At 42.6% G+C, this 72,089-nt stretch overlaps 4 protein-coding genes across 4 annotated transcripts in view; 2 read left to right on the top strand and 2 right to left on the bottom strand.

Annotated features, from left to right (window-relative positions):
- LOC127674313 (homeobox protein Rhox13-like) overlaps positions 1-698 on the bottom strand; it is an 11,887-nt gene extending 11,189 nt beyond the window's left edge. Inside the window, exon 1 of the mRNA XM_052170063.1 lies at positions 211-698. Coding sequence (XP_052026023.1) covers positions 211-698 — 488 coding nt within the window. The remainder of the gene's footprint in view (positions 1-210) is intronic.
- A 15,672-nt stretch (positions 699-16,370) lies between these two features.
- Positions 16,371-20,330, top strand: LOC127674801 (rhox homeobox family member 1-like). The gene is made up of 3 exons (XM_052170529.1): positions 16,371-16,777; positions 17,372-17,417; positions 20,235-20,330. The coding sequence occupies exons 1-3, from the start codon at positions 16,371-16,373 to the stop codon at positions 20,328-20,330; spliced, it is 549 nt and encodes a 182-aa protein (XP_052026489.1).
- A 13,868-nt stretch (positions 20,331-34,198) lies between these two features.
- Positions 34,199-51,465, top strand: LOC127674659 (homeobox protein orthopedia B-like). Its single transcript, XM_052170327.1, has 3 exons — positions 34,199-34,575; positions 38,815-38,860; positions 51,241-51,465. The coding sequence occupies exons 1-3, from the start codon at positions 34,199-34,201 to the stop codon at positions 51,463-51,465; spliced, it is 648 nt and encodes a 215-aa protein (XP_052026287.1).
- Positions 51,466-55,523: 4,058 nt separating this feature from the next.
- LOC127675650 (rhox homeobox family member 1-like) lies at positions 55,524-60,220 on the bottom strand. Its single transcript, XM_052171698.1, has 3 exons — positions 59,859-60,220; positions 57,616-57,661; positions 55,524-55,718 (listed from the first exon to the last, which is right to left on the bottom strand). The coding sequence occupies exons 1-3, from the start codon at positions 60,218-60,220 to the stop codon at positions 55,524-55,526; spliced, it is 603 nt and encodes a 200-aa protein (XP_052027658.1).
- Positions 60,221-72,089: the final 11,869 nt, after the last annotated feature.

The following is a 72,089-nucleotide window of genomic DNA, read 5'->3' as shown; positions in this document are numbered from 1 at the left end:
GATTCACACCAGCACTGTACACTAGCCGATACGGCTACTGATGCCATCGAAGGCATCATTGCATACGGGCTACCGGGGAAGACGGTACCGTGGCTTCGAAGGCTTGGACGGCCACACGGAAAACAGGGCGTGGAAGAACCGAACTGCACCTCAGCACGACCCAAAGCCCACGAAAGCCACGAAGGGGAGCTCCTGGTGGAAGCCACATACCTTGTAAGCACATCCGGGTACTGGGTCTCTTCAAACAGGGTTTCCATTTCCTCAACCTGCCACTCTGTGAATTGGAATGGGGCTCGACGGCGGCGGCGGCGAGGGCGGGAACGGTGGGGCCCCGGAATCTGAATAGCTGCGGCCACAGGAGCAGTCGGAGGAGCAGCCGCAGCCACAGAGGGAGCTGTGTCTTCCTGTTCAGGATCGGAAGTATCCAGGTCGCTGATGCTCAAGTCTTCTTCGTCGTAGTCATCACTCTCTTCGGGGTCACTCTCGCTCTCCTGTCTTGAATAACCCTGGACATTTACCTCACACACAGTGGCGCAGCCATGACTGCTGCCCGCCGCTTCTGCGTGCGCCACTGCCATCGCTCCCGGGGCTTCCTCGGTTGAGGTGGAGGCCATGGCCTCTTCCTGAGCTCCAGCGTTTGTTTCCTCCTCGCAGCCCACAACGTCATAGCCGTGGTTGAAAGACACCCTGTGGGCCATGACTAGAATCTGGCCGAAGCTACCAACAGCTTTGGGGCTCTAGGAACGAACGACCTTGAAGCCTGGTGTCTTTTACTGGTCCACACAGAAGCGGAAAGCACGGGCCTGGGTAAGAGATGGAGACAATGGAGAACTTGTGCGCATGCTCCACAAGTTCTCCATGTGTCCTACGTTCGACGTCCTCACACTCCCCTGTAGATGAGCACTACTGGCTCTTTTCTTAGTGATTGACCGACAGTGGCTTTCTGCCCACTGGTTGCAATAGAAGAGTTTGTTAAGTCACACAAGTGACCGGGTGTGGCTCAGAACCTGAGGGACCTAGGGAGGGGCCATGACCGGGGAGGGATGCATGGGGGCGTTAACGTGTGTCCACGCATGCGCGCGACGTTAACGTGTGTCCACGCATGCGCGCGAGCGTGCGCGTGCGCACACGCGCGCACACGCAATACACACTTACATGGGCTGCCTATTCGTCATAGGTTATCGAGATTACCACGACAGGTACACTGTGTGGAACTGCAAAATAATTTGGAAATATAGTATGGGAGAGAGGTACGAACACACACTGACCTCAGGATTCTTGTGGGAACATCTAGAAATTTCTTTTGGCCTCATCGTCCACCTACCACTGGCTGCTCAAAGCATGGGCTGAAAACTAAGTCGACATGATCAGTTTAGTGGCTGTTAGTTCAAGAGTCCCTATTAGTACACTGAGTGCTAGCTAGCCATTGTTTTTCAAGTTTTACAACCAAGATTTTGAGACTGTGTCTGATCTAGTTAATGACGCTATCAAAAAGCAACCAGGAAGTGGTGGTGTATGCCTTTAATCACAGCACTCAAGAGGCAGAGGCAGGCAGATCTCTGTGAGTTCGAAGCCAGCCTGGTCTACAGATCTAGTTTCAGGACAGCCGGGGCCACACACTGAAATTCTGCCTAGGAAAACTAAAAACCAACCAAACAAAAAAACCAAAAAACGAAGCAACAATAACAACAACAAAAGATACACATCATTACTCTCTCCAAAAAATTAATAAATTAAGAAAGTATAGTTACTCCAGATTTTCATACTTAATTTCTATTACATTTCACATAAAATATTTGGTTCGTTCTTCTTCTTCTTCTTCTTCTTCTTTTTTTGATTTGCTTTTTTTTTTTTCTGAGACAGGGTTTCTCTTTATATCCCTGGCTGCCCTGGAACTCACTCTGTAGACTAGGCTGGCCTCAAACTCAGAAATCTGCCTGCCTCTGCCTGCCTCTGCCTCCCAGAATGCTGGAATTACAGGTGTGCGCCACCACCACCCGGCTGGTTCAGTTCTTATCATCAAGGATTTTGATGCTGTGCCTCCTTTTAATATGTAAATATTCAAACTTTAAAAAAATAATATTTGGGCCATAGTTCACAGTATATACATGATATAGATGTAAAAGGAATGGATAAATCTGTTCATAGTTGAATAGGGAATCATTTGATTTTTTTTCAAAGAGCTCTGTTTTGAGTAAATACAAGGACAGAAATCTTTAAATAGTTTACACTAGTTTTTGTAAAAATAAATAAAACAATAAAAATAGAAATCAATAAAATAAATAATAATTGGGGGATGCGTACATAGATGGTTCATTGATTAAGAGCATTTGCTACTATAGCAGAGGATTAGAGTTCCGTCCAGAGCCCACATCAGCCAGCTCACAACCCCCTGTAACTCCAGTCCCAGGACATCCAACATTCCTTTTGGACTCTGAGGATACCCTCATACATGTAGTATTTACCTATGAACACACAATACTCACAAATAAAACTAAGAATAATTCTAAAACAAACCACACTGGGCTGAATCTTGAATCCCAACCTTCCAAAACTTCCAAAAGAAGGAAAAAAAACCCTAGGAAATCTGTCAGGAAGAGGGTCACTGGCTTTCTCCCACTCCTGACAGTGGCTAATACACATGCCTATTATTTTTCTGAAAATGTGTCTTATAATGTCCTTTGTGTATTTATAAAACTTGATTGCTTGGTTGTCCATGGGTTTTATAGTGTAGATAAAGAGACAGAGACCCTGAGTCTGCAGCCTTCCAATGCAGGAAGCTGGTGACTTTTCAGTGATGCTAAGTCATGGAAAGGCTCCTGGCATTTGTATGGGGGCCCCAGAGGCCAGTTTTTCCCTTTCGCTGACTGCCATGCACCTTCCAGGAGACCTCTGGATTCTAACTACAGAGGAGCAAGTGAGCAGTAGGCAAAGAAAGAAGCAGCATAAGCCCAGTAGCACAATGTGGACCAAGGCCCTGGATTCTGTCCTCAGTGCTGGAAAGCATCTGGGGGCAGGCAGCTCTGGAGGAAATGCTTGAGGTTGGGGTATAAGTAACATTAGTGTGGTCATTAGTTCACCGGGACATCATGGGCTTCCCTCAAAGGTGTCAGAGTGTCCTAGCATATGAGCCATTGCTTGAAGTAGATGGATGTTAAATGGCTACCCAAACCCAGAGGAACAAGCTATTCCGACATGAAACCTCCTTCCCCTATCCACTGAGGAACGTGCAGGCCACTGGGGCTTTAAATCATAAATCCTAGTCTTCCAACAGGACTGTAAAGACTGCAGGTTCTCAGTTTTTACTGCACCCTACATGGCGGGGGAAGGGGGAACACTCTACAGACAGCACTCCTCTCTAAAAAATTAAAAAAAAAAGAAAAGGAAAAAAATAGAAAGAAAATGGGCTGGACAGTGCATTGTGAAGTGATAAGCGGAGGCTAAATCCCTGTATATCTGTGCATTTTGGGACCCTGAATGAAATACCTCATTCCCAGCTTCTTTAACTGTGAAATAGAGGGTAATGCCAATGGCACAGGACAGGGAGATCGTCAGAGTTCATTGGGTTAACTACAGGCTTTGATATCCTTTTACTTCTGCTTCAGAAATCCGGTGCATCAGTAACTACTGTTTACTTCCACTGAAAAGCATATGCCCAAGCGATTTCTTCCACAATGCCTAAGAACTCACTGTGTAAGATAGATTTTGTTTTAGCTTTTTGTTTTCTGGCTTGTCTACCATCTTCCAGTCCACAGCAGGAGAGAATAGGCATGTGAATTCAACCCTGACATGCACCTGATTGCATTCCGCAATGCTTAGGAGATGGACACTTCATAGTTTTGAAATGAGTATGGCATCATTGTTTTCATGTATATAATAAAAAAACATGCAGTGTACCACAAAGGCAGCAGTACCAACTACATTAAAGAGGTGATTTCCCGGCACAGGTTTTGACAGTGCTCACATACACAGCAGCCAGGTGGACGAAGGAGGCAGAGGAAAAGTTGAAACTCATCCAGGTCCATAGCAGGAGTCCAGCTCGGGTAACACCTGAGCTTTTGGAGTCAGCCTGAAACCACAAGTGCCGCTGATGGGACACAGCTCAGGGCATATGCTACTAGACATCCCAGAGCTCATGTGGAGTGTTGGATATATTAATCACATGACAGGAGGGGGCACATATGCTTTTTGCTCCAAATTAGGGTACCGTGACGGAATGGCAATCCCAGCACTAGGCTAATACTCCCAGAGCCTTCGACAGCATGGAAGCTTCTGACTTCTGTATTACTGAAAATAGTCCCATCAAGCTGCCTTTAACAATTTCTTGCTCCTCAGACTCAGCTCTAAATGGGATTTCTCCATCATTTTAAATCCTTCCCCTCAGAGCCCAGGGGACTCTAGGGAAGAGAAGGGAGAGAGTGTAGCAGCCTGAGGTCATGGAGGACCCCAGGAGAACAAGGCCCTCCTAATCAACTGAGCAAAGCACATATAAACTCACAGAGACTGAGCAGCAGACACAGGGCCTGCACAGGTCCCCTGTGTATATATTAGAGCTTTTAGTTTAGTACGTTTATTGGAATCATGAGAGTGAATGAGTGGGTCTCCAATTCTTGTTCTTTCTCTTAGGCTCTTTTCTTTCAGTTGGTTTGCCTTGTCCAACGTCAATGTGAGGTTTGGTCTTATTATATTTTGTTTTGTTGATAAAAGAAAGAAAATTCACTATAGGCCAATCTGATGGGGGGGGGGGCTTTCTCAGTTATACTTTCCTCTTCCAAAACAGCTTGTGTCAGCTGACATAAAATTAGCCAGCACAACAGTTGAAACTATAGTTTATTTGCATTGTTTCTATTTCTATTAAACACAGATACGATTCTTTTCTTTTTACTTGTTTGTTTGGGACAAGACCTCATTATATATCCTTATCTGGCTTGTAACTTGCTATGTAGAGCAGGATAACCTCGAATTTGTGGTAATGTACCTGTCTTTACCCTTTTAATGCTGGAACTATAGGCATGTGCCACCATGCCCAGATTTTTGACTATGTCTTATATAAATATAAACTACTGGGCTTGAGTTTTTATATGAAAAATGGAGTCACAATTATAATCTGATGCAGTTGGGATGATTAGACACTGGGTCACAAATTACTGTAGCATTCCACATAATGCGTTTGTCAATGGGGTATACAACAGAGCCTAACGGTGAACAGTAAGTTATATCATGGGTATTGTATAATGTCTGCATGCTGATTAAATTACCTGGGAACTCATTTCTCAAAAATATATCTAAGGCAGTATATGAACATTACTATAAAAAATTATTGCTTTGAGTTACCCATGCTGGAATTTTTAGGTTCTGGATATCGAAGGGTAAAGGGATATTTCCAAATTTTCGTCAGTGGGTGGTGGGAAATCTCTGCTCCCATTTAAGCATCAAAATCCCCCTGGACATTCAAGGAAAGTGTGTTTCTACAAAATACACACCCCACCAAGGCAAGTGTAGTTAGGCAATCAGTGGCATGGAGACCGATTCTGAAAGCAACCCCCACTCAGTCATCCGTGACTGCCATTGTTAGGTTATGAAGACTTTTTTTTCCTCACCCATGTAAACACCAAGTCCTCTTCACAGAAAGGCAACACCTTCATCTAAGTGATAGTAAATACACTTGGAACCTGTAACAGACACACTGTCATCAGAAGTAGGCATGTCCAAGAGGATCAGATCCTACTGAGGCTGAAACCCTTGGACCCACCTAAGGACCACTGAGGGCCAAAGTACAAGATCTGCCAGGGCAAATGTTTTCATCACCACATTCAGAGCAATGGATGTGCAGCACAGATTAAGAGACAGCTGACGCTGTATATCATTCTGAGTATGAAAGAGGACATGGAAAGGCTTCATGGCCATAGTCAGGCTGATGACAAGTGCTCCAGGATATTACACTTCTATTGAACTCTAGGATATTACACTTCTCTGGGATTGCCAAATGTCATTCTCTCAGTTCTGAGTCTTGCGGGCTCTTCCACTCTGCCCCAGGACTCAGGGCTCCAACAGGCTCTCTCTCTCTGTCTCTCTGTCTCTCTGTCTCTCTGTCTCTCTGTCTCTGTCTCTCTCTCTCTCTCTCTCTCTCTGTGTGTGTGTGTGTGTGTGTGTGTGTTCATTTTCTGATGTGACTACCTATCCTGTGAACTGTGAATTGGATGATGGAGAGAGAATGGTTGCAAAATACCACGAAGAACAGAGAGAGACCTCTGCCCCTCTGCCATAGTAACTATAGCAGTGGAACATAATGAACGGTAGAAGTGGCCTGGAGCCCTAGACTTCCCAGATTTCATCTTGTAATTTCAGAGCTGAGAAAATATTTGCCTATATATTCCATGTCTCTATGTGATTGTGGGTTAAGCGCCATGCTCAATGGTTTGAGCAAGGGGTGTACACCAGGCCCCATTCCTGACTACTTGGCTTATTTCATGCCCTTTCTATGCCAGGATATCCATTGGTTGTGGTAGTGGACCCAACACCTTTTGAGCACCAAAGTAATTATTTTTACACATTTCAGTGAATCAGGTAGAGCACTTTGGCCTAAGAGATTTGTATAAATCAGCGTCATCAGTTTCAGAGCCTGATCAGAAAGAGGAATATATGGGGGTGCATGCAAACATTCACATGATGTTTTTATACATGGTTCATAACAGACTCATATTAATCTTTTTCATTTTCCAAAATACTTCAAAAATATTATTCACTTGAGAGTTTGAGTCCTTGATAATCCTTATATTTAACATTGGGGAGAAATCATTCTTGAAAGATTTCATTTGAATACTATAGAGTATGTATCAAGCAAGGGATACAGAGAGGGTCATATAAGATTCAAATAAATTCTGCCTATCTTGTTTAATCCATCATTCAAATTGTGGTGTGTGTGTGTGTGTTCCACTAAGAAAGTAGCTTGCAAGATCTATGCACATGACTGAAACCAGTTGTAGGCCACATGCAGAAGTTTCTTTGGCAGGGCAACCATTCTAAAACCCGGTGCAGATTGTGTCTTAAAAATCTGAAGTTTATGTATTTTGGTTTTGATTTTTCCATAATTATGAAATAATTACATAATCATTGGTGTTTATGAATAATTATAGAAACTAGATTAGGGTAAATAGGTTTCCTGTGTTTCTCTTAGAGAATACGATGCTGGGGCAGTTAAGAGCACTGGCTCCTCTTCAGAGGACCCAGATTCAATTGATATCATATACATCGTGGCTCGCAGCCATCCAAAATTCCAGTTCCAGGGGATCTGAATCCTTTTCTAGCTTTCGTGTGATGCACAGACTTACATGCAAGATAAACGGTCATTTATGTAAAATAAATAAATGAATAAATCAATAAACAATCCATTCATTCACTCATTCTTCCTAAAGGAAGTATAATGATCAGGATCTAAACACTACCATCACCAGACAGGTAACAAATTAGGAGAATCAAGTAGCCTAGAGTTCCTGGAAATAAGCACGGAAGCATTATGGCCAGATGGTTTCTTTTTTAAAGCTTGGCCCAAATGTTTGTATGAAAATTTGAGGTGTTTGAATTTTGACAACTGTGCCATTGTATGTTGGAAGTATGTAATCTGCCTTTTCATTTTGATTTTACAGGGGTTAAAGTTAAGAGGTTACCTTGAGTCTCAGAAGAGATTTTGAACTTTAACCTTTTAAAACAGTATGGAGTCACTGATAGACTATGGGGACTTTTGAAGTTGGAAGAAATGCATTTTGGGTTAAGATATATATGGTTACAAGCCTGTAGGGACAGGGGAGTAGAATTTGGTGGTTTGAATGAGAATGGCATGGCCCCCATATGTTCATAGATTTAAATACGTGATCACCAGACAGTGGCACTATTTGATTGAGAGGTATGACCTTGCTGGAGGAAGTGTGTCACTTCCTTGGCCCATGCCAAACCCAGAGTCACTCTCTTCCTGCTGCCTGTGGATCTGGACACAGAACTCTCAGTTTCTTCATCAGCACTATGTCTGCCTGCACACTGTCATGCTTTCCACCACGACGACAAGGGACTATATCTCAACCTGTAAGCCAGCCCCAATTCAATGTTTTCCTTTGTAAGAGTTGCTATGATTATGGTGTCTCTTCAAGCAATAGAACTGAGACAACAACCCACTCAAACATGTTTTGTAGAGAAGTGTGCTGACCATGTAAATGAGGTCAGCCTCTGCCTCAGCCTCTGCCTCTGCCTCTGCCTCTGAATCAATGCACCTGATTCTCTGCCTGTGCCTCTCTGCCTCTAAATCTCTGCCTCTGCGTCTTTGCCTTTGCAGCTGCCTCTACCTGTGTCTCTGCATATACCTCCCTGTCTATCAGCCTCTCTGCCTCTCTGCCTCTCTGCCTCTGTCTCTGCCACAATGCCTCTGTCTCTGATTCTGTCTCCTGTCCTCTCTGCTACTGTCTTTCTGTCTCTCAGCTTCTGTGTCTACATCTGCCTCAGCCTTTGCCTCTCTGTGTTGATGCTTCTCTCTCTCTCTCTCTCTCTCTCTCTCTCTCTCTCTCTCTCTCTCTCTCTCTCTCTCTCTCTCTCCCTCCCTCCCTCCCTCCCTCCCTTCTTCCCTCCCTCCCTCCTTCCCTCCTTCCCTCCCTTCCTCTCTCCCTCTCCTCCTCCCTCTCCTCTTCCCTCTCCTCCTCCCTCTCCCCTCCCTCCATCCCTCTCTCTCCCTCTTCCTCTCCCTCTCTCTCATCCTGTCTCTACCTCTTTGCCTTTGCAGCTGCCTCGGCCTCTGCCTCTCAGTCTCTGTCTCTCAGTCTCTCTGCCTCTCTCAGTTCCTGCAAGTCTCTGCCTCTGACCTTTTCTCCTCTACCTCTGCCTCCCTTCCTCTTTGCCTCCCTGCTTCTGCCTCTTCCCCTGCCTATGCCATAATGCCTCTGTCTCTGACTCTGTCTGTCATCCTCTCTGCTACTGTGTCTTTGTCTCTCAGCTTCTGCCTCTGCCTCTAGCTCTCTCTCCCTCTCTGCCTCTCTGCTCCTCTGTCTCTGTCTCTCTCTCTGCCTCTGCCTCTGCCTCTCTGCCCTTGCAGCATCCTCTGCTGCTGTGTCTCTGCATCTCTCTCCCTGTCTCTCTGCCTCTGCCTCAATGCCTCTGTCTCTGACTCTCTGTCTCTGGTCCTCTCTGCTACTCTGTCTTTCTGTCTCTCAGCTTCTGACTCTACATCTACCTCTGTCTCTCTGTCTCTGTCTCTGTCTCTGTCTCTGTCTCTCTCTCTCTCTCTCTCCTCCTGTCTCTGCCTCTCCGTGTTTGCAGGTGCCTCTGCCTCTGTGTCTCTGCCTCTGTCTCCCTGTCTCTCTGCCTCTCTGCCTCTAAGCCTCTGCCACAATGCCTCTGTCTCTGCCTCTCTGCCTGGGCCTCTGCTTCTCTGTCTCTGCCTCTACCTCTCCAGCTCTCTGCATCTCTCTCTCTCTCTCTGCCCCTGACTCTCTGCCTCTCTGCCTTTGCAGCATCCTCTGCTGCTGTGTCTCTGCATCTCTCTCCCTGTCTCTCTGCCTCTGCCTCAATGCCTCTGTCTCTGACTCTCTGTCTCCGGTCCTCTCTGCTACTCTGTCTTTCTGTCTCTCAGCTTCTGACTCTACATCTACCTCTGTCTCTCTGTCTCTGTCTCTCTGTCTCTGTCTCTCTGTCTCTGTCTGTCTGCCTCTCTCTCTCTCTCTCTCTCTCTCTCTCTCTCTCTCTCTCTCTCTCTCTCTCTCTCCCTCCTGTCTCTGCCTCTCCGTGTTTGCAGGTGCCTCTGCCTCTGTGTCTCTGCCTCTGTCTCCCTGTCTCTCTGCCTCTCTGCCTCTAAGCCTCTGCCACAATGCCTCTGTCTCTGCCTCTCTGCCTGGGCCTCTGCTTCTCTGTCTCTGCCTCTACCTCTCCGGCTCTCTGCATCTCTCTCTCTCTCTCTGCCCCTGACTCTCTGCCTCTCTGCCTTTGCAGCTGCCTTTGCCTATGTCTCTGCCTCTATCTCCCTGTCTCTCTGCCTCTTCTGCTGCCTCTGCCATAATGCCTCTGTCTCTGACTCTGTCTCTTGTCCTCTCTGCTACGCTGTCTTTCTGTCTCTCAGCTTCTGCCTCTACATCTGCCCCAGCCTTTCCTCTCTGTGTCTATGCTTCTCTCTGTCTCTCTGTGTCTCTGTCTCTCTGTGTCTCTGTCTCTCTGTCTCTGTCTCTCTGTCTCTCTCTCTCTCTCCCTCCCTCCCTCTCCCTCTCTCTTGTCCTGTCTCTTCCTCTCTGCCTTTACAGCTGCCTCTGCCTCTCAGTCTCTCTGCCTCTCTAAGTTCCTGCAAGTCTCTGCCTCTCTGCCTCTGCCTTTGAATGAAGGCATTTGCCTCTCTGCCTCTGTCTCTGCCTCTGCCTCTGCCTCTGCCTCTGCCACAATGCCTCTGTCTCAGACTCTCTGTCTCTCGTCCTCTCTGCTACTCTGTCTGTCTATCAGCTTCTGCCTCTACATCTGCCTCTGCCTCAGGCTCTGCCTCTCTCTCTCTCTCCCTCTCTCTCTCTTTCTCTCTCTCCCTCCTTCTCCCGCCCCCTCTCTCCTCCTGTCTCTGCCTCTGTGCCTTTGCAGCTGTCTCTGCCTCTGTCTCTCTGCCTCTCTCAGTGCCTGTACGTCTTTTGCTCTCTGCCTCTCTTCCTCTGCTTTTTTTCTCCTCTACCTCTGCCTCCCTTCCTCTTTGCCTCTGTGCCTCTGCCTGTGACTGGACATCTGCCTCTCTGCCTCTCTGCCTCTGCCTGTCTCTGCCTCTGCCTGTCTCTGTCTTTGACTCTGCCTCTGCCTCTGCCTCTGCCACTGCCACTGCAGCTGAGAGACCCAGGGCTCTGGCTACCTGCTCCCCACTGGCTGACCACCCCTTGGTCCTTCTGCTCTTTCTTATGCCCCGTGCCTGAAGTAGGCAAAGCTAGTCCCTTAGACTCACAGGCATTTTACTCCATCTTCACTGCGTGGTGTGCTTTCATTCCCCTGCCGTCCTGAGCTCGCGGAGAAGAGCCCAACATCCAGTCTCTCCTGAGCTCTTTGAGACTGGGCCTGAGCTCTGAACTTCTGACTTTGTATGTGCCTGGTGCATGGTTAGGGAAGCTCGTGCTCAGTCAGTTGATCTGTCCTGCATGGCTGAGCACTCTCTATGACTGCTTTGCATTCTTCTTCGTGCACACACCCAACAGAGTCTGGAGACTCTGGCCTGACTTAGGCAACATCTTCTTGTCTTTTTTTTTCATCCAGGATTCTCCCTCACCACAGGGATCCTTTTGAGTGTGTTTCCTTCTCCCGCACTCCATCTGCAGCTCTCCAGTTATCAACCCCACATGCACACACTGCCATTTATGTTTTCAAAGATCTATTTAGTTTAGTTTACACGTATGACTGTTTTCTATACATATATGTACAGACACCATGAACTTTCATGGAGTCTGTGCAGGTCAGCAGACAGATTTGAATAGCCTGGAAATGGAGCTATGGACAATTGTAGGCTATCATGTAGGGTAATGATAACTGAACTCAGATCCTCTGAAAGAGCACCGAGGTGCTCTTAATCACTGAACTGTCTCTCCAGTCCCAACCAGGCTTCATTTTAGAGACAGTGACCTCAGTTATGGCCATTAATGCATGACCTTACTGAAGAAGAAGCTAAATCTATCTTTCTCCTCCACAGTCAGGGCCAAATACCTGATAGCCCAGTATTTAGGTCAAAGGGGATACTTGGCTACAAGCTATGTCTTGACTTTGGACCAGACCTGGACCTGAGCTCAGATCCTTTCCATTTTCCTGTCTTGAAGCTCCCCTGGAAAACAGTCTCCCTTTCTTCTGTTGAAGAATTTAGTAAACATTTTCCTTTCATAGTTCTAATGCTGGGACTTTGACGTCCCTGAGCTCCTGAAGCTATCACCTTAGACCTCAGGTATTCATACTTCCATGTTGGGCCTTTACTCCTGACCTATATGCTTGACATCTACTTATGAATCACACTCCAGAAGCATTGCTTCAGGCAGTTTTATGAAAGCTGGCTAAGGTGGACATAACTCCTGAGGTTTAAGTCTACTCTGAGCTAGATTAGAACCTCAAACTTCTTTCAAAAGAAAGACTCCCCCTAGGCTCAAAGACCTTTAGTTTTAAGCTTTGCCTTAGATGGGCACTGTTCCTAGACTCCTTATGCTTGAAAGGTTTTTTCCTAGTGACTAAGAGTCCTCTCCTTTCTATGTGATCCCATGGGAGATCCCACCTGAATGAAATCCTATTCCTGAATCCCTACTGACTCTGACCTAGTTTGGGGGGCAGAATTTTGACGATGGTAACTAGAACACTCATTGCAGTATTGGGGATATAGAAGTCACCTTATCAGATATAGCAAGCTCTATTCTCTGTTTCTGTCCTCCTCCCTCCTCTAGTCATCTTCAATCCCTTTTCTCTCTGGTCATGAATCCCTTACTCCATGCCTTGTAAACCCTTCCTTTGTTCTGCCCTGCCCTGCCACACTGTTTCCTGCCCACCCCAGAGCATGTGCTGTACAGTCACTCACTCAGTAGGCCCTTTCCTCCATGAAGGGATTCAGAGCTGCCAACAACATTGGCATGAACCTCTAGTAGAAGAAACCCATCAGCCAGAGACTGAATACTTCATACCCTCAGGTGGGCAATGCAGACATAGAAATAGGGCCTCTTGATCCCTCACCTAATATACAGTCTTATAGATTACGGAAAATTCCATATTAAGATCCACAGAAACTGAACAGAGTTCTCCACAAATATTCTGTGTGTGTGTGTGTGTGTGTGTGTGTGTAAGTGCCAATGCACCATTGGCTTTTGTGTTACTTATTTATGTATGATTTAACATTTAGAATGACAACTATAGTATCTGTCCCACAATTGTGTATTTGTATATGAATACATACATAATACATGCTATCTATTTTGTAAATCTGGTTACATGTATATAATGAGTACACCAACTCTCTTAAAATATTTCTATTTAAATTGGCTTAGAAATAAGTGAACAGTTACACAAATTAAGTATTCACATATCTCACAGAAACAAGGAAAGAAAAAGATGTTCTTCTCAAGTGCACCTTTTCATTGCATCTTGAAATGAGGAATTGGAATGGTAGGTAGCTAGAAGGGTACCAGTAAACATCTGAACTGGAGACCATTGGAATACCTGGAAAACTACTAGCTCCTTCTGGAACAAAAACTGTATTTCTGGCTTCTAAAACTTGTTTTGAATGTGCCATGAGTATAAGCAAGGAGCAGCAAATATGTATTTGATTAGGGATGTAGGACTTTCTGGTGGACTTCCCCATCATCACTGCCAGGACTGCATCCAACTTCCTGGCTGTTAGCTTGAAGTAAACCAGGTACATGCAGCTTGGATGCAAGCCCCGTTGGCTCTTCACTTGTGGCTCATACCTCCTTTGGATGTCATATGTCAAATATCCTGCAGATCCAATATTTACACGATGATTTATAATAGTAGTAAAATTACAGTTATGAAGTAGCAATGAAGATGATTTTATGGTTAGGGGTCACCACACCATGAGACACTGTATTACAGGGTCATAGCAACAGGAATGTTGAGAGCCACTGGTTTAGTATCTTGTAGAAGGCTGCTCTCTGTGAGCCAAGTCAGATAGACTCGGTGGCACTGCAGTCATCCTATGCAAGTTCCTCAAACTTGGCCAGTGTTTACTGTGTCCAACAAGATACCGTGTGCATGCGCTCCGGAGTAACAAGTGGCACATGTGTTCTGAGCTGTGCTATAGCCTGGTGCTTTCTGTAGCATGTCCTTTCCACAAACTCAGGTGTTCTGGGGTCTGGGCTGCTGCTGGGAGCCTGGGTGACCCTGACCCCTGCACCAATCTTCTGCTTCTCAGTCCATCCTGTTTTTAAATATGGCCTGATTTATTGCCCAGGAATAACAAGCCTTGTTATAAACAAAATGTGTCATAAAGGTATGTTTAACAACAATGATGGGCTATCCTTTGTGGCCTACTATACCATATTTTTAGGTATCTGAAAGTTATAATGCTGCATCAATTGCGTGTCTTCTTGGGGGGCTGTAATAAGGAGCAGAATAGGCTGAAGTGCGAGTTTCTATTTAAATGGATGTTGTACAGCAGTTTCATCCTGGATTGAAACCTTGTATGCTTTAGAAAAAGGTTGTTGACCAGATTTACTATGCCCCGCCCTCCCCAAGACTATATAAATAGTAAAGCCTGCTGCTGGTCACTCTCAGACCAGTGGAGCAGCCTGGAACAGACCAGCAGAACTGCTTAGAAGGAGCAAAGAGTAGTTGAGCTGTCTGGAAGAGGTTCAGAGTGACGGAGCCACCTGGAAAGACTTTACAACCTGTTGAGCTGCCTGCGGGCTGTAGAGTGTGATTTGGGTTTTATGCTGAGATAGGCTTTGGTGACAAAGCTGTCTTTGAGTCGTCTCTGCTCCTGTAAGCCACCCCTCGTCCATGTCCCTGTAAGTAACTCTGGATAAACCCATTTGTTCACCAAGGTGGAGACTGGTATAATTGCTACTTTGGTGGAATCAAGGGTTTTTTGGTCGGTGGTGGGCTCCCTCTCTGTGGGGATTAAATGTGTGTTGTTTCCTAGAAAGGGTCTGTTTCAAGTTGCAGGTGAGTGCAAAATTTTCTTAGGAGGCAGAAGAAATAGGTAAAACAGTAATACAGGAGGCTAATCTGAGAATCAGACACATTCATTGAGGGTCCTAAGATACAGGCTGTGGCCCCGGGCACCCACCTGCTACCTTACACTACTGATCATTTTCTCCTTGCTGCACAGCTGTCTGCTCTTTCTATTTCCTTTATGCTCGGTCTTACTTCTTTTCCTCCTCTGTTCCCTCTTGTAGGTTAGAATCCAAGGAGGTTCTGGCGGTAAGTGACTACTTAGAAGGAGTTTGATGGTGTATATACTTGGGTCAAAAGTCCGGGATGGAGGGCAATGTGACTGTGCCTTATGAGTCCCTATAATGTACACAGGGCTCAATGTACAGTAATATTCAAAGGTATTCTGAATGTTTTTTTGAAGATTTTGAGCAGGAATTCTTTTAGGTTACTCTGCATGTACCATAACCTTTGTACATAAAAAGAACAACCTGGGGGAGGTCTTCCGTAATGTTTCAGTAGGTGAAGGTACTTGCTGCTAAGCCTAACGACCCAAGCTTGAGCCCTGGGGCACACAGTATAGAGAGAACAGATGCTCTTTAGTTGTGCTCTGATATCCAAACATGTGCTGTGGCAAGCACACACTAAGGTACAGGTCCATCCACACTTATCAAATAAATGCAGTAATTAAAAGGAATCGTAATCTACTTGGCTACTAACTATGGTTAACTGACAAGGCTTTTGTATTTAGGGACACTGGTTTTCACAATCTTAAGACAAGATATTTGCACTACAACTTCCTTAGGCATTTTACTAGCTGCCCTAATAGCACATCGCTCTAGGAGTCTACAATTGAATGGAAGAAAGAAAAAGTTTGTACTTGGAGGTGGGGAGGGGAGCGATGGCTAAATGGTTGAGAGCATTTGTTGTTCTTTCGGAGGACCACAGTTCAGTTCCCAGCATGCACCTCAGGTGCTACACAATCACCTGTATATAAGGTGAGCTTCAGGGAATCCAGTGCTCCCTGCAGTCACCCATAAGCATGCACACACACAAATAATGATCTCTTTTTAATGGTGGCATCAAGGGTTTTTTGCAGTGTCTTGTCGACCAGAATGCTACACAAACCTGGCTCCAACATGCCACTTCTGCTGTTGGAGGACAGTGTTTTGGATGTGTTTTTAATGTCCACACAGAAATTTAGGAAAAAAAAAAGCAAACTGAGCTAGCCATGTTCACATAATTCTCAGTTCTTGCATTGTGCACCCAGTGATGTATAGAGACTAGAAGTTCTCCAGAAGTTCACTTGGAGACCATGTATTCAGTGTGAATTCTTGTCCTCATCCCTACTTGTATACCCATAACATCTTTTTCTTTTTTCCAGTCCCTTCCTCTGAAGGTTTTAATTAATTAATCAATTAGTTAGTTTACATCCCAAACGCTGTCCTCATCCTGGTCCTCTCCTCACAGAGTCCCTCCCTCACAACCCCTCCCCTTTTCCTCTGAGAGGGTGGGGCTCCCTGGGTGTCCCACCATAACCTGGCTCATCAAGTCTCTGCAAGGTTAGGCATTCTGCACATGCTTCCTAGAACCACTTCCACGGAGCACATGTCTTTTATAGGGGTCATGGGATAGAAAGAGGACAGATATGAAACTTGCTAAAAAGCCCATAGGCTGCAATTTCATTTCAATTCATAAAACATTTGTGGAGGTAATGTCACTCCCTTGCAGATTCTGCCATGGCTCTCCAATCCCATCAAGTGGACCTCAACAAACTAGAAGAGAATGAGATCGAGGTGACCCTTGATTCTGAACAAGAGGCTAATGCAGCAGCAGAGGGAGGCAGCTTCGGAGAAGGTTCTCTAAAGGCCTCAGACAAATTAAAGTACCAGGGCATCCAAGACGACAAAGATGATGTGATCTTCGTTGGAGACATGAAGGACACTGGTGATAACATCAAAGAGGAGTGCCTTGGGAGCCACCAAGGGTCGGGAGACCCACAGCTGGAGGAGCAGAACTTGGCCACTGCCAGAGTTCCACTGGTCCGGCGCACAAGGCCACGGATCCAGCTGGGTCTTACACCCAGGCAGCTGAGAGAACTGGAAGATGTTTTTGAGAAAATAAAGTACCCCGATGTGACCACAAGGTATGCAGCTTGTTTTAGGAGCAATCCCGACTTCCATTCTTTAGGATCTCCTTTGGGCGTGCCTTCTCCTTGCCGTGGCCCCTCTTATGGCTTGAACCCCAAGGCATAGGGACCTTTGTGTTGCTGAGCATGGGAATGAGGTTTTTTTTTTTTGTTTGTTTGTTTTTTGTTTTTTTTTTTTTTGGTGAGGTCAAAGGCAATATATTCATTCAGTGTTGTCTAGAAATTGGCTGGTGTCTCTTAATTCCTTCCTTCAGTTTTCTTTTTGTTTGTTTTTCCTCCTCCCCTTCTCTCCCCCTTCCTCTTCCTGCTTCTCTATGGCCCTGTCCTTTTTAATGGGAATTGAACTCAAGACCTGGTGGTTTCTAGGCAACCCCACTACTATGCCACATCTCTCTTGTTTTAATTAATTAATGTATGTATTTATTGTAGTGAAATAGAGGTAAATGAAAAGCCACTTTTACACTTAAGAACTCAACATCTTTACATATTTACACATTGGTATGTGACCTCTCTCCAGAAGTCTTCTTCATCTTGCCAAGCTAAGAGGCTGTCTCCCTCTAACAGCTTCACTCTCCCATCTTCTATCCATAGGAGGAACCTTGCAAAGCGCTTGTACCTGGCAGAATCCAAAGTGAAGGTCAGTAAATCTGAAAAGATTTTGGGTAAATGACTTGGCTACAGGACATGGACCATTTCTTATAGCCATTATTAAAAGTGGAGGTGTGGTAGGGGGTGTCCTTGCCTGTTGTATAGCTATCAACCATTGAGTGTCTAGAGTTTTCCAGAAAAGAAAGTGGAATAAGCACCCAGCAGCTTATAACCCTTTTCTAGAGCTAAAAGCAGCATGATCACAAAACAAAGACATCAGACTACTTGTAATCCGAATGTAAGCATCAGATGAATAGACAGGCCTGAAATGAATATTATAATTCTATGTATATAGAAGGACATAAGCATATAGCCATGACATAAGCAGGCTATACTATTTGCAGCAGATACTGCAGAACAGCATCCCCACATAGCAGGCCCCTGCATGCTGGCATCCTAACACCATGCATAGGATCCACAGTAGGACCGGGCTCAGGTAGGAGAAGCCGGAAGGAAGAAGAGAGGCTTTCCCCAGGATACAGAGACAGACTGAGAGGAAAAGAAAAGCTGAAGGTGTAGGGGATTTCCCCCTCTCCGAGCGAGCAAGCGAGCAAGCTCACAGGCCAGTGCCCTGCAGCTGTTGAGAGAGCCATGCACTGCAGCTCTGGAGAGAACATAGCCACAGGACACGAGAGAGGAGAAAACACTCACATGCTCCTGTTTGCACACTGCAGTGTGAACTTCCCGAAGCCCTCCTGCCTGATTTCCCTTTTCTTCTTGCAAACATAATCGATGGGCTTTAAGAATCAAATGTGGGCACCTCTGCCCCTAATGCAAGCTCACGGGAGCCAGCCACTGGGGCTTTGGTTGAGTTCATGGAGGCATCCTGATGGTAGGTTCGAGTCCCCCTCAGCAGGGCTTCGGTCCCCTGATCTTCTTTAGACTATACATCCCCATGATAGAGGGTTCCAGACAGGGAGAAAACATATGTGAAGCCACAAATGCTTGAGAAGTTCCTAATGTAACAAATGCATGGAACCCCATTCACTAGGAGTCTGACTCTAATAGGTGACTGTGACTCTATCTCCATAGCTAGCCATTGTATTAATAAGGAAGCAGTTTTGTTAACTGATGTCCACATGTGGCAGATCACTTTCCTCAATGGAGGTTCAACCTTAAGGCTTTAAATGTCCTGGTAGAATAACAGGGCCCAGGACGCCCTGTCATGCTGGGCAGGAAGTAGGGCATCAATATCTTCAAGTTGCAGTTCTTGCTGAGAGCATTACCTTCATCTTGAGCCCAGAAAACTTGAGAGGGCATGGAAAAGAAGGAGGGCAGAAGTGGCTTCCCCCCTCCCTTAAACTTCCTGGAAGCAGGTGTGTCAAGACATGTGAATGATTATTTGAATTGGTTTTATTTCCTAACCCTATAGGTGACAATGTCACAGCTCTGGGCTGGCCTCCCTTGGATGACCATCCTTGAATTCTGGAGTCTAAGGACTAGTGGTGCCTTAGGCACCCTCGAAGGCAGGCTTCTGCACAAGCTCTGTACATATATTTTATTATATGTACATGGGAGGTGGCACCATTGAGAGTTAGGTTCTAAGTGCTTATGTAAGACATCATGAGTCCTTTGGCCAGGCTGCAAACAATCATGGTGTGATTGTTGAAGTGTGTCAACTTTATTCTTATTTTTGATCTTTTCATACAGAAAGTAGATTTTGTTTCCTTAGAGTCTTCCATCCCTTCTGGCTCTTGTAATCTTTCTGCCTCCTCTTCTGCTTGGCTCCCTGAGCTTTGAGGTAAGGGCTTTGATGCCGACATCCACTTAGGACTCAGAACTCCAATGCTGTTACTGGGGCTGCTCACTCAGACACAGACCAATGTATGATCGAAAGTATGCATTTCAGTTCTCCAGGACCACAGCCAGGTCTTCTGGCACCAAGATGTAGCCTGGAGGGTCCAGAACACAGGCTTTTTAAAAGCAGAAACTATGCCCTGGCTTTGCAGAAGGAAACACTTAGAAGCAAGTTATTTAACCTAAGCTAAGAATAGCCACTTACCTGGGGATGGGGACTCTGCACAAACTGGCAGTTTAACGGATAATATGATAAGTTAGGGAGGACATTCCTGATCTTTGGTTCCTAGAATAGAGTTGCATAATTCTCCATGGGATTCCCCACCCAGGACATCAAATTTTAGTTAAATTTAAATGGCCTCAGCAAGAATATGAAATGGGGGAATGTTTTTGTTGTATTGCCTTGACACAAAGTCTCTCACTCTCAAGCGCAAGACTTGCACAGGTTCAAACCAGACAAAACCCCAGCACTGACAAGGGGATCTGCTCAGAAAGTCCCACCCCCAACCAAGGAGGTTTTTGCAATGGATACCTGCTGGGAGAGGATATCAGTTTTCTCCAATGGAGAGACACAGGGTGTATGAAGAACACTCTGGGGCAGGCCCCCAGAGAATAGTTCTGACTGACTGCACTTTTTGTGGTTTTTGGTTTTTTGTTCTAGTTGCTTTGTTTTGTTATATTTTTGTCTTATTTTTTATTTGTTTTCATTTTGCTTTGTTTTTGTCTTATTTTTGAGAAAGAGAGAGAGGTGGGGGAGAGAGAGAGGAGGGGTTGGATGGGAAGGATGGTGTGGAGGATGTAGGAAGTGTTTAGAGAGGAATGATCAATTATATTGCATAAAAGTATTTTTAATGAAAAAAACAAAACTATGAAAATAAGCCAATTGTTCTGTTCAATGGAAAGGCTCGCTGGTATACACAGTTACGCAGTGCGGGGGTTTGTTTTCCAGTTGTGATACTGACTGTTGACTTATACTAAAGCCATCTCTTTCATCATCATGTCATTGCAGAGATGGTTTAAGAAAAGAAGAGCCAAATACAGGAAAGAACAACAGTCTCAAATGCTCGAGTGTGCATCTGCTGATACCCAGAACGATGTGCAGTAAAGCTTTCGGAGGAGTCTTGAAGCATTGTCCTCCCCAGGCATCAGACGAAGGCACTGATACTATCCACAGAGCCTTAGCCCTTCAGCAATAAAGAAACATGCATTCAATATGTTTCATGTCCTTTCTAGGGGTCAGTAAGTTGTTGATGTAAAGTATTGAGAAAGTATCATTTAAACAGAAGGACAGAGAGAGATGGATGACCCAGAGTCATCTTTATTACTGCACAAATCACAAAAGTTTCTAAGGACCCCCAGAAGTTCTCACTCACACATTCTTCCGTTTTGCCACATTGTGTTATCCTTACCCTGACCCTTGACCCTGTGAGAGCAAATACATTAAATCAGGGGTAGGGCAAGTCCCCAGTGAGAAGATGGTTCACAAAGGGTTAAGTTCCATCCATACTTGGGACTTTACTCCTATCTCCAACTCTGCAACAAATACACAAAGAGGCCACCTGAGCATTCATGTGAGGAGGATTGTGACAGTCACCTGGGCTGCCCCAGGTTTGTTCACTGCCTTTCAATGACATGGTCATGGTACTAGGAGTCATTCTGCTACAGGTCCTACTGCTTCAAAGGAAACACAAGAGCCCATCCCATGCTGATTAGAAAGATGCTACTTCTCTTCTCCAATTCCTAAGCACAAAATGCACAAAAGCCCAGGCCAGAGAGGCAAAGGATTCTCAGTAGATATATACCAGACCAGGTTAGGGGTAGACATAGACTGCAGATTTCAGGGCATGTGGGCAGTGATGGGCTGTGTTAGCCCAAGGGTTATTGGAGGAGAGGCAGTGTGGAAAGTATACAGAGAGGCCTACGCCTGAGTTCCACCAGGGCAGACACGTGAAAGGGGCCATAGCATTGGTGGCATATGATATGGGGTAGCGTTTGTGGTACTGTGAGATTCTGGCCAAAGCATGAGCTGGTTTTGATGCTGGGATCACTTGTGAACTGTGGCAGTCTTTAAAAAAGAGGGGTGCAGCAGCATGTGTTGAAGACCTCCCTGGAAACTGAGTACAAGTAATTGGAAATTTGGAATATGTAATGGAGAAGATAAGTAAATGGTTATTAACTAGACATGTGTCTAGAAGTCCAGTATGAAAGAGGAGGGGAGGATAGAGTGTATTTGGCAAAGCCTGGTATTTAAGAAAGTTTGTGAATGGTAGAGGCATTAGGAGAGATAGAGGAAGTGGATCCACACAGCAAGTATCTAGAGGCCAGAGAACATCCTTCTACCTGAAGCAGGACTGGGGTCACAGATGCTGGAATTGGAAGCACCAGGATGGATGCTGGATTTAGGAACATGAGAAGGACCTAGAAGGAAGGGGTACAGTAGACAGATGCCTACACAGGCATGGAAGGAGTGTGAGTTGGAGGTATCGACAAAACTCCCTGAGGTCTACTACCACAGAATGCAGACAGGTTCCAAGAGTAGTCCTGAGAATTGGAGCATTGCTGGTCACACAATATGGGACTGGCATATCAGGGTCCAACAAATGCAGAGGAAGCTTCTCTCCATAAATACCAAAGACCAATAAGGAAGGTAGCCATTGCCAATCTCAGGCCCCGGTTCTGTGGGTCCAGAGTGAGCACCCACAGTTCCACACACCAAGAGAGGGTGAAAGTATATGTAGACAATATACATATGGGAAGATGACCTCATTGTGGTATGTGTTCCTTATCCAGCGACTGCCATTCCCTCAACAACCCACGCCTCTCCCTTTTCCACTGGCTTGCTAAAAATCTTTAGATTCCATTTCCCAAAGCCCTTCAGCAAGCTTTGATCTCAAAGCCCTGACCACTGAGAACCACTACCACACCAGTCAAGCCAGGAGGTAAACTGTACCTTCAGTGCAATGCTAGCCAGAGCCTCCTTTCTCACCCAACCTAATGGGTTGCTGTTCTGTAACTGTTTGCTCTGAGATTGAAACATTGCACTTTGCAGGCTTCCAAGCAGGGAGGTAAACAACTCCAAACTGACCAGATTCTCTCTCTCTCTCTCTCTCTCTCTCTCTCTCTCGAGAGAGAGAGAGAGAGAGAGAGAGAGAGAGAGAGAAGGAGAAAAAGAGGCTGAACTTCAAAGACTCTCAGAAGGCAAAAGCTGCAAACATGACTCCAGACCAGGTCAGTTGTCCTGGAAGAAGCAGAAAGCAGTTGTGCTTCCTGGAAGGGTCTTAGACCAACTGAGGCACCTGGAAAGGCCATGCTCCAAGCTGTTGAGCAGCCTGCAGGCTGTGCAGTTGTTCCAAGTTAGTTCTCTGTCACCCAGGATGGGGTGGGCTTTGGTGACACAGCTGTTTTTGAGACATTTCTCCTCCTGTAAGTAACCCTTCACCTAAATTTCTGTAAACAACCCTAATACAACACATTGGTTCACCAATTTGGACTTTAGTGGTATCCATACTTTGGTCCATCATGGGCTCTCTATTTGCAGTGAGTGGATGAGTGTGTTTTGTCTCAGCAGGAACAGTTTTGTCACACAACCCCTGCAGACCATTTGAGGACATCTCAAGAAAGCCATGCTAGCCAGCGAGAGAAGTCATGGCAGCCCAAGTACTTGCTTCTCTAATACCATGCTTCTGTCTGTATCCTATTTTCAGATCTTCAGCTGAAATTCAGCCAGATGTCTCAGTGATGTGCAGCATGGTTGTGTGCTATCCAGTGCCCGCTCTGCTCGCATATGTCCTGTCTCCCTTCTGCCTGCAGATTTCACAAAGCTGGCTGTGGGAACAGATATCACCCCCACCATTCTTATTTCTTCTCAGCCTGATAGTGATCCATTTACTCGTTCTGCTTTGGGTTTTAGTGAACACCTTTCTTTGGCCTACAGCTGCAGAGTGATTGAGAAAAAAAAAAACTAGTGGATAGGAGTTCAAACAGTTAAAAGCCACATTTTTCCATTCCTGAAATGTTGGGGGAGGGGAGAATGGAACAAGTCACCGTAAGAATATGCTAGAGAGTGAGGTGCATTTTAGATACAAATAACAAATTCTCTTAAATTTTACTTTCACATTTATTTTACTTTATGCATACGAACGTTTTGCTTGCCTTACATGTATGTATGCCGGACAACTATAGAAGCCATATGGGAGCGCTGGATCCGTCTGGAAGCGTGGTTACAGATGCAAGGGAGTTACCTGTATGAATGCTGAACCCAGCTCTTCTTGAGACGTGTGTCTAGTCTGCCAGGGATTCTTTTTAGCATAGATAGATTTCTAATAATGTATAAAGAGTACATGTGAAACAGGAAGCTATGGCGTGTGTGGTGGCGTGTGCCCATGGCACCAGCATTGGGGAGTCTGGTACAAGAGAGTCTAGAGTAAAAAGTCAGCCTGGGAAACATGCTAAGGCTCAGTCTCCATGGCATGCATGTATTGTTTACCTCTATTTTAAATACATCTTCATGGCCCTCTAGTGAAACTACAACTATAAAACAGATGCATCATTACTTGACTAGCTTCAACAATTGTCCCTTTTCAAATTATCCCACGGATATCTACCTGTGATTCAAGAGGGTTCTAGAAGAAAATTATGTATTGAGCACTTATACATATATGTCCATGACCATATAATACACAAAACACAGGCAGAAGCACTGGGGTTGTCACACAGCCTTTTCTGCCCTATGTCCTTTCCCCCCTTTAAGTATGTCAGGTTCTGCACATACTTACTCAGCAGAGATTTCAGGAGTCACGTAGGCAATGAACAGATATAGGAGAAAGGCTTTCCACAGCTTTATTACACTCATATTTAGAATCTGACCCCAGGCCCCAAGCCTTGGGAAAAACCTGCTGGATTTGTACACCTTTGTTTCCATAGGTTCTCTGCTTTGGACACCTGCATGCGGTAAGTCCCAGAGAGAACAGCAAAGTTACTTTTTCATACTGGACAGAGCTTCCATTTTTTCACCTCAGGAAAGACTCTTGCTAATGGCTTAGAAAACTTGAAAAGAAGCTTTTTTTCTAGTCTCAGAAACCAGAACATTCTGTCACATCAAATTAAAGACAGAGGAAAGCTCTCTCTTTCTGTAGCTAGGGGCTGCATAGAGAATCCTTCTGAGGACTGCCCATCCAAGGTTGGGGCGGCTAAGAAGGGTATGGTGTAGTGTCTGGGGCACAGAAGTGCACAGAAATAACCCTTTGGAACCATTAGCCAAATCAGTTAGCTCAAAGAACACCTCAGTAACTTCCTTACAGATCCACAAACACAAATATATTTAGTGAACTTGTAAATCTACAAGCCTGTGGGAGTTAATCACCTATACAGCAATTTGATCCTGCACACAATTGCCCAATCGCTAGAGAGGTATTTCGGTTCTCTCTGTGTATTTGGTAAGTCTCTTGTGGCTCACTGCGTTGAAGGTATTTAGGACATAGACTTCACGAGCATGAATGAGGTTTGAAGCCTCTGGTCTTCTAGCTGGGCTGCCTCGTTTGGTCTCAGTGGGAGAGGAAGCACCTAACCCTGCAGAGGCTTGATATGCCAGGGTGACGGGACACTCAGGGGGCCCCCACCTTCTCAGAGGAGAAGAAAAGGGTGTGGGGGATAGAGTGAGGGGGGACTGGGAGGGGACAGCAATCAGTATGTAAAATGAATGAATGAATGGAAAAAGGAAAGGGCCCAGATTATGTGATTTAAAACAATTAATTTTCGTTTTGAATGCTCTTTCATCCATACAGTTTTATAAGTATTTACAATGTAATTTGTCCTTGCCTTTGTTCATCTCACTGACATCTCTCTTGATGAATCTCATTCTCTAATGTTCACATGGGAACAGACGATGGGTATGATGCCTCGAGGAAATGAGTCTTGTGAAAGTAGACACAACAACAACAACAACAACAACAACAATAAGAGCAGGCAGTTCTGGGTCAGGGAGGAGTCATTAGTGCTCCCCCTTCTCACAGACTATGGGAGGAGCTGAGTAATAATGTTTTCTAGAACTCCAAAATCATAGCCTAACCCAGACTGGAAGCTGCCACTCAGGGCAGCTTACAACTCAAACAAATAAGAAATTAAAACTCTTACATTTGTGTGGACGGACCCACGAAATGTGGCTGTGGGAAAATAATTTAAATAAAGTACTGGAATCATGAGGTACAGGTACCAATTGCTCTTGGAGGGGCCTTTGTTGGAGGGAACAGGTATCTAGCAGATCCTCTCTTCTGTGGAAGTTCCTCCGGACTACTTTCTTCTGCCCACTTCTAAGACCCGCTTGGTTTCCTCTATCCTAAGGTTACCTTGGAACACCTATCTCCTGCAACAGCCGTCCTCAAGTATGGGCGCTGAACAACAGGGAACCTAAAACTGGCACCTGCTTTCCACTGATTGCTGCTTTAAGGCCCATGCATCCTGCTGCACCTCCGCAGAGGGATCCACAGTTGACGTTCCCAAACAAAATCTGAAGGAATTCTTCAGGGAGTCCTGGGGGTAGACAGCTAACTGCATGCGAGCCCCAGAAGTAGGTCTTCAAGACTAAGTTATCAGCAAACGCAGTCTCTTTGGTATACAAGATGGGATACAAGGCCAAAGACAAAAGGCTCTGCTTGAAGCACGTTAGCCGCCTTTCTTCCTCCCCAGTTATATGACACATTACCCGAGCCGCACTGAAAACAGCGACCCTCCTAGGCTCAGAGAACAGGTGCCTCTCTCTATTACTCCTTCCCCAGCCCTCACGGAAGGCTGCCAGTGTGAGGGAGTACCTAGAGATGCGGAATGGAGATGCTGTACTTGGGCTGGGCTGGGTTCTCAGTGTCCAGTGCTTTGCCCCACTTCTTGTGGCCCTGAGCCCCTGGAGTCTTTGACCCTATGGATGGGAAGCCTGAGCAGAAAGAGAAGCTTCTGGAGTCGCAGAACTGCATAGTCTACTATTCCTACCCCCCTGCTGCACTTCTGGGGCTGTGACAGTGGGAGGATGTGGCCCTCAGACCTTCCCAACTGTGCCTATTCTCTCTTTTTTTCTTTTTGGCTTTCCAACTCTCTCTCTTTTTTAATTGGACATTTTCTTTATTTGCATTTCCAATGTTATCCCTTTTCCCAGTTTCCCCTCTGCAACCCCCCTATCCAGTCCCCCTACCCCTGCTTCTATGAGGGTGCTCCCCCACTCACCTACCCATTTGTGCCTCACCACCCTACCATTCCCCTACACTGGGGCATCAAGCCTTCACAGGACCAAGGGCCTCCCCTCCCATTGGTGCCAGATAAGGCCCTTTCAGTCCTTCTCCTAACACCTCTGTTGGGGTCCCTGTGCTCAGTCCAATAGGTGGCTGCAAGCATCAGCATCTATATTGGTCAGGCTCTGGCAGACTCTTCTGGGGGACAGCTATACCAGGCTCCTGTCAGCAAGCACTTCTTGGCATCAGCAATAGTGTCTGGGTTTGGTGTCTGCATGTGGGATGGATCCCCAGGTAGGGCAGTTTCTGGATGACCTTTCTTTCAGTCTCTGCTCCACTCTTTGTCCCTGCATTTCCTTTAAACAGGAGCAATTCTGGGTTAAAATTTTGGAGATGGGTGGGTGGCCCTGTCCCTCAACTCGAGATAGCCATGCCTAACGTCTAAATATGGTCTCTACAGGTTCTCCCTCCCCTTTGTGGGGTATTTCAGCCAATGCCATCCCCTTAGGGTCCTGGGAGGCTCTTGATTTCCCTGCATCTGAGACTTTCTGTTTGCTACCCCCAGCTCCCCATCCCCCATTGTTACCTCTGTTCGCTTTCCTGGCCCTGTGTATATCTCCTCCATCCCGTCCCATACCTGATTCTGGCTCTCTTTCTCCTCCCCCTCTTCTCTTCCTCCCAAGTCCCTCCCACCACCTACTTCCCTTCATCATTTTGTTCTCCATTCTAAGTAGGACGGAACCATCCACTCTTTGGACTTTCTTCTTCTTGAGCTTTATGTGGTCTGTGAGTTGTGCCTATTCTCTTAATCTTCTCTGAGGAGAAGTGAAAGGAATGCTATAGAGATCTGAAAGACGGTGGAAAGGGTCTTAAGTGTTTACATCCTTTCTCATGTTGCTTTTGAGAAAGCACCCTCTCCCGCGTTTCAGGAGTCCAGTTAGAAATGGAAGCCAAGATGGTGGGGTTGAGGTAGTTGAGTCAAAGGTTGAGAGTATATTTGGCCAGAATTGCAGCAAATATACTGTAGCCCATCATCATTGGTGGGGTAGGAGCTTTGTGGATTAGTGATGTTCCCCAGTACAGTGAATCCTATTTTATAAGAGACATCCTAGAGGTGCTGGGGGTGCTGGGAATACTCAAATACAGGTCCTTGCTCATGGTATTGGGTAAGCTTCTTTCTGCCTTGTGCCTGTATTAAGTGGCACTGGGTTTTCTGGGCAGCGGATCACCCTGCCTGATTCCACCTGGATATCCAATGTCCTCTGTTCCTGGCTGTGACTTTTGCAGGTCTTGAGGTGGCCTGGGATATAATATCAGGGAATTTTCTTCTTCTTTCCTCCCACATCCTATTGTTCTCCTAGTTTCCTTGTCACCCACCAATCCCAGCTTTCTTTCTGTTGATTAAGAGAAATACAATCTGATCTTCTACGTCTCCACTGAACCCCCAGGGCAAGAAGTGGGAGCCCAGAAGCAAACGTCTTTTAGGGAGAATGTCCACAATGGAGGCTGGGGGCATGTGGAACAAAGGATGCTCAGAAAATTCCTAGGAGGCTTTTGCTGAGGAGGCTTCTGTCACCTCTGTTTCAATCTTTGAGTTGTCCACAAATTTTTATTTATACAAAAGAAGCCAGAAAATAGCTTAGACAAATTGTATATTAGTGAAGCTGAGATCAATACAAATACTCTAAAGAAAATGATGGGAAGTTGGAAGGCATTTCTAAGGCAAAGTGAACTTGAAAAACTGAATACACTATTGAACATAAAATGCCATTTTTAAGTGTATGGGCACGCTCTTGTGCATGGATGTATATTCTTGGTGTGAGTTCATTCATGTGTGTGCTTAATGGATGTGGAAATTAAGGACAACTTTTGGTGTCATTGTTTAGGTGAGATCCACATTCGTTTTTTACTTTTATTGAAAATAGATTCTTCTCTCAAAAATGCATCCTGACAACAGTTTGCCCTCCCTCCACTCGTCTTAGCTCCTCCTACCTTCCCCAGATCCATTCAGCCTTGTTTCCTCTTCAGAAAGGAGCAGACGTCCAAGAGACAAACAGGAGAAAACATGACACAATAAAACAAGGCAAAAGCCATAATGAGGCAGGACACGGCAACACAATAGGAGGAAAGGAATCCCAAGAGCAGGCAAAAGAGTCAGGGATATACCTGCTTTCTGGGACACTCTCAGGAGTCCCAGAAAAAAAAAACCAAGCTAATAGCATACCATATACACAGAGGATCAACTGTAGACACTTGCAGGTGCTGTGTTTGCGCTTTCATTCTCTGTGAACCCATATGGGCCTTGCTTAGTTGATTCAGTAGGCTAGGTCCTCCTGGTATCCTCCACCCCCTCTGACGGCCCATGGTTTTTTTTGTTTTTTTTTTTGTTTTGTTTTTTTTTTGTTTTTTGTTTTTTTTTTTTTTTTTTTTTGAGCCAGGGTTTCTTACAGGTCTGCTGTATTTCCTTTTCAGCTCACTGTGTGGTTTTGTGGAAGTCATTTGACCACTCTGTTTTATTTTCCCCATGTATAAGATGAAGGCATGAAGGCATCATTCCCATGCCCGGCTACCTGGTAGCAGTCAGGGCTTCAGCCAGGCATGGTGTACCATCCCCATACTGAGCCTTAGCAATGTGACAAGCGTAGCATATGCCCATTCACTGCCTACAACCTTATGGCTCTGGGACACTGCTACTCATGCAGACTGATGATAATCTGTGAGCTTTCTGTGTGTTTCACTTCTGGAGACACTGGACTGGTGAGCCAGCACTACAGATCTATGTGCATTGGTCTGCTAGGATCATTACTTTGCCTCTGTTGAGCACCTCCCTGTCTTTTAGGATTCAGTGCCACCACTTGGCCCTTGTTCCTCTGGGGTAGAGTCATTGCATTTGATTTTATCCAGTTGTGATTTCTGACTCCCAGTGTGATGTGTGACATAGGAAATAGCAATGGCACAGCCTCTTTCACAAGTCTGTTTCCTGAAGTATTCACGAAGAGCAAGCCGCAGAGCCTTCCCAGTGTGGAGAAGTGTGTATTACAGGACAATCTATGCCAGAATTTCCCTGAAATACCCTTTATCAACATGGAGCAAGGCATGTTCATCCATTGTTGGACTTTCTTTTTATGCTTGTTTAAAAAAATTAATGAAATGTGTAATAAAAGCCATGGCTGGCCACATGCTTTGTTTATTTTAATTTTAGAATTTTCTTAATACAGAAGCAAAAATTTCTGCCTAAATTATTTCTGAAGTACATAGTGCAACAGTGTATAGTATTTCCAGGTTGTTTTTGGACAGGTTTCTGGAAGTCTCTTTATGTTAGCAAGCAAAAAAAAAAAGTACACATGGAATCTATGCTATTTTCTCTTGCTGGACAGTCTGTGGCTACAACCCTGGGTTTGCAGCTCCTGACTCCTTTAGCTAGATCCTGAGGAACCTGCACTTAGCACGTTTCCATGGTTCATTTTAGTACCGTGTCCTCCGGACTCATGAATATGCTCACACACATCTGTATTTATTCTTTCTCAATACCCCAAAGGGGCCTTTGCAAAGATGATACCCTGTTTTCTTTTATCAGCATCTATGGGAGGTTATCTGGCTGTGGAAGCTGGCTAAGTCCCTGACGATTGCTGGCAAGATTTGGCAAGGATTGCTTCTTTGGTGATCATTAGGCCAGTGAGAGGTTTTGGTTGTTTATTAGGTTTTGCTTTTTTTTTTTTGGTAGAGCTATCTTAACACATAAAAGTGCTTAGCAAGCTAGCATGAGTATTTTAGTTTGTTCTCAGAACTGGTTAAGGCCAGATAGCGTTGTGGGCATCTGGAATCCCAGCACACATACAGGGGGATAACCTGCAGACACAGGAACATTGACTGCAAGTTGTTGAGCCAAATCCCCTACAAAAGGAAGCACAGTCAAGAAACAGCAGCGTCACAGCCTTGAATGTCACAGAGGCCAAAAGGAGACTCCTGAAAGAACATCCATCTACCATTCACAGATGTGCCTGTGTTCCTGCTCTTCCTTTCTCTCTTACGACCCTCCCTCTCCCTCCCCCATTATCTGTCGCATGCCCAGCACACACACACACACACACACACACACACACACACACTCAAATGAAATAAACTATGAAAAATCGAGGGAGGGGTGTCACCTAGGGATGGCATCTGGTGTGTCCTCCTACACATTTTACCCACAACCACAAACATGCACACACAACACAAAATTTCACAGCCAAGAATGAATCTACCTGTAAGCAAACACAACTGATACTCAATCCTGTTTCTCAACTACAGTTCTTTATTAGCTTTTTACATGAATTGCCTGTGTGAGCATGGCACAGCGACTGAGCGTGTGGAGGTCAAAGGGGAACTTGGGAGACTCTATTCCATCCTGTGGGGCCCAGGGACCTAAACCAGGTCTTCAGGAATGTCATCATGTCCCTTTACCCACTCAGCAATCTCCCTGGTACACTATGGCGTTCCTAAGACAACCTTTGATGCTTTGACAAGATGAAGTCAAATCTAAACAGTCCTCTGTGTGGGAAAAAATGATGAAATACGTGTTTGCTGAGTCAGGGCAGGGATTTTTCATAGTTTATTTCATTGGAGTGTGTGTGTGTGTGTGTGTGTGTTGGGCATGCGACAGATAATGGGGGAGGGAGAGGGAGGGTCGTAAGAGAGAAAGGAAGAGCAGGAACACAGGCACATGACAATTTTCTTGGACTCTACCAAAGTCTTCATGGGAAGGTTATACTGGGTAGGAGGGGCGGGTACCTGCTTTGTCGTATTACTAATTCTTCCTAATTTTACCTTTCTTAGTGTTGAACCAATCATCAAGAAATGATACAGGGGCACTTTCCTCACCAAGCCCTGGGTAGCAAGCTCCACCCATCCCCCAAGTTTCCTGCTCCTTACTTTTCTCTGGACAGGTCTATCGTTTTGTGACCAATGCTTGCTTCTTAGCCACACACAGCTACTTTTGCTGCTGGTGCCCAGGGCTCATCTTTCTTGGCTTTCAGATTCTGGTCCTAATACCTTCCCCCAAGACTTTCTCACAGAAACCATGGGCGAGGAGATGGGTCAGTAGACCAGAACACAGTAGGATCGCAGAAGCCCAGGGAAGGACCTGACAGTCACCTAGGAGGCTGCAAGGGAATGTGAAGAAGGGGTAGTGCTGCCCGTGAATGCTGTACCCTTGTTCTGCCAGGGAGGGTGAGTCCACTATGTAACGAAGCCCCTAGGCTGCTCTGAGCTACCTTTTGTAGAAATTTTAATGCAACATATCCTTTTCTGTGGAGGGCACCCCCAAGGAATAAGTAGATAATCCTGCACTTTATTGCTAATGGAAGAGGAGAGAGAGAGGGCTGTCCTGGCCAGCATGGGTGTCAAAGTTCTGGTGATCCCAGAAGAGCCTATCCCCCACTTGATCCTGGAAAATGACAATTTTCTTGGACTCTACCAAAGTCTTCATGGGAAGGTTATACTGGGTAGGAGGGGCGGGTACCTGCTTTGTCGTATTACTAATTCTTCCTAGTTTTACCTTTCTTAGTGTTGAACCAGTCTTCAAATCAGAGGGAGAGTGTTTGCTAGATCACTCTTAACAGTTTCTTAAATATTAAGTTCAGAACTTTTTCTCTGGTAAGGTTTCTTTTATCTTGGAGATATATATTTTGAGCATATATTTCAGTGTTTCATGACAGTCAAATCAGGATTATGTCTAAGAATATTCACATATAATTTTCTATCTTTAGAGATATAAACAGGATTTCTTCTACCTAATTGCTCCTATTTCAGAATCTTTAATATGCAAATTCATTACTGTACACTAGTGTGATAAGTCTTTAAATATTTATATATAAATATTTATTTATATATAAATAAATAAAAATTAGCCAATGGCTGGGCAGTGGTGGCGCATGCCTTTAATCCCAGCACTTGGGAAGCAGAGGCAGGAAAATTTCTGAGTTGGAGGCCAGGCTGGTCTCCAGAGTGAGTTCCAGGACAGCCAGGGCTACACAGAGAATCCCTGTCTCAAAAAAAAAAAAAAAATTAGCCAATGAAACCTTCTAGAATGTTAAAGCCTCTGTGTAGCAAGGGAATCAACTGTCTTAAGAGGAAATCCACAATGTTGGAAAAGATATTTGTCAGTTAATATCTGATAGATTAATATCCAAGGTATACAAGAAGCTTTTAAAAATGAAGAATCAAAAACATAAACTCAATATAAAGGTACTAAAGATGTAAACAGTTTGCTAAAGAAGAAATAAAATGCTAAAGAAATATTTCAGATGTATTCAATACCCCTAGCAATTAGTGTTATGCAATTTAACATTTCTTTCACATATCCTCAGCATCTTTCAGAAATTGTATAGGCATGTGAGAAGCACGGCTATATTTCCCTAAAGGGATCATAGCAGCACCTCCATCTTTGAGGTAACTAAAAGTTTTCTAATTGTACTTAAGGCCTGTTATTAGAAGGGAAATTATGCTCAGTATTATAAATCTAGTCAAATATGTGTATCTAGTGAGGCCACAGCACTTAGAGTTGAACCTACTATATTGCCATTTTTCCAAACTAATATAATTTCTAACTTTAATTATTTATTTCAATACCCACAGACAAGGGCAGACCTCAGCCATGACTAAAGAAGAATCTTTTCTCATCAGGGGACCACTATATAAAGTCAAACTGTTCAAAGTGCAGAGAATTACTTGCCATATGGTGCCTAGCCCCCAACATACACATTTACAGCTTAACCTGTAGGTTTTAGGCTCGAGGAACGTGGAGAAATAGAGAGCAGAAGTAAACCTGAAATTTTATATGATCGAAGGTAGACAGGCACAAAACGCTTGTACACAATTCCAACACTTATTAATAAAGTGTTTACTTTATTAACTTACTAATGAAACACTTACTAATAAAAGGGCCTCACATCTTAACACAACTGACTCCATGATGGAAGTAACATTCATGTCATAAAACTCAGCACACAGACAGAACCACTTATCAAAATAAAAATACATATGTATATACACATACACATATACGTATATTCTTTCTTAAAATTGAAAACACATCCTTATAATTACACACCTGTGCTTTTATCCTTTTTATACAAAATTAAATCATGGCCTAATTTGATGTAGAGGATCAGCTAATATTTTTCAGAGTTGATTCATTATTTTGACTTCATAATTTACATAATGAAAATGCTCCAACTAATAGGTAGTACAAAGAGATGAAGCTTTATTTAATTTCCACAAAAAAATTGGAAATTATATCCTAAAATGATTATTTATTTATCTTATTTTTATTGACATCCTGCCGTAACCTCTAAATCATTCTAAAATGCATTCTCAGTCATAATCAAAATCCTCTCTTAGACCCAGGGAAACTCCTTAACTGTTGTCCAACTAGGGGTTCATTTCTCATATGACTCAGAAAACTAACCTTCTGCTTCAAGTAGCCCTTTTTGCCATGCCGTTCGTGGAAGCTGTCTTATTTTGTGGGGCAAAATCACACAAAGTTCATGTCCACATTCCGCCCCTTGTATGCCTAAACTAGAGCCTCACTCAGGTTTGTGAATTAAAAGCCAGTAGCATTGGTGGAGCGGGACGCGTGCCTGTGTCAGAGAGGAACGTGTACAGCCTAAGGCAACAATTTCAGTCTGGAGAACCCGGACAACTCCTCAGAGGGCTTCAAGGAGCAGAGCCTCTTTGGAAACCACAAGGGTGCGCCTTCTGACGAGCACAGGTCATGGCCCGTAAGTACTTCTACTTCGATTACGACTACTATGGGGTGAGCTTCTGTGAGGAAGAAATCACGACTGAATCCGAAGAAAGGGTTGCCTACAGAGGAGACAGCGACAGTTTTACCGATGAAGTAGCAGGCATCCTGCAAAAGCTGTTCTGTGAGGGCCACCAGAGCTCTATAGGCGAACATAGCTACCAAGGCTGTGACATGACTAACACCCAGGACACTAACCAAGAGCCAGAGGAGACCAGGAACGTGGCCGAGACCAGTGAGGAGTCATTATTCACGATTCCTCGGAAACCATACAAATTCACGCCTGGACAGCTGTGGGAACTGCGGGCAGTGTTTGAAGAAACTCACTACCCAGATACCCTCAGAAGGTTTGTACCGGGTCTGCCCCTCAGGACTTTGGGCTTCTTTCCCTCTCCCCTGACCCCTCCTCACTCTTGTTAAAATGTTTTAATGTCTTTGAGATTTAGTACATAGATTCACCCAGAGTAGCATACTTTTGTCCCTGAAATACAAGCTCCTCAGAGAGCTTCAGGACATACAACCTTAGCGGACGCCACAGAAGTGCGCCCTCTAGCGACCTTAAGCCGTAACTGAGCAAAGTGTAACCCACACAGCAGCGGAGGTTTTTGCAAAGTAGTGGCAGGCACCCTGCATGCATTTTGATGTGAGGGCCACCAGAGCCCTCCCTGTAGGTACCACAGCCTCTCTTTAGTTTTGTTAAATCTAAATCGGGGGTCCGAGTTGGGCAGGCTGGCCTTCGGCGTTGACCTTGCTGCTCTTGTCTCAGCCTCTTCTGTAGCTGAGATTACTGGCGTGTGGCAGCAGGGTTGACTTCCTTCCCCTCTTGGCCTTAAACCCACTAAGTTTTCAGCTGACTTTATGGTGATTGTTGGGGAGAGTTGTTATCTAGAGATTCTGGATGGAATTTGCTTTCTCTATTAAAGAACTGAAAGGCAGGAAAGGCTCCAGACACAGCAGGCAGCAATAGGTAACAAACTATTAAAACTGAAATAGGACCGGCACAAGGCAAGGCAGGCAGAGAGATGCCTGCCCCTTCACTAGAAAGAGAAGGGAATCTGAAAAGGAAATGTTTTTCATCTGTGTGTGTGTTGGGGGTGAGGTGTCAGCTGACCAAGCTGCTCATTTTTGGATTAGTCATTTTAGACAAAGAAAGGGAAGCTGATAGGTTCATAGATTCATGAAAACGGAAACATGCTTAGGACAGGCTTTGAACATACCTGACCAGGCTGGAGCAGTCAGCCAAAGGCAGGAGAAAAGGCCTTCTAGATAAGGAATGTGAGGAAGAGCAGAAAGTTTCCTGTTTTATTAGTCTGAGGCCCCCTTCCCTAGGAGTCTGCAGGTCTGGGGTCTGTTTAGCTCTTAGTCCCTCGAAAGGATGCCTCTCTTGAGTGATTGACGTTACATGTTTGGTGCAAACAAGGTCCCCAAAATGTTTGCTGACAACTCCTTTGGTTCCTTTCATTTAAAACATTATCCTTAAATACAGAAACATAAAAGTCGAAAACCAAATCTGAAGGTCAAAATTCAGCAGCCTGAAGTCTTGTCAAGTGGTTTTGGGACAGGTCTCTGGGAGCCTCTTTATGACACCAAAGGGAAACCCGAGCCCATTAAACAACGGCCCTTTCCATGCCCACAGGCCCCATCTGCTACTCTCTTGCCTTATTACTCCTCTCTAGAAGTCTTGTCTAAACACTTCACTTCAGGGAAATCAGGCAGAATTTGTCCTTTCGGAGTTAACCTGCTTCAACTGGCATGTCTTCAAGCGTCATCAATGTGCTAACATCTGGCTGAATTTCTGCTTTCGAGGGGGTAAATTATATCCTGAAGACCCCCTTGCATAGCTATCATATGCTTTCTGTTATTACACCATCTGTAAAAAGAGATCTGGGGGATTTTCTCTGTGCCTTGTGCTCTGCTGCTCTGAGTAGAGAGTACACAAATGCCTTTCTTAAAATTCCAGATTTTCAGATTTTATCTCCTTCATTGGGGGGGGGGGGTACAACCAGAAGCAGATTTGTTGTATCATGTGACTATTCCATGCTCACTATTTCAAAGAGACCTGACCCTTCCTTTGTGGATATTTCCCAGAATCAAGTACGATATTTCCAATGTCTTTAGGGACTTACCAGGCTTGTTATTTTGTGGATGTTGTTAATAGCCTACTTTCTAGGTGTGGGATAATATCTGTGTGATTTGAAGTTCTTTTCCTTACTGTTGTGCGACTTTACCTGTGCTTTTGGCAACTATGACCTGTCTTTGTGATCAAGTGTCTCTTTAAAAAGGTCTTCTATTTAAGTCTAGATATGTTTTAGGAGTGAGTTATTGATGTTCAAATATGTTGTCTGATTCTATGTGATGCTTTTTTCCTTTAATACACAGAACATTTAAAATTTGTTAGCATTCATTTATCTATTTCATGTGTATTGCCTGTGCTGGAGCCTGCTTTTGGTACATACATTTTTTTAGAGATCATGTTCAATAGAATGAATACCTTCGTGCCCCTGAAACTATATACCAACCCAAAAGTCAGTTCAAACAAGGTAAAACTACTTCTAAACATGGTTCCTTCTAAGAATTACTGGAAAATATGCATCTAGATGTGTGAGAGGAGATAGCATTTTTAAAATTTTTATTAAAAATAATTTATACAATATACATTTAATTAAATTTTTCCCTTTCCTAACTCCTCCCAGACTCTCTCTACCCATTCAACTTTGTGAACAAAACAAAACAGGAAAACTATCAAATTCAAAACCCAAATGAAAGTAGACAAAATTAAAAGAAAAAGAAAACAAGGCAAAACTAGCAAAATATAAGGTGTTGTAGTGCACACATACACTCATGCACACACGCACATGCATACAGACACCCACAAACAAACAAACAATATGTGGAGTCACTTTTGTATCCTGGACATGTGGCCTACTCTGGACGATTATGGGGATGATGTTGTTCTTTGTCTTACAGAAGCTTTTCAGTTTTACAAGACCCCATTTATTAATTGTTGCTTATAGTGCTGAGCTATTTGTGTTCTGTTCAGGAAGTTGTCTCCTCTACCAATGTGTTCAAGGATCTTCCCCACTTTCTCTTGTATCAGGTTCAGTGTATCTGATTTTATGGATCTCATCTTCTTATCAAACCTATTAGTCTGTATCTGTGGGGGAGAGCAGTATAGACCATTAATATGGAGAGTTATTAATGATCAGTATTTACTGATTCCTGTTATTTTCCTGTGGTAGCATGAATTTTTCCCTCATCTCATTAACTTTTCTGTGATTATTTTTTTTTATTCCTTGTGTCCTCTTGGGTGTAGTTAACCATCTCTTCAGATTAAAGTTTCTTTCCAGTGCCTTCTGTAGAGGTGAATTGATATACAGAAATTGCTTACATTGGTTTTTATTGTGAAATGGTTTTCTTTCTCTGTCAACTACCTTTGATAGTTTTACTGGGTCTAGTAATCTGATTTGGCAATGATGGTCTCTTAGTGTTTCTATAATATATCCATTCCCTTCTGGCTTTTAGAGTCTCTATGGAAAAGCCATCTGTTATTCTAATGGGCCTTTTCCCCTTGCAGCCTGTAATACCCTATCTTTTTTATGTACATTTAGTGTTTTGATTATTATGTGTTTTCTGGTCCTGGTCCAGTTTATTTGTTTTTTCATAGACTTTTTATACCTTGATAGGTGTGGTGTTTTAAAATTTTTCCAGATTTCCTGGGCTATTTAAGCCTGGATTTTTATCTTTTTAATATTTTACATTTTCTTTGACTGAGACATCATTATCTTCTACCTTGTCTTCGAGATTTGATATTCTGTCTTCCATGTCTTTTAATCTATTGTTGAGGCTTATATATGAAGTTTCTGTTTGGCATCCTAAGTTTTTCATTTCCATTTTTATTTCTTTTTGGGTTTTCTTTATTCTATTCTTTTGTTAAGTTCTACTTGCGTGTCTTGAATAGGCCCTTACTCTTTCATTCAACTGTGTTTTCATGGTCTTTAAAGGCATTTCTTCTTATCTGATTTTGAACATACTAATAATTGATGTTTGGAAGTTCCCGTCTTGTGCTTCAGCTCAACTGTTTTTGCTTGCAGCTTTATACAATAGAGTTGCTGACTTCCGGAGGAAGCATATTGTTGATTGATGATTGTGTTTCAGTGCTGTGATCCAGGCATCTGAGGTTCTATTTTAGGTGTTTCTTGCTGTAGACATCTGGTGTCATCTTTGGTGGGAGGGTCCTTTGCTTCGAGCCAAGTGTGGCTGCAGTGACGTAATGATGTTCAAGGCAAGTGTGGTGGCTGTTCACACCTTAGTAGAACTGTTGTGCAGGTTGGTGGGGGATCACAGAGGAAAGGACGAGAGGGGAACTGGAGAAGAACTAGAGGGACTCAGTCTGCACCAGGAGGCTGAGTCTGTGAGGGGATTGAGGTGAGCTGGGGGGAGGGCCTCCTGCAGGCAGGCTGCAACAGAACTAAGAATAAGTATGGAGAGCAAGATACTAAATCTTAAAATATGCACAGAGTATGCAAATTGTACTCCAGTTTTTGCGTACTATAGAATACTAAGTATTTGCCTTTTTCTCTCCACAGAAAAGAGCTGGCAGAGCTCATGAATGTGGATGAACAGAAAATAAAGGTCAGTAACCTTGCTTTTTAGTTTAGTAAGGTACTGATCTCAGACCTGCCACAGGACATAGATGACTGTGTCCTAGGCCTCTATAATTGCCTTATTTTTTCTTGTGTGTTTTGTTCTGGGAAATGAGATTTGGACTATGGGGCTTTGACAAGTGGAAACTGGAAAACGGAAAATTTAGCTGGTGTTACTATCCCATGACTGGCAGTCACATATGTTCATTCCTAAAGTAAAAGCAGAAAGAAGTAAATAGAATCTTCACTTATCTATCTATCTATCTATCTGTCTGTCTGTCTGTCTGTCTATCTATCTATCTATCTATCTACCTACCTACCTACCTACCTACTGTCTATCTACCTATCTATCTATTAATCATCTATCTATCTACCTACCTACTGTCTATCTACCTATCTAACTATTAATGATCTATCTTATATATGTGTATGAGTATAGCATATGTATTTTGCACATATGTGACACACACACACACACATATATATATACATATATACATATATATATATATATATATATATATATATATATATATATAACCCATAATTAACTTGTGACACACAGGAGTCCTTTAGAGAGGTCTTCTATTAGGCATCATTTTGAAACCCAGAGTGACTCTCATATAATGATCATATAATTGCAAGGAAAATTTGGTCACAAAAGCTCACATAAACACTTCATGAAAGAATGAATGAATGTAAAACAGAATGGGGGAAATGGAATAATTGAACCATAAAATACACTTTCCAATAAATCCAGAACACAATGAGAACACCAAACCTAAGGATTATCGGAATAGAAGAGAGCAAAGATTTCCAGCTTAAAGGGCCAGTAAATATCTTCAACAAAATTATAGAAGAAAACTTCCCTAACCCAAAGAAAGAGATGCCCATGAACATACAAGAAGCCTACAGAACTCCAGATTGGACCAGAAAATAAATTCCTCCTGTCATATAATAATCACAACACCAAATGCACTAAACAAAGAAAGAATATTAAAAGCAGTAAGGGAAAAAGGTCAAGAAACATATACAGTCAGACTTCTCAGAATTACACCAGACTTCTCACCTGAGACTATGAAAGCTAGAAGATCCTGGGTAGATGTCATACAGACCCTAAGAGAACACAAATGTCAGCCCAGACTACTATACCCAGCAAAACTCTCAATTAACATAGATGGAGAAACCAAGATATTCCATGATAAAACCAAATTTACACAATATCTGTCCACAAATCCAGCTCTACAAAGGATAATAGATGGAAAATGCTAACATGAGGGAAACTACACCCTAGAAAAAGCAAGAAAATAATCTTCTTCAACAAACACAAAAGAAGATAACCAAACAAATGTAAAAATAACATCAAAATATAACAGGAAACAGCAATCACTATTCCTTAATATCTTTTAACATCAAAAGAATCAATTTCCCAATGAAAAGACATAGACTAACAAACTGGATACATAAACTGGACCCAGCATTTTGCTGCATTCAAGAAACACCTCAGTGTCAAAGATAAACACCATCTCAGAATAAAGGGCTGGAAAACAATTTTCCAAGCAAATGGTCCCAGGAAACAAGTTGGAGTAGTCATTCTAATATTGGATAAAATTGACATTCAACCAAAAGTCATCAAAAAAGATAAGGAAGAACACTTCATAATCATCAAGGGAAAAATCTACCAAGAAGAACTCTCAATTCTAAACATCTATTCTCCAAGTGCAAGGGCACCCACATTCATATAAGAAAATTTATTAAAGCTCAAAGCACACATTGCACCTCACATAATTGTGGGGGACTTCAACACCCCATTTTCATCAATGGACAGATCATGGAAAGAAAAACTAAACAGAGACACAGTGAAACTAAAAAAAGTTATGGACCAAAGGGATTTAACAGATATCTATAGAACATTTCATCCTAAATTAAAAGAATATACCTTCTTTTCAGCACCTCATGGTACCTTCTCCAAAACAGACTGTATAATTGGTCACAAAACAGACCTCAACAGATATTAGAAGACTGAAATAATCCCTTGCCTCCTATAAGATACTATGGATTAAGACTGGTCTTCAATAGCAACAAAAATAACAGAAAGCCCACATACACATGGAAGCTGACTCAATGACTTGGTCAAAGGAGAAATAAGGAAAGAAATCAAAGAATTTTTTTAATTTAATGAAAATGAAGGCACAACATAACCAAACTTATGGGACACAATGAAAGTAGTGCTAAGAGGAAAAGACATAGTTCTGAGAGCCTCCAAAAAGAGGCCTCCAAAAAGAGGAGAGAGCATATACTATCAGCTTAATAGCACACCTGAAAGCTCTAGAACAAAAAGAAGCTAATACACCCAACAGAAATAGACAGCAGGAAATAAACTCAGGGCTAAAATCAACCAAGTAGAAACAAAAAGAACCATACAAAGAATCAACAAAACCAGGAGCTGGTTCTTTGAGAAAAGTCAATAAATTAGATAAACCCTTAGCCAGACTAACCAGAGGGCACAGAGACAGTATACAATTTAACAAAATCAGAAATGAAAAGGTAGATATAACAGAAACTGAGGAAATCCAAAAACCCATCAGATACTACTACGAAAGCTTATACTCCACATAATTGGAAAATCTGGATGAAATCAACAATTTTCTAGACAGATACCAAATACCAAATTTAAATAAGGATCAGATAAACTATCTAAACAGTCCCATAACCCCTAAAGAAATAGAAGCAGTCGTTCAAAGTCTCTCAACCAAAAAAAGCCCGGGACCAGATGGTTTTAGTGCAGAATTCTATCGAACCTTCTAAGAAAACTTAATACAAATACTCTTCAAACTATTCTACAAAATAGAAACAGAAGCAACACTACCTAACTCGTTCTATGAAGCCACAATTATGTGGATTCCAAAACTACACAAAGATCCAACAAAGAAGGAGAACTTCAGACCAATTTCCCTTATGCATATCAATGCCAAAATACCCAATAAAATTCTTACCAACTGAATCCAAGAACACACCAAAACGATCATTCACCATGATCAAGTAGGGTTCATCCCAGGGATGCAGGGGTGGTACAATATACAGAAATCCATCAATGTAATCCACTACGTAAACAAACTCAAGGAAAAAAACCACATGGTCATTTCATTAAATGCTGAAAAAACATTTGACAAAATTCAGCATCCTTTCATGTTAAAGGTCTTGGAAAGAAAAGGAATTCAAGGCCCATACCTAAACACAGTAAAAGCAATGTACAGCAAACCAGTAGCCAACATCAAACTAAATGGAGAGAAACTTGAAACAATCCCACCAAAATAAGGTACTAGACAAGGCTGTCCCCCTCTCCACATCTATTCAATATAGTACTTGAAGTTCTAGCTAGAACACAGACAACAAAAGGAGGTCAAGGAGATACAAACTGGAAAAGTAGAAGTCAAACTACACTATTTGCAGATGATATGATTGTATACTTAAGTGACCCAAAAAACTCCACCAGAGAACTCCTACAGCTGATAAAAAACTTCAGCAAAGTAGCCGGATATAAAATTAACTCAAATAAATTAGTAGCCTTCCTATACTCAAGGACAAACAGCCTGAGAAAGAAATTAGGGAAACAAAACCCTTCACAATAGTCACAAACAATATAAAGTATCTTGGAGTGACTCTAAACAAACAAGTGAACGATCTGTATAACAAGAACTTCGGTCAGTCAGTTACGAGAGACTGGCCTCCATTTTGGTTCTCTGACGCCAGAGAGATCAGACAGACTCAGGTACGCAAATACAACCCGAGACCAACATCGCGGGGGTCTAAGCCCGACAGGCATTGGCCTGCACCCAGGCCCTGGGCTGGTCGGGGGGCGGGGGGGGGCACCGGTGTGCAAACCCGGCCAGAAGGTTGTTAGCCCAGGCCTGCGCACGTGTGTGTGTGTGTGGGGGGGGGGGGCGCCGCCGCCATTTTGCCTACAGGAAGCCAGAGAGTCCTAGCAGGCATAACCGGCTAACAGGCTAGCCTGAGGCTGACATAACTGAGGTCTAAGACGGTCAGGCCCTCCACTGCCCCCAGGCCCTGGGCTGCTTGGTAGGCCATCTGTGTGCCGACCAGGCAGGAGGTTGTTAGCCCAGCAGACTCTCCCAGCACTCTCAGGGAGCGCGCACACGCCGCCATCCTGGCCAGCTGACAGACCCAATTAACACTCACAGCTGAGGGGAACTTTGCTCCGACATTGGCCTGCCAGGCTTTTGCCTAGACTCAGGGCCCAAGCAGCTAGGCTAGCCTTGTGTGCACCAACCCGGTTGGGAGTTCCGCTGCCCAGCAGAGTGATCAACACGCAGAAATGGTCCCTGCAGCATACAGCCTTAGCACTCTCTGAAGGAGCAAACAGGAACCATCCCGTTCACAGACACAATCTGGGGCAAAGCACACTAGGGCTGCAAGGGCACCCAAGAAGAGGACAGCACATCAACAATCTGCAACAGGGGAAACCCTGCCATCCAGTGTTGCAGAAATAGCCCTAGGGCCTCTCAGGAGGCTGAAACACCAGCCAGAGACAAGACCAACTAGCTCCAGAGAATAAGATGGCAAAGGGCAAACGCAGGAACGCTACTAGCAGAAATCTGGGCAATATGGCAGCATCTGAACCAAACTCTCCAACATCAGCAAGTCCTGGTTATGCCAACACACCAGAGAAACAAGATATGGATTTAAAATCACTGTTCATGATGCTGCTAGAAGAACACAAAAAGGACATAAATGAATCTCTTAAAGAAATACAGGGGAACATGAATAAGCTAGAAACCCGTATAATGGAAACACAAAAATCACTTAAAGAAATGCAGGAGAATAAGGACCAAGAGATAGAAGCCAATAAAGAAGAAAGGCAAAAAAAAGACTTAAAAGAAATGCAGGAGAACTTGAGTCAACAGGCAGAAGTCATGAAAGAGGAAACACAAAAATCTCTTAAAGAATTACAGGAAAACACAAACAAACAAATGATGGAACTGAGCAAAACTATCCTGGATCTAAAACCAGAAGTAGAAACAACTAAGAAATCACAAAGGGAGACAACTTTGGAGATAGAAAATCTTGAGAAGAAATCAGGGGCCATAGATGCAAATATAAACAACAGAATACAAGAGATGGAAGAAAGAATCTCAGATGCTGAAGATACCATAGAAACCATTGACTCAACTGTCAAAGAAACTGCAAAATGCAAAAAGCTTGTATCCCAGAACATCCAGGAAATCCAGGATACAATGAGAAGACCAAACCTAAGGATTATAGGTATAGATGAGAGTGAAGATTTACAACAGAAAGGGCCAGCAAATATTTTCAACAAAATTATGGAAGAAAACTTTCCCAACTTAAAGAGAGAGATGCCTATGAATATCCAAGAAGCCTACAGAACTCCAAACAGAGTGGACCTGAGTAGAAATACCTCCCGTCATATAATAATCAAAACCCCAAATGCACTAAACAAAGAAAGAATATTAAAGGCAGTAAGAGAAAAAGGCCAAGTAACATATAAAGGAAGACCTATCAGAATCACACCAGACTTCTCACCAGAGACCATGAAAGCTAGAAGATCCTGGGAAGATCTCATGCAGACTCTAAGAGAACACAAATGTCAGCCAAGACTACTATACCCAGCAAAACTCTCATTCACCATAGATGGAGAAACCAAGATATTCCATGACAAAACCAAGTTTACACAATATCTTTCCACAAACCCAGCTCTGCAAAGAATAATAGGAGGAAAACTCCAATTCAAGGAGGGAAACTACACCCTGGAAAAAGCAAGATAGTTACTTTCCTTCATCAAACCCAAAAGAAGATAACCACTCAAATATAAAAAGAACATCAAAAATGACAGGAAGTAAAAATCACTATTCCTTAATATCTCTTAACATCAACGGTCTCAATTCCCCAATAAAAAGACATAGACTAACAGACTGGATAAGGAAACAGGACCCTACAATTTGCTGCATACAGGAGACACACCTCAGTGTCAAAGATAAAAACTACCTTAGAGTAAAAGGCTGGAAGACAATCTTACAAGCCAATGGTCACAGGAAACGAGCAGGAGTAGCCATTTTAATATCAGATAAAATTGACTTTCAACCTAAAGTCATCAAAAGAGACACGGAGGGACACTTCTTGCTGGTCAAAGGAAAAATCCACCAAGAAGAACTTTCAATTCTGAACATCTATGCGCCAAATGCAAGGGCACCCTCATTCGTAAAAGAAACTTTACTAAAGCTCAAAGCACACATTGCAACTAACACAATAATTGTGGGGGACTTCAACACTCCACTCTCCTCAAAGGACCGATCGGGAAAACAGAAACTAAACAGGGACACAGTAAAAGTAATTGAAGCTTTGGACCAATTGGATTTGACTGATATTTATATAACATTTCACCCTAAAGCAAAAGAATATACCTTTTTCTCAGCACCTCATGGTACCTTCTCCAAAATCGACCATATAATTGGACACAAGGCAGACCTCAACACATATAAGATGATAAAACTAATCCCATGCCTCCTATCAGATCACTATGGTGTAAGAGTGGTTTTTCAATAGCAACAAAAACAACAGAAAGCCCACATACACGTGGAGGCTGAATAATACTCTAATCAATGACAATTTGTCCAAACAAGAAATAAAGAAAGAAATCAGAGACTTTTTAGAATTTAATGAAAATGAAGGCACAACATACCCAAATCTTTGGGACACAATGAAAGCAGTGCTAAGAGGAAAAGTCATAGCCCTGAGTGCCTCCAAAAAGAAAATGGAGAGAGCATATACTAGCAGCTTAACGACACACCTGAAAGTCCTGGAACAAAAAGAAGCCAATTTACCCAGGAACAGTAGAAGACAGGAAATCATCAAACTCAGGGCTGAAATCAATCAATTGGAAACAAAGAGAACCGTACAAAGAATCAACAAATCCAGGAGCTGGTTCTTTGAGAAAATCAACAAGATAGATAAACCCTTAGCCAGACTGACCAAAGGGCACAAAGAAACTATCCAAATTAACAAAATTAGAAATGAAAATGGAGATATAACAACAGAAACTGAGGAAATCCAAAAAAAATCATCAGATCCTACTACAAGAGCCTATACTCAACACAAGTGGAGAATCTGGAGGAAATGGACAATTTCCTTGACAGATACAAAATACCAAAATTAAATCAGGACCAAATAGATCATCTAAACAGTCCCATAACCCCTAAAGAAATAGAAGGAGTAATAGAAAGTCTTCCAACCAAAAAAAGCACAGGACCAGATGGTTTCAGTGCAGAATTCTATCAGACCTTCTAAGAAGAGCTAACACCAATACTCTTCAAACTATTCCACAAAATAGAAACAGAAGGAACACTACCCAATTCCTTCTATGAAGCCACAATTACGCTGATACCAAAACCACACAAAGATCCAACAAAGAAAGAGAACTTCAGACCAATTTCCCTTATGAACATCGATGCAAAAATACTCAATAAAATTCTTGCCAACCGAATCCAAGAACACATCAGAACGATCATCCACCATGATCAAGTAGGCTTTATCCCAGGGATGCAGGGTTGGTTCAATATATGGAAATCCATCAATGCAATCCACTACATAAACAAACTCAAATAAAAAAACCACATGGTCATTTCATTGGATGCTGAAAAAGCATTTGACAAAATTCAGCATCCTTTTATGCTTAAAGTCTTGGAAAGAACAGGAATTCAAGGCCCATACCTAAACATAGTAAAAGTAATATACAGCAAACCAGTAGCCAGCATCAAACTAAATGGAGAGAAACTTGAAGCAATCCCACTAAAATCAGGGACTAGACAGGGCTGCCCCCTTTCTCCTTATCTTTTCAATATAGTTCTTGAGGTACTAGCTCGGGCAATTCGACAACATAAGGAGGTCAAAGGGATACAAATTGGAAAGGAAGAAGTCAAACTATCATTATTTGCAGATGACATGATAGTCTACCTAAGTGACCCAAAAAACTCCACTAGAGAACTCCTACAGATGATAAACAACTTCAGCAAAGTGGCATGTTATAAAATCAACTCAAGCAAATCAGTGGCCTTCCTATACTCAAAGGATAAGCAGGCTGAGAAAGAAATTAGGGAAATGACCCCCTTCACAATAACCACAAACAATATAAAGTACCTTGGGGTGACTCTTACCAAACATGTGAAAGATCTGTATGACAAGAACTTCAAGACTCTGAAGAAGGAAATAGAAGAAGATCTCAAAAAATGGGAAAACTTCCCATGCTCATGGATCGGCAGGATCAATATAGTTAAAATGGCCATTTTGCCAAAAGCAATATACAGATTCAATGCAATACCCATTAAAATCCCAACTCAGTTCTTCACAGAGAAAGAGCAATTCTCAAATTCATCTGGAATAACAAAAACCCAGGATAGCTAAAACTATTCTCAGCAACAAAAGTAATTCTGGGGGAATCAGTATCCCTGACCTCAAGCAATACTACAGAGCAATAGTGTTAAAAACTGCATGGTATTGGTACAGTGACAGGCAGGCGGATCAATGGAACAGGATTGAAGATCCAGAAATGAACCCACACACCTATGGAGACAGCAGGTGTTGGCGAGGATGTGGAGAAAGAGGAACACTCCTCCACTGCTGGTGGGGTTGCAAATTGGTACAACCACTCTGGAAATCAGTCTGGCGGTTCCTCCGAAAACTGGGCACCTCACTTTCAGAAATCCTGCTATACCACTCCTGGGCATACACCCAAAAGATTCCCCAGCATGTAATAAGGATATATGTTCCACTATATTCATAGCAGCCCTATTTATAATTGCCAGAAGCTGTAAAGAACCCAGGTATCCCTCAACAGAAGAGTGAATGCAAAAAATGTGGTATATATTCACAATGGAGTACTATTCAGCCATTAGAAACAATGAATTCATGAAATTCTTAGGCAAATGGATGGAGCTGGAGAACATCATACTAAGTGAGGTAACCCAGACTCAAAAGGTGAATGAATCATGGTATGCACTCACTAATAAGTGGATATTAACCTAGAAACCTGGAATACCCAAAACATAATCCACACATCAAATGAGGTACAAGAAGAACGGAGGAGTGGCCCCTTGTTCTGGAAAGACTCAGTGAAGCAGTATAGGGCAAAACCAGAATGGGGAAGTGGGAAGGGGTGGGTGGGAGGACAGGGGGAGAGAAGGGGGCTTATGGGACTTTTGGGGAGTGGGGGGCTAGAAAAGGGAAAAACATTGGAAATGTAAATAAAAAATATATCGAATAAAAAAAAAAACAAGAACTTCAAGTCTCTGAAGAAATAAATTGAAGACCTCAGAAGATGGAAAGATCTTTCATGCTCATGAATTGGCAGGATTAATATAGTAAAAATGGCCATCTTGCCAAAAGCAATATACAGATTCAATGCAATCCCCATAAAATGTCCAACTCAATTCTTCATAGAGATAGAAAAAGCAATTATCAAATTCACCTGGAATCACCAAAAAAAAAAAAAAAACAGGATATCTAAAACTATTCTCAACAATATGAATTTCTGGGGAAATCAGCATCCCAGACCTCAAGCTAAACTACACAGGAATCATGATAAAAGCTGCATGGTATTAGTATAGTGACAGGCAGGTAAATCAATGGAATAAAATTGAAGACCCAGAAATGAACCCACACACTTATGGTCACTTGATCTTTGACAAAGGAGCTACAACCATCCAGTGGAAAAAAGATAGTCTTTTCAACAAATGGTGCTGGTTCAACTGGAGGTCAGCATGTACTAAGCTCAAGTCCAAGTGGGTCAAGGACCTCCACATAAAACCACACACACTGAAACTAATAGAAAAGAAATTGAGAAAGAGTCTCAAGCACATGAGCACAGGGGAAAGTTCCTGAACAGAACACCAATAGCATAATATGCTCTAAGATCAAGAATTGATAACTGTGACCTCATAAAATTGCAAAAATTCTGTAAGGCAAAGGACACTGTCAATAGGACAAAACGGCAACCAACAAATTGGGAAAAGGTCTCTACCAACCCTGCACCCAACAGCAGGCTAATATCCAATATATACAAGAACTCAAGAAGTTAGACCCCAGAGAACCAAATAGCCCCATTAAAAATGGGGTACAGACTTAAACAAAGAATTCTCAACTGAGGAATACTGAAAGGCTGAGAAGCATCTAAAGAAGTGTTCAACAACCTTAGTCATCAGGGAAATGCAAATCAAAACAACCCTGAGATTCCACCTCACACCAGTCAGAATGGCTAAGATAAGAAACTCAGGAGACAGCAGATGCTGGTAAGGATGTGGAGAAAGAGGAACACTCCTCCACTGCTGGTGGGATTGCAAGCTGGTACAAACACTGTGGAAATCAGTTTGGCAGTTCCTCAGAAAATTGAAAATTGTACTACTGGAGGACCCAGCTAAACCACTCCTGGGCATATAGCGAGAAGATTCTCCAACATGTAATAAGGATACATGCTCCACTATGTTCATAGCAGCCTTATTTGTAATAGCCAGAAGCTGGAAAGAACCCAGATGTCCTTCAACAGAGGAATGGATACAGAAAATGTGGTACATTTACAAAGTGGAATACTACTCAGCCATTAAAGACAATGAATTCATTAAATTCTTAGGCAAACATCCTGAGTGAGGTAACCCAATCAAAAAAGAACACACATGGTATGCATTCACTGATAAGTTGATATTAGCCCAGAAGCTCGGAATACCCAAGACACAATTCACAGACCACATGAAGCTCAAGCAGAGGATGGCCTTGTTGGTCATCAAAGGGAAGAGAGGCCCTTGGTCCTGAGAAGGCTGGATGCCCCAGTATAGGAGAATGCCAGGGCAGGGAAGAGGGTAGGTTGGTTAGTAGGGGGAGTAGGGTTTTGAGTGGGGAAACCAGGAAAGGGGGAAACATTCGAAATGTAAATTAAGAAAATATCTCATAAAAAGATACAAAACAATAGAATTTATATGTACAACATTAAGCCAAAATTATATTAAATGTTAATAAACTAAAAAAAAGGGGGGGGTTACCTATCTAAACAGAATTCTCAATGGAAGAATTTCAAATGGCTGAGAAGCACTTAAACAAATGTTCAAAGTCCTTAGTCATCAGGGGAATGCAAATCCAAGGGACGCTGAGGTTACATGTTGCACCCATCCCAATGGCTTATATCAAAAACTCAAGTGACAACAGATGCTGGCTAGGATGTGGAGAAAGGGAACACTCCTTCATTTCTGATGGGAATGCAAACTTGTACAACCACTGTAGAAATAAATCTGACAGTTTTTCAGAAAATTAGAAATAGTTCTGCCTAAAGAACCAGCTATACCACTCTTGAGCATATAACCAAAAGATGCTCCACCATACCTCAAGGACACATGGTCCACTAATTTTATAGCAGGTTGATTTATAATAGCCAGAAACAGGAAACAAGCCAGATGTCCTTCAACCAAAGAATGTACATAGAATGTGTGGTTCATTTACACAATGGAATATAACTCTGCTATTAAAAACAAGACATCATGATGTTTTAGGTAAATGGATGTAACTAGGAAACACCATCCCGAGTGAGATAACCCAGACCCCCAAGGGCATTCATGGCATATACTCACTTAAAAGTGGATATTAGTCATAAAGTACAGGATACCCATGTTACACTCCACAGACACAGAGAAGGTAAACAAGAAGGAAGGCCCAAGGGACAATACTTGAATCTCACTTAGAATGGGGAATAAAATATGCTCCCTTAATCTAAGATCTCTTCATATTATGTGAGACAGATGTGGAAAGAGAGCTTGGTGAACCTCTTTGTTTCTTTTAGGAGATCTTGAAAGGAGATCTAGACAGTGGCAGTTCTAAATCTAAGATGCTGGCATTATTATATCTTGTGTCCAGGTTATTGCCCCAAATTCCTACTATGGTGGAGAAAGAGTCAGCTCTTGGCTACAAAGGAAGTCCATGGATGGCCACATTGGCATGCATGAGACTTTGTCTAAGGACAATTTTAAAAAGATTGACCATAAGTCTATGCTATGTACAGGTGGCTTGGCACATGTAATTAGGTAAAGTTGTGCAGAATAAAGGACATGGTATTGTGTACTATGTAATATTTTTCTTTACTTTTATGGTGGTGGCATACAAACCAGGAACTAAGGAACTATAGGAAAATCCTTGACAACTAATAACTGCAGACATGCAAAGCATGTGAGCATTTAAAACCTGCTTGTGTGTTCAAATGAGATTTGTGGGGACAAATGATACTGCCTGATGTGTTTCCCCCTCAAAGCAGCAACTGAGAAACATGTTAATCTAATGCCTTTCTCCCTCTGATTTCAGGATTGGTTCAACAATAAGAGAGCTAAACTTAGGAAGATTCAGAGGGAAATACTAAAGGGCAAGATCATCACTCCTACCTGGGAAGAAGTTCGCATGAAGACTTTGGCGGAGTCCAAGAAAATCGTCATTTTCCAGGAGCAAGTGGGGGATGGGCTCTTCTGGGATCACCAGAACTTTGACGCCCATGCTGGCCAGGACAGCCCTCTCTCTCTCCTCTTCCATTAGCAATAAAGTGCAGGATTATCTACTTATTCCTTGGGGGTGCCCTCCACAGAAAAGGATATGTTGCATTAAAATTTCTACAAAAGGTAGCTCAGAGCAGCCTAGGGGCTTCGTTACATAGTGGACTCACCCTCCCTGGCAGAACAAGGGCACAGCATTCACGGGCAGCACTACCCCTTCTTCACATTCCCTTGCAGCCTCCTAGGTGACTGTCAGGTACTTCCCCGGGCTTCTGCGATCCTACTGTGTTCTGGCCTACTGACCCACCTCCCCATCCATGGTTTCTGTGAGAAAGTCTTGGGGGAAGGTATTGGGACCAGAATCTGAAAGCCAAGAAAGATGAGCTCTGGGCACCAGCAGCAAAAGTAGCTGTGTGTGGCTAAGAAGCAAGCAGTGGTCACAAAACGATAGACCTGTCCAGAGAAAAGTAAGGAGTAGGAAACTTGGGGGATGGGTGGAGCTTGCTACCCAGGGCTTGGTGAGGAAAGTGCCCCTGTATCATTTCTCCATATTTTTATTTTGCTGTCCCTGCCCTTACTCAGCAAACACTTATTTCATCATTTTTTCCCACACAGAGGACTGTTTAGATTTGACTTCATCTTGTCAAAGCATCAAAGGTTGTCTTAGGAACACCATAGTGTACCCAGGGAGATTGCTGAGTGGGTAAAGGGACATGATGACATTCCTGAAGACCTGGTTTAGGTCCCTGGGCCCCACAGGATGGAATAGAGTCTCCCAAGTTCCCTTTTGACCTCCACACGCTCAGTCGCTGTGCCATGCTCACACAGGCAATTCATGTAAAAAGCTAATAAAGAACTGTAGTTGAGAAACAGGATTGAGTATCAGTTGTGTTTGCTTACAGGTGGATTCATTCTTGGCTGTGAAATTTTGTGTTGTGTGTGCATATTTGTGGTTGTGAGTAAAATGTGTAGGAGGACACACCAGATGCCATCCCTAGGTGACACCCCCCCATTTTTCATAGTTTATTTCATTTAAGTGTGTGTGTGTGTGTGTGTGTGTGTGTGTGTGTGTGTGCTGGGCATGCGACAGATAATGGGGGAGGGAGAGGGAGGGTCGTAAGAGAGAAAGGAAGAGCAGGAACACAGGCACATCTGTGAATGGTAGATGGATGTTCTTTCAGGAGTCTCCTTTTGGCCTCTGTGGCATTCAAGGCTGTGACACTGCTGTTTCTTGACTGTGCTTCCTTTTGTAGGGGATTTGACTCAACAACTTGCAGTCAATGTTCCTGTGTCTGCAGGTTATCCCCCTGTATGTGTGCTGGGACTCCAGATGCCCACAACTCTATCTGGCCTTAAGAGGTTCTCAGAACAATCTCAAGCAAAACAGCCTAGGTTGGAAGCAGAGTGTGGGAGACTGATGTACTATAGAGCCTGGTTAAGGATATCTTAGTCTATCTTGTAGGTAACTTGAAGCCACCCTACTCTCTACATCATGGGCTCCTTCCTATTCATTATTGAGTTCATTGTCAATGCAGGATTTGCAAAGGTAGCCTTTTCCCCACATATGCCCCATCACGTTAGGCCCTCATTTGGAGTCCTCTGTAGTCTCCTGAGCAAGAATAATGTATGATTAGAGAACAGTTACAAGGGGCCAGGGAACAGCTCATTGTCAGATGCCAGAATTTACACTTTATTTCATTGTTTGATAAGACACCAAAATGTTATCAAGGACTTGGAACTGCTCATTAAGTTAGCATACCATCCTATCCTGGAAGAAGCCATCAAAAATATTAAATTTGGAGGAAGACAGACAATGGACTCAGCTGATTGCCTACAGTGAAACACAGCTTGTGGTCATTTTATGTGAAATGGATAAGGTTCTGTGGTGTCACACGTGCCAAATATTCTGGTTTCCCATAGCTTTCTGGATGGACCCCATCCCCACACACCACAGGAAAACATTTAATCCTGTATAATACTGGAAACCCTATAACATGATTGAAGATTGAGAAAACATCACCCACTCTTACTCTACAATGTCTAGTCTCAGTGGAACCTGAATTGGTCCTTTGTTTTCATCATTATCACATTAACTAGCCCCTTGGTTAAACCATCCCTTTCCATCTGTGGTTTCAGGCACAGCTTTGTAACAGGAATCCACAACAGAGGTAAAGCAATGTTCATGCATGCACCATCTGAGAGCCAGATTTTCCTGGTGGGCCTGGAGAAGCCCTAAAGGGTCATCCTTGCAGCTACTATTGTAATTCATTCTGTGATTGATAACCAGTGTTAAGAACAGGTCTTACTGTATTGAAGCCTTCCTTGAACCTGACATGCTTGGTTATGGAACTCTTTAGTAGCAGCCTGAGTGACTGCCCTGACAGCTGCCTGTTGTGTAGTGGAGCAGGAGCCCTAGTGGATCAGAGGTCCTCCAGCCCATCCTTTGTGTGGAGGCTACACAACAGGAGCCCTGGTGTCAGAGGAGAAAGTTTCACAGCGCTGATAATGATTTCATAGCTAATTAACATGATGTTTCTGCCTGTTGTTTGTTTTCTTCTGGCGGCATCTACTCCTGGTCTAGAACTCCTTGATAAAGGCAGAGGTTGACCTTTGGATCATTCGCACAAATCACAAAGCTCTACTGATTATTTCAAAATGTGTTTCAAACTAAGTTACTGTTTAAAAGGAAAAAGAAAAAACCTAGGAGTCATCAGGACCTTATTCTTAGCCTAAGAATATTTTCCTTTTTCTTTCATTTTCTTTTTCTTTCTTTCTTTTCTCTTTCCCTCCCTCCCTCCCTCCTCCCCCCCCCTCTCTGTCTCCAGGCTTTTCTCTATGTAGTACGGGCTGTCCTGGAACTTACTCTGTAGACTGGATTAGCCTCAAATGAACAGAGATCTGCCTGCTTCTGCTTCCTGAGTACTGGGATTAAAAGAATGCACCTCCACCACCACTACCACTGCCAGGCAGATCTTGTAAAGATTAAATACAAGGTATCTGGTCCATGAGCCTCAGAGTAGCCCTGTGAGCAGTTAAGTTTTGACAGCAATCTGAAGAGGAGATTGATGTCAGAGCCACATGGCTCATTTTCCAAAAATGTCCTCCTTCCTCTCATTGTATAATTGTATTCCTAAAATATTAACCACACTTCATTCTACTTCTGTAATCTCACTTAACAGCTGCTTGCTCAGAAAAAGAAACAAAAATAACAACCAAATAACCATAATATGGAACAGAGCAGAACATCCTTTACAGACTCAAGCCTCAGTCTTCCCCCTTTGCTGCTGTTCTCAGACTGGTTGAGTAGGCTGTTGCTGTAAATAAACTTTCTTTTTAAAAAACTTTTAATTGAAATAATGCTTCTTGTCTGATGATCATCCCTGGTGGTCTTGATCTCTGTAACACTACCTGCATGTTTTATGTACATTTGAATGAATTTTATAATAAATTAAGTTGTTACTCATCTTTAAAAGTTAAAAACTGCGATCTCATTGTCATTATAGATGGTGTAGTTGTTGACAAGCTACAGGAAATAAAGCAGATGGCTACCTTTCCATTTCTACTCTGGGATCCTTCTCCTTCCTGGGAACCAGGTTTCCCTGCACTCCTTTGGCTTCTGCCTTTTCCTTCCAGGGTCATCTCTTTACTAGCTAACTCTGGACAGTTGTATAGTTTTGTGTTCGAATTGTGATCCTTATAATGCATCATTATCCTTGCTATCATTACCAAGTTCACCCTCACAGCTTCCTAGTTCTGTATATATCCCTATTCTCCAAGAAGTTCTTCAAGAGGAACAGATGCTATGTCCAAGAAGGGCTACATCACTGATCTCTGACATGCATGTGACATTTACCTAGGATGCTGCAGGAGAGTGAAGGAGGAGGGCCCTTCTGCATATAAAAGCTGTGTGGTCACCACATCCTTTCATTCTGATGGACAAGGGATGACATGTTTTGCCCGAGTATTGAGCTTGTTTTCTGACCTCAATTTAGCACCAAGCTGAACAAAACTATACCATTCTGTGGGAAAGAGATGACAAATGTAACCAGTATTTTGAGAAACATCTTCTTTATTGCTATTGTATGTGACAAAACAATATCTTTATGACCAGCAGGATTTGCCAAGATGTTGCTGGCACATGATGAACCCTATTGGCTCCTCAGGAACAGAGGTACTACTCTTGGGGTCTTCATTCATCTGAGCAGAAAAGTTGTTCGAGGTACCAGATGTAGCATTGCTGAGTAGTAACTCCTTATGTTTTTTCCTGTTTTTAGCTCTCTTATTTTTAAACCAAGCCTGAAATCAGACCAAGATAGAGGCTGGTTACTCATACTGAACAGTTAATATCATGATGGAAAGACATATCATGCAAGTTCATATGGAACTTTCTTCCCTTCACAGCAGAACCGAGGTTATAATTGCTCACAAATTTTTGAGGGCTTCAAGTATTACTCAGGGTACAGGATGTGCTCACAACATGGGAGATTCCAGTTTCCATCCTGTCACCACCAAAACCCATCAGACAAATTTCCTTAACACACACCGCACCACTTCTGCAAAAGCCTTCAGAAAACAAGTTGTTTGCCAAACTCTGGGCATGATCAAGGTCATTCTATAGACAGACTTTCAAAACAGTCAAACCTTGCCTTCTTCATAATGTAAGGGGATTTGGGGCAATACCTCAGAACTGACACATGGTACTAAGCTGGGAAATTTAAATTCAGAGTTGCATTTGTCTACCATCTTTCTACAACCTTACAAAAGCGAACCAGCTTTTATCCCACATCATTTTCACCTTAAACAGTTTTCTTCATATCTGTGTATGCTATAGCTAGATATTCATAAAGCCTGTTTCATTCACACAGAAAAGACCTACTTACTTCATTTTGTTTATATATAAAGGCAAGGCATCTACTGCTCCATATTTATTCACTCATTCTGTTAGCTATGTGCATGTGTTTAGTATTTAGTAATTTGATACAACTGAACTGTCTGCTAATGCTTCTTCCTGCTATCTCATAAATATTTTTATGTTCACCTTGAGTTACAACATAACTCCAGACAGAAATACTCTGCAGAGAACTTCCAGTGAGGGGATAAGGACAGAAATCCACTCACAATACCGTCAACCCAAAATGTGTCCTGCGTACAAGATATGCAGGGACAAGGATGGAATAGAGACAGAGGGAATGACCAACGAATAATTGGTCCGAGCTGAGACCCATCCCATGGCAAGAACCAATCCCTGACACTATTAATGCTACTCTGTTATGCTTATAGACAGGAGCCTAGCATAACTGTACTCTGAGAGGCTCCACCCAGTAGCCAATGGAAGGAGATGCAGAGACCCACATTCCAACATTAAATGGTGCTAAGAGTTGTATGAAAGAGTTGGGAGAAGGGTTGCAGGATCTGAAGAGGATAGAAACTCCACAGGGAGACCAACAAAGTCAACTAACCTGGACCCTTGGGGGCCACAGAAACTGAATCACCAACCAAAATGTGAGCACGGGCTGGACCTAGGGCCTCTGCACACATGCAGCAGATGTGTGGCTTACTTTTCATGTGGGTCCCCCAAAAACTGGAATGGGGGGGCTATCCTTAAAGCTGCTGCCTGTCTATGGAATCCATTCAACTAACTGGTCTGCCTTGTCTGGCTTCAGTGGAAGAGGATGCACCTGGTCTTATAGCACATTGATATGCTGGGGTGGGGGAGATACTCAGGGGTGCCTCTCCCTTCACAGAGGAGAGGGGAAGGGGAGGGAAATAGGGGAGGATCTGCATGAGAAGGTACTGGATGTAAAGTACATAAGTAATTAAATAAATACATAAGAAATACTCTTCAGAGGATCCTTTTGTCACACATATGTCAGTATCAATTAGGGCACATGCAGGTGTGTATGACGTGTACATCCGTAGCTATACCTATGTATGCTACAGCTGGATATTTGTAAAGCCTGTTTCGTTCCCACAGAGAAGACCTAGTTTCTTCATTTTGTTTTCCTTTAGGAAAACATGTTCCTTTAGTGCTAGAAATAGGGAAGAAACACTAGCTGGAGTTTATATTTTAAAAACCTCTTCTACTTCCAAGAACAAATTAGTGTGACTTGCTAGACACAAGAGCTCTGACTGTAAGACCATGCCTGTCCTGACGAAAGTCTGAGATGGAGTACCCTGATGAACTTGTACCAACCTTCACCTTGCATTCGTCCACATGAATGAGGTCTGCAAGTGCCTTTCTGTGAAGAAAAAAAGAACAGAGGTTAGCCACTGTCACTGGGAGATGGAAGGAAAGCGCCCCTGTATCATTTCTCCATATTTTTATTTTGCTGTCCCTGCCCTTACTCAGCAAACACTTATTTCATCATTTTTCCCACACAGAGGACTGTTTAGATTTGATTTCATCTTGTCAAAGCATCAAAGGTTGTCTTAGGAACGCCATAGTGTACCCAGGGAGATTGCTGAGTGGGTAAAGGGACATGATGACATTCCTGGAGACCTGGTTTTAGTCCCTGGGCCCCACAGGATGGAATAGAGTCTCCCAAGTTCCCCTCTGACCTCCACACGCTCAGTCGCTGTGCCATGCTCACACAGGCAATTCATGTAAAAAGCTAATAAAGAACTGTAGTTGAGAAACAGGATTGAGTCTATCAAGCGTGTTTGCTTACAGGGGGATTCCTTTTATTCCTGTAAAGCTGGGCTTGTTTGGTTGGGGATGGGTATAAATGCAGGAAGGCATGCTTGAATGGCAGTCACCTTGTTGTAAAAATTACTTCATTCATTATATATAATACTATTTATATAATATTACTCAATTTTATGTTAGATATTATATTATTTTATATCATATATATTAATATTACATATTATATTATTTTATATCATATATATTAATATTACATACAGACAAGGAGACAAACACAAAACACAAGTGCTCCAGATAGCATGTCTAGTAGAAGTATTAAATTTGGGAGTTTCTTCTTCCCTTTGACCTTGTTGAGGCGAGATTTTTCCTGTTGTTTCTGGGGCTATGCTGCCTACTAGATCTCTCTGCCTCACCATATTGTGGTTTCTCCCATGTGTTCCTGCCATCTGCCTGTAGGCCTGGTGAGCCTTAGACACTCATCATTGCTTCTGGCTTTCTAATTGGGCTCCAAGAACAAACAGATCTTCAGGTTCCTGTTTTAAGTACTTTTACCCCATGAGCCATCTCTTCAAGCTTCCACTTCTGGTTCGACGCACTCATCTGACACTGGTCCCACATTCACTGTAATGAGCCCCACCCAGGCTTCTGGCCCCTCTCACTTCTTACTGATGGTACTTTGGGTTTTTTTGTTTTTTTGTTTTCTTTAACTATGAGGGAACAGTGTTACTGATTGCTCAAAATAAGAAACATCGAATTAGTCTAGCCAGAGACTCAGCTCCTTTGTGTATACCACAAAAGACTTCAAAACTTGTAGTTAAGGAGCTGTTTGTCCATAGAAGCAAAGCTTGTGGGCCACAGATGAAACTCATTTAGCTAGCCCTTTATATGTGGTGATAAAAGTAAGTGCATTGGATTGAGATGCAACGCCTTTGAGACACTCAGGTTCAAGAAAGCAAAAAGTCTACCACATATAGGAAAATACACATGCGCTCTGAAGACACTCGTAAGAGCCACAGGGTAGTCGGAAAGAAGGAAGCTCTGCAGGATTTGCTGCCTGAGGCAGCACCTCAGGATGAAAAGACAAAATAGTCCAGTAGGCCAGAGGGGGACCACGGACAAAGGTTTAATAAGCACAAGGCTTTGTTTTAGCATCATAAAATACTCTGAAAAACCTTTCTCCAAAAGTTTGGAAAACACGGTGGGCTCTGCACTTTAGACTTGGCTTAGACAGGGGCTTTTGTGGTTTTCCCTAGGACTAACCTAAAGTGAAAGAAAAGCATTGCCACGGGATAAAGCGAAAGAAAGCATCACCACGGGATAAAGCGAAAGAAAGGCATCACCACGGGATAAAGCGAAAGAAATGTATCACCAAGGGCTCTTACGAAGCTTGTTTCTTTGTCCAAAGTGCATGACCTTTAGCTGCTGCTGCTAACTTCACCCCCACCATAAATTCAGCTGAAGATTTCAGGGCCAAGAAAGGAAGCCGGCCAAGCCAACTACCAAACTAATGTGACCTACCAGGGAGGCTGGGACAGGATTTCAGGTTCCTAAGCTCAAGCGCTGGTCGGGGCTAGACAGAGAGCTAAGTTATAATGTAAAATGGGCGTGCTACTTAACTTGGGGAAAGAGAACTAGCCTACCATTTCTAGTGCTTCTGAGTTCAATAATCAGGATGTGTTTCCGTTTGTTTTGTTTTTGTTTTTTAAATGAAGAAGTGGGCACCAGGAGAGAGTAAAGGAGCCCCAAATCGCGGAAAAACAGTAGATTCTGGGGGAAAAGTTTGTACTTACCTTTGGTGCGCATCAGGATACTGGGTCTCCTGGAAAGCCTTCTCCAGTTCACACAGTTGGGCATAGGTGAACTTGTGGTGTTTTATTTGCCTGTTGGAGCGACGAGGGACTGCTCCAGCTGCTTTCCCAGGTTCATTGGGACGGGCTTGCGATTCCTTCTTCGTTTCATAGCTGTAGCTTTGCTCATATTTAAAGCTCAGGTGGTCATCCTGGCCAAGCTCATGCAGGACTCTCACACCTCTTCCAAAACGGCAACGGGCTGCTGCTGCTGCAGCCCTCTGCTGAGATTCAGTCAGTATTTCTTCCTCATAGAAGCTCACCCCGTAATAGTCGAGGTCGAAGTAGAAGTATTTGCTCTCCATGGCTAGAGCTTTGCCGAAGAAGCCTACTCTGTAGCACCTCCCAGTTCACGGGAGACAATTCTGCGCATGTCCTACACTACACACCTATCTCGCTCCTGGGTGTGGCTAAACTTAGGCACGGAAGTGGGGGTTGGGTATGTGTGGGCGTAAAGAGGAGAATCCACCCCACGGAGGCATATAGTTGCCTTTAGGAGCCTGACAAAAGGGCTGCTTCAAAGGAGATGCTGACTTTAGGATATATTCAAGGAAGGAGACCTGAGTTGGACCTGGATTCAGGCGTTTCCCTGGACCTCAAGAGAGGCCACAGAGGAAGACTAAGAATGGATATTCAAGGTTATTTTGAGGCGGAGAATAGGGTAGGGATAATAATTCAAAAGAACAGTGTATCAAACTTGGGGACATCTCACGGACCCACCTTCCAGTTTCACAGCCCAGTGTTCGCCATGCTGGAATTCTGTTGACATTATGAGTTAGGGGCTTCTGTTCCATATTTCTTTGGAAGACACTGAATGCTTGGTCCATCGAGGCACAGGAGCAGAACTTAAAGTGTTTTTCTTAGTAAGATCCAATAACAAAGAAACCCCAATGGTTACTGTGACAATGTCACCCCAGTGTAGTGACAAAAGTGCCAAAGTAGCATGGGGGTCCTGCCCTCTTTGTGTTGCAGGGAAGATTAAAGCTTCAAATTGAGAGAGTATTAACTCTCTAGAATAGAACACTTTCCACAAAGGTTAAAGAAATACATACATTAGGAAGTTTTCTTTTCTTTATTTAAATTTTTTTCTTAGATATATTATTTACATTTCAAATGTTATCCCCTTTCCTGGTTTCCCCCCCGAAAACTCCCTACCCATACCCATAACCCCTGCCCCTGTTCACCAACTGACCCACTCCTGCTTCCCTGTCCTGCCATTCCCCTATACTGGGGCATCTAGCCTTCTCAGGACCAAGGGCCTCTCCTCCCTTTGATGTCCAAAAAGGCTATCCTCTGCTACATATGCATCTGGAGCCATGGATCTCTCCATGTGTACTCTTTGGTTGGTGGTTTAACCCCTGGGAGCTCTGGGGGTACTGGGTGGTTCATCTTGTTGTTCCTCCTATGGCGCTGTAAACCCTTTCAGCTCCTTGGGTCCTTTCTCTAGCTCCTCCATTGGGGATCCTATGCTCAGTCCAATGGTTGGCTGCAAGCATCCGCCTCTGTGTTTGTCAGGCACTGGCAGAGCCTCTCAGGAGACAACTATATCAGGCTCCTGTCAGCAAATGCTTGTTGGCATCTTTAATACTATCTGTGTTCAGTAACTGTTTACAGGATGGATCCCTACATCGGGCAGTCTCTAAACAGCCTTTCCTTCAGTCTCTGCTCCACACTTTGTCTCTGTATCTCCACCTATGGGTATTTTGATCCCCCTTCTAAGAAGGACCAGAGTATCCACACTTCGGTCTGCCTTCTTGAGCTTCATGTGGTCTGCGAATTGTATCTTGTTTATTCTGAGCTTTTGGCATAATATCCACTTATCAGTGAGTGCATACCATGTTCGTTCTTTTGTGATTGGGTCACCTCACTTAGGATGATATTTTACAGTTCCACCCATTTGCCTAGGAATTTCATGAATTCATTGTTTCTAATTGCTGAGTAGTACTCCATTGTATAAATGTACCATATTTTCTGTATCCATTCCTCCGATGAGGGACATCTGGGTTCTTTCCAGCTTCTGGCTATTATAAATAAGGCTGCTATGAACATAGTGGTGCATGTTTCCTTATTACATGCTGGGGAATCCTCTGGGTGTATGCCCAGGAGTGGTATAGCTGGGTCTTCAGTAGTACTATGTCCAATTTTCAGAGGAACTGCCAGACTGATTTCCAGAGTGGTTGTACTAGCTTGCAACACCACCAGCAGTGGAAGAGTGTTCTTCTTTCTCCACATCCTCGCCAGTACCAAAGAAAGGACAAAATATCAAACATCTCACAACAAAGCCAAAAGGAGAGAACCACAAGCACATAAAGCCACCCACAAAAACAAACATATCAGGAACCAACAGTCATCTGTCTTTAATATCTCTCAATATAAATAGACTCAACTCACCTATAAAAAGGTATAAGCTAACAGACTGGATATGCAAACAAGATCAGGTATTTTGCTGCATATAAAAAACACACCTCAATAACAAAGACAGACACTATCTCAGAGTAAAAGGATGGAAAAAGGTCTTCCAAGCAAATGGTCCCAGAAAAAAAGCAGGAGTTGCCATCTTAATATCCAATAAAATAGACGTTCAACCAAAAGTTATCGAGCATGATGATGAAGGACACTTCATATTCACCAAGGCGAAAATCCACCAAGATGAACTCTCAATTCTGAACATCTATGCCCCAAATGCAACAACATCCACATTCATAAAAGAAAGTACTAAATCTCAAAAAACACATTGAACCCAATACAATAATAGTGGGAGACTTCAACACCCCACTCTCACCAATGGACAGGTCATTGAAACAGAAAATAAACAGAGACACAGTGAAAATAAGATAGGATGTGAACCAAATGGATTTAACAGATAGCTACAGAATGGTTCACCATAATATGAAAGAATACACATTTTTCTCAGCACTTCATGATACCTTCTCCAAAACCAAACACAAAGCAACCCTTGATCAATATTAGATACCAGAAGATTGAAATAATCCCACGCATCCTATCAGATCACCATGGCCCAAGGCTAGTCTTCAAGAACAGCAAAAACTACAGAAAGACCACATAGATGTGGAAACTGAACAATTATTTACTCAAGGATAAGTTGGTCAGGTTAGAAATAAAGAAATTAAAGACTTCCTAGAATTTAATCAAAATGAAGACATATAATTCTCAAACTTATGGGACACAATTAAAGCAGTGCTAAGAGGAAAGTTCATAGCACTAAGTGCCAGGTAAAGAAACTTGAGAGATCTTACACTAAGAACTTAACAGCTCACCTGAGAGCACTAGAACAAAAAGAAGCAAACTCAACCAAGAGGAGTAGATGGCAGGAAACAGTCAAACTCAGGGCTGAAACAAACCAAATAGAAACAGAGAAAACAATACAAAGAATCAACAAAACCAGATGCTGGTTCTTTGAATCAACAAGATAGATAAACCCCTAGCCAAACTAACTAAAGGGTAGAGAAGTAGTATCAGAATTAACAAAATCAGAAATGAAAAGGGAGACATAACAAGAGAAGCAATCCCATGGACATCTGGGACAAGACAAGGATGCCCACTCTCCCAACATTTATTCCAAGTGCTAACTAGAACAATAAGACTACAAAAAGAGATCAAGGGGATACAAATTGGCAAAGAAGAAATAAAGGTATCACTTTTTGTGTGATATGATAGTATACTTAAGGGACCCCAAAATTATACCAGAGAACTTCTCCAGCTGATAAACAACTTCAGCAATGTAGTTGGCTATAAAATTAACTCAAATAAATCAGTAGCTTTCCTTTATACAAATGATAAACAGGCTGAGATAGAAATTAGGGAAAAAACTCCGTTCACAATAGCAACAAATAACATAAAATAGCAACCCTAATAGTTGTGGAAAGAGGTGCTTTGGGCCACAGTTCAGATAATAGGCACAAGGAACTGTGTTCAGCTTCAGAGAGATTTGGCTGAAGTGACTCAAGGACTGAAGAAGAATGCCCCAGTCCCAGGACTAGGGGCAGGAATATCAGACACGAATAGGCTTACCATGGGTCTGAAAGTTTGTAGGCCTTGGAGCTCTTGGGTATGGGCCCTGGGCCTCTTTTGACACCCGTTCAATGTTGAAAGGAATGAGAAAGCTTCTGGAAAGCTGCTTGGCGAACAAAACCTGAACTAAATCAGACATGGATGTTTTCTACTGTGGGAATTAGAATATCCTTGGTGCTTTCTTCTTTACGTTTCTTTTTAAAAAATGTGTATGAGTATTTTCTCTACAAGTATGTGCAGCACACATATATGCAGCGCCCATGTATGCAATGTCCATAGAGGCCAGAAGAGTTCATCATATTCTCATAGAACTGGAGTTATGAGCAGTTTTTGTGCTGACGTGGGTACTGGGAACCGAACCCAGGTTCTTTGTAAAGAGAGCAATGTTGACCCATTTCTCCAGGTTCCGTCTTTACTCCTTTAAATAGTTAATCAATATTTTAACTTTATAATTGTCAGTGCTGAGCAATACATGTTGCTTTAAATTAATTCATATTTTAAAAAGACAAGTATATTTACAGACTTTCAAAAATATTTTTTCTAAGATTTATTATGTATAGAGATCTGCCAGCATGTATGCCTGCAGGCCAGAAGAGGGCGCCAGAGCTCATTATCAGGACCTCCGGAAGAGCAGTCAGGCTCTTAACCTCTGAGCCATTTCTCCAGAACCCTCAAAAATATTTTTAGACTGTTGTTTAAATATGCTTTAATATGAAGTGCAAATAGCATTTTAAAGTTTCTAAATAACACAACTATTTAAGCATACTAAACAATGAAGCATACCAGTACCCCATAGTTCTTCAAACACCATAGCTCTCAATTATTTTTTGTTTCAAGATCGGAATACCCAAGATACAAATTATACACTCTTGAACTTGTGCTTCTGGAATTCTTTCCCATCCTAAAGGTTATCCTGAAGATCATATAAATATGACCTACTGAGTCCAGATAGGGCTGCTCTCGTGTATGTGTGCCTAAGGTTGACCATTGGAGGGTTCCCTGCCTTTGGGAAAGGAATCTCTCTATATCCTTTTCTCCTGACAAGATTCCTTAGATGATGGAAGTTCTTGGGATCTGGGATTGGAGTCAGGGTTGGGGGAGGATGTTATCATTTATCAATATCTGTGGTGTTTATGAGGCCTCTGACCAGTAAAGTGGATATTCACAGATGATAGTGTTGATTAGAGGATTTAAGCAGACATGCCCGTATGAGTTCTGCCTGGACCCTCCACACAGTCCTGTGTTTCAGCACTGCTCATGTTTCCTAAGCAGTGTCCACTTGTCTAGGCATATAAGTCTCTCTTATCTGGCTAAAAGTCTTCACAGTGAGACAGGCTCCTGTGTTTATATTCTCCCATTACTCTTCAAATTTATTTGAAGTCCTCTTTTGTTGCACTAACTCAACAAAAGGGTTTTGCATATTAAAGATTCTGAGTGAGTCATCCGTTGGAGAGTAGACAAGTCATTTATTTCTCTGAATATTGCTGTTCATCGCTCTGAAAGAGAAGAGTTGCATGGAAATATATTTACACATAATCCTGACCTGACTGGAATTCTGATTTTCTGTAACCTATGTTTAAAATATGTGTCTCCTGGATACATTAAGCCCCTACTACAAGACAAAAGGACTGCAGCTAGTATCCTAGGAAGGAGTAGCATTGTTGTCCTTCCCAGAACCCTAAGGGCACTATCAGTGTGCTGTCCTGCTCACTTTCTTTTCTTGGGCAATGCTAATGTTAGATCACAGGCCCTCACTCGCACTAAGGATAGTGCTTTTTACCACTTAGCAATGTCCCCCAAGAGACTATTGTGAACATTATGCAGCACTAAGTTGTCTACTGCAGAGATTCTTTAACTTCTTTTTTTTTAAGACTTATTTATTTATTTTATGTATATGAGTACACTGTAGCCGTCTTCAGACACCCCAGGAGAGGGCATCAGATCCCATTACAGATGCTTGTGAGCCACCATGTGGTTGCTGGGAATTGAACTCAGGACCTCTGGAAGAGCATTCAGTGCTCTTAACCGCTGAGCCATCTCTCCAGTCCCCTGTAACGATTTTTTATTCATTTATTATATGTAAGTAGACTGTAGCTGTCTTAACTATTCAGCCTTCTCTCCAGCCCTCGATTCTTTAACCCCTGTATAGAGTGAGTATAGTTAATAAAAGATTGTATTCAACAAGTGCGTTGTTCTAATGTTCTCTCAATTTGACATACCCAATATGAAAGGGGGGCTGGACTTCATGTGGCGTGAGCATTTTTAGCGGTGATTACCACCAGGTAGGACATTACAAGTGGACTCTTATAAAGATGCTTGTCAAACATTTATTACTAAACTTCGCTGCTTATTTACAGTTGTCTCATCTAACTACCTTAATAATTTTGTGTTTCTAAGGCTAGAGTAAAATTAAATCATTTTTTGTGATTCTTTTCATATGAATTTACCTAACTTAATGTTTTTCAATTCCAAGTTGCTACTTAATAAATAAAAACATTTTCAAGATTATATATATACATATATATATATGCATATATATATACATATATATATATATGTATATGTATATATATATATGTTTGGACTTTGTCCATGTGACCATAGGAATAATGTGATTTTCTCTGTGTAGCTGTCCTGAAACTCACTCTGTAGACCAAGTTGACCTTAAACTCACAGAGATCTATGTGCCTGCTTCTGCTTCCTGAGTGTAGGAATAAAGGGGTGTGCCACCACAGCCCAACTAGGAATAATTTTTGTTTGTTTGTTTGTTTGTTTGTTTTTTTACATTTTATTCACTTTACATTTGCTCACTGTCCTCTCCCAGTCACCTACTCTCAAAATCCTTCCCCACACTTCCCTCCCCTTCTCCTCTAAGTAAGTAGGGGCCCTCTGTGTATCTTCTTCCCCCCCCCACCCCGCTGTCCTAACCCAACTCTAAGACCTAGCTCCAATCCTCCTTAGATCCTACACCTATCACATATTTATTGTTCATTCAGTAATATTAATTAAATATGCCCTTACCGTGTAATGTCAATGTGATTTCCAGTCTGTGGAAATCTTTGGCTGTGAATTCGGAGAATGTGCTTCATGAGAAGGCTTTCCAACTTCCACACAAAATTCTTTTCTGTTAAGTACATGCTCCTGCCTCTTTGTCACTGTCTAACTCTAAATCAGTTTGCATCCAAGTGGCATCCCTTCCATGGGGTCCTACCCAGTATCCAGGAAGACTCCAAAGTGCATGTGGTGACTCCAGGAACAATGTATCCTAAAGGTACAGTCCTGCTTGTCTGCCATGTCTCCTTTGTTGCAACTTTCTTTTTTCTTATCTCCTCTGTTCCAAGAGTGCCTAGCTTTAAGACATCCTAGTGGTCCTGGAAACCACATTTACCTTTTGTGCAGCTCTGGATGTGACACATGCATCCTTAGCACTTATATCCCAGCACAGTCATAAGCAAAGAGTCAATAGGCACCAAGGAGAAAAGCATGTGTGAGCCCAAAGTGTGAATGAGTGTCTCCATTAGCAACCTGGAGAATTGAGACTCCTTTCAGCCTCTACTGCAAGAGAGCCTAGCACTAAGGTGCCTACTATTCGAAGAAGCCACACTTGCCTTCTGTGTAGCCCCAGACCTGTTGCACACATACTTTTAGGTCAACCTAGACTGTTACGGGATAAACTTCTGTGAGGAAGGAATAACCACTGAAGTAAGGGCAGCAACAGAAGCCTACAGTGGCTGCTTTGGAAAGGAGCTTCAGGCTTCCTGGATGAGCTGGGTCGTGAGGGCCACTTGAGTCATATAAGCAAGCAAGGTTACAATAGCAGCAACACAGAGAAAGTAGGGTGTGAGAACAATGAGCAGTCTGGATAGGTGCAGTTTGTAAAGGTGGCAAACAGCTACGGCAGGTCCTCAAGGCTCACACAGGAGCGGAAGACAGTGTGAGTTGACTGGCAGTAAATCCTTGAACCAGGCTTGTCCCAGGGAGGACTTTATGTGACACTAAGTGAGGCTTGTTGCTTTTATGCCAATAAATCAGGAATTGTCAAAGTTAGAGATGATTTAGATAAGAGACAACAGGAGAATGAGTCTGATAATTCCTCATTATCACACTGATTGGCACTCAGGGTCTTCCTCACAGGCCTAGGTGATTCCCAAGACTACTCCTTTTTACAGGATTTCCTTGTATAGGAGATTGCTAATGATTCTAAGGATCCACTATTTACCTGTTAGCCATGATCAAGGTTTTTAAAGTAATTAAACAAAATGAAAGATTGAAGTGACCAAAATAATGCCAGCTTGTCCTGACTCCATTTCGTGTCTGCCTAGACAGTACTCTGCTTCTACCTCTCAGTAGCCACATCTACCTTGACAACACTTTTGGAGCTTACTGCGACACTGGCCATGCTCTGTCCAGATATATAAACCAAAATAATTAAGTGTGCAAGCATAAAACATAAAACTAAAATAACCAGAGGAAGTGGAAATCAAAAATAATTATGTGGTGTCTGGAAAATGCTAAGCTCTGCCAAAAGACAGCTATTACAATATGACGCCAACACTCTCTAACGTTGATGTAATTGCGGCTCTTGTCTTTAAAAATACTGTACCCTATGGTCTGAAGACAAGGTTCAGTGCTTAAGAACATGGGCTCCTCTTCCAAAGGACCAGGGTTTAACTCCTAGAATCTACATGGCGGCTCACAGCTGTCTGTGACTCCAGTTCTAGGAGATCTGATACCCTCACATGTTCATACATATGAAACACTAATACACATCAAATAAAAGTAATATACTTAAAAAAAACACTATAGCCCCGAGCCTTTGCACAAAGAATTGTTTTGGAGGTATTAACTTGTTCTTGGTCTGGCTGCTATTAAAGGACTCATATTCTTACTTGGCTTGATTAGTGTGGTTGTCAGTAACTGCCATGTGGGACCAATTCAAAAGGCTTATTGATTGAATTATATGTAGTTAATAAAACCATTTAATGTCATATAAGGTAGCATAAGCCTGTAATTCCAGCACTCGAGAGGCAGGTGGAACTCTGAGTTTCAGGCTAACCCAACACGACCTACAAAGTGAGTTCTAGGGTAGCCAGGGCTACACAGTGAGACTTTATCTCAAATTAATACAAAATAATTAAACCACTTAATTTCCATGTTGTTGTCACAAGAAAATATGTTTTTGTTCATTACACACTGGCCAGGGGATATTTCTTGTCCCTTCTTTTGAACCATTATGAATGAGATGAAGAGGAGGCTTCATCAAATTGTTATTTGTGAAGCTATATAATCATTACCACAGTTAGTTATGGTCATAATTCTGTATATGATGAATGGGTATAATCTGAATTTTAAAATTGAGAATTTAAAATCAATTGAGAAAAGCTCATTATGAGATCAAACATCTATCTAACACAGCTGTTCTCAATATGTGGGTGGAAACAGGGGTCACATATCAGATATCCTGTATATGAGATATTTACATTATGATTCATAATAGTAGCAAACTCACAGTTGTGAAGTAGCAGTGAAATAATTTTATGATGGGGGTTAGCACAACACGTGGAACTGTATTAAAGGGTTGCAGCATTAGGAAGGTTGAGAACCACTGTTCTCGAGCAAGTAGTGGCTGAAGTCATGGCTTCATCATTAGGAGCCTGGATTGTATAAGTATGTTACATCTGACAGTGATGTGTGGATATATTGTATTAGGATGGGGGTTGTATTGTGTATTTAAGGTTTATAAAGAGTGATTTAAAGTTGTAAAATACTACTTAAAGACCATAGTGACTTTAAAATTTTAAAATACTATTTAGAGTAAAGATCAATAGCAGGATATTGAGTCCATACATTGGAAATAAGGTGCCTAAAGTCCATGAGACTGTAAATTTTGAAGTACAAAGAAGGGCCATTTCATGGGAGAGAACACTGTGCCTTCTCCTTTTTCCCAGGTAGTCACCCTCACAGCATAATCCAAGTAAGGCTTTCATGGAGCAACTGATCCACGTCACTAAATGGATAATGAGCTAAGGAACCGAGAGGATGGGAAGAGTGCAGAGTTCCATAAGAACTGGACGGAGGAGGGAATAACTGGGCTAAAGGCAGAGAGGGACTGCAGGAGGAGTCACAAAGATGCACCCTACTCCATTGAGAGGAGAAAGGGCCAGGGGCTCTGATATTCTATCTACATCAATGAAAGCTACAAACAACACAGGAACCTATTTTGACAAATACACACAACCCCTTTAAAAGATCAATAAATGTAAAAACGCCAGAATTATATTTACTACAACATATGGTGTAATGTTATTATAATACAACATAATCTATTAAATATATCAAAGCCCCTCAGAAGGGACTTTAGGACCTTTCATCCTGACAGATGCTTAAGGAGGAATCAGCAATTTGAGACTTGGAATTCATCAGTCACCATCATTTCTTGGCATTTATGGTAAATTTTATAGCTTGTATAAATAAACATATGAGAATTGAGAAACAGCGAGTAGCTATAAACCTTACAAAATGAATGCTATTGGACAGGCAAAAGTAAAATTAAAGAGACATCAAACCTTCATCAGTTACTGTATTAGTCAGTGTTCTCTAAAGGAACAGAACTATTAAAACAAACATATATGTGTGTATATACATGTATATATTCTGATATATAATATATAGCATATATAATTACATATATAATCATATATATGTAATTATTGGATTGGCAATGATATACGGGTAGCCAAACAATGGCTGTCTCACAATGGAGAGGCTGACCATGTAGTAGTTGTGCAGTCGACAAGTGAGATGGGAAGTCTCAACAGTCCCAATTTAATAATGAGGCCAGGAGGATTCCTAAAGGGATGTTGGTCTTCAGTCTATGTTGCAATCCCAGGAAGTCATTTCTACTGTTCATAAAGGAACGCCACGGCAAGGGGACTGATGAGCTCATGGGGAAAGTGAGGACAAGCAGACGAACTACAACGTTTTTGTCTTCCGTGTACATTTATCTAGACTGTCACCAGACAATGATACCCACATTTAGGGTACATCTTCCTGATTGAAATAGTCTAACCAAGAAAATCACTCATAATTATTTTAAAATTATAATTACATCATTTCCCTCTTTCCTTTCTCCAACCCCACCCATGCAACCTCCAGGCACTTTCTCTCAAATTTATGGTTTTTCTTTAATTGTTGATGCACCATGCATGCACACACACACACATACATGCAACATGAACATGCATATGCACATGTGCACACACGTGTATATTATATATACCACATAACTAATATATAACACATATATCATATATATCAAAAATATGTTATATGTTGCATATCATATTCATATATACATACATACATATGTATATATGCACATATGTATATACACATATATATTCATGTTTTTATATATATATATATATATATATATATATATATATATATATATATATATAACACAATTCCTACACCCAAGACTCAGGGATCATCATGGAAGAAGGGACAGGAATATTTTGAGTGCCAGAGAAATTAGGTGTTTGCTTTCAGGTTGCATCTCCTAGGAATATCTAACTATACCCATAAAGTCTCACTATCATAGCTACCTAAATATTTACTGAACAAGGATGCCACCAATAGACATGCTCTTTTGGAAGGGGAAAAGCTCACAAGGCCTCAACCCCAGACAAAGAACTACAAGAAACTAAAGAGTAGTACTGAGATCTGGAGAAATAGTATACCCTAGGGCAGTGGTTATCAACCTTCCTAATGCTTTGGCTCTTTAATATAGTTCCTCATGTTGTGCTGACCCTCCAACAATAAAATTATTTCCATTGCTACTTTGTAACTGTTAATTTTGTTACTGTTATCAATCATAATGTAAATATCTGATATTCAGGATGTCTCATATGTGACCCCTCTGGAAACATCTCTTGACCCCCAAAGAGGTTGCAAGCCACATGTTGAGAACTGCGGCCCTGAGGAGAACACACAGATTGAGTGTGTAATACCATATGGTTAGCCCTGAACACATAATGACATTGTATAGACTAAGCAGGTTATATCTATATAGTTAGTAATACACATATATGTAACAGTAATTAAAAAAAGAGGCCATGAATTTGATACAGAGTGGGATGG

The sequence above is a fragment of the Apodemus sylvaticus genome, chromosome X (genome assembly GCF_947179515.1).
Source record: "Apodemus sylvaticus chromosome X, mApoSyl1.1, whole genome shotgun sequence".
Classification (NCBI taxonomy): domain Eukaryota; kingdom Metazoa; phylum Chordata; class Mammalia; order Rodentia; family Muridae; genus Apodemus; species Apodemus sylvaticus.
Note: the sequence above shows the minus strand (reverse complement) of the source record. Positions and strands in the feature narration are given on the sequence as shown.

Coding starts and splice junctions, on each gene's coding strand:
- LOC127674659 (XM_052170327.1), top strand. CDS start 34,199: ATGGCCCGTAAGTACTTCTACTTCGATTACGACTACTATGGGGTGAGC. Junction 34,576..38,814: donor TACCCAGATACCCTCAGAAG/GTTTGTACCGGG, acceptor TTCTCTCCACAG/AAAAGAGCTGGCAGAGCTCA. Junction 38,861..51,240: donor TGGATGAACAGAAAATAAAG/GTCAGTAACCTT, acceptor CTCTGATTTCAG/GATTGGTTCAACAATAAGAG.
- LOC127674801 (XM_052170529.1), top strand. CDS start 16,371: ATGGCTCTCCAATCCCATCAAGTGGACCTCAACAAACTAGAAGAGAAT. Junction 16,778..17,371: donor TACCCCGATGTGACCACAAG/GTATGCAGCTTG, acceptor TTCTATCCATAG/GAGGAACCTTGCAAAGCGCT. Junction 17,418..20,234: donor TGGCAGAATCCAAAGTGAAG/GTCAGTAAATCT, acceptor ATGTCATTGCAG/AGATGGTTTAAGAAAAGAAG.
- LOC127675650 (XM_052171698.1), bottom strand. CDS start 60,220: ATGGAGAGCAAATACTTCTACTTCGACCTCGACTATTACGGGGTGAGC. Junction 57,662..59,858: donor TATCCTGATGCGCACCAAAG/GTAAGTACAAAC, acceptor TTTTCTTCACAG/AAAGGCACTTGCAGACCTCA. Junction 55,719..57,615: donor TGGACGAATGCAAGGTGAAG/GTTGGTACAAGT, acceptor GTCTGATTTCAG/GCTTGGTTTAAAAATAAGAG.